This window comes from Protomyctophum bolini, assembly GCF_963924005.1.
Source record: "Protomyctophum bolini genome assembly, chromosome: 11".
Classification (NCBI taxonomy): Eukaryota; Metazoa; Chordata; class Actinopteri; order Myctophiformes; family Myctophidae; genus Protomyctophum; species Protomyctophum bolini.
This window is the reverse complement of record NC_137872.1, coordinates 2,246,132-2,318,220: the sequence shown is the minus strand read 5'-3', so window position 1 is coordinate 2,318,220 and position 72,089 is coordinate 2,246,132. Positions and strand designations below refer to the sequence as shown.

Sequence of the window (72,089 nt, the reverse complement as noted above, 5' to 3'; positions counted from 1 at the left end):
GCTAATTCGCTTATTTCCATCGCTCAAAATTACAATTTCTTTGTATATATCCTCTCTTCATAATGTAAATAATATCCCAAGCGGCAACACTTTACTATACTTCTTTCGATGGAAATAAGCGAATTAGCATAACACCCCATAGCCCCATTCAATGCAATTCATTGAGGGCTTATGGTAGGGAAAACGGCCAATAAGGAGCTTTTGCACATGGCCCCCATCAAGACAATTTAAATAGTATACAAAAGGTATGGCATTCTATGCTTTGGTCATACATATAGTTTAATTCACTCGCCATGATACCAGGCAGCATGGCGGTGTCACGGCGACATTGGTGACCTGATGAGATATGTGACCATCTTAATGGTGCGACTTATTATTAGGTATTATTAGGTTTTGTTTTTTAACTCCGTGGACTAATTAACATTGAGCATCTGCTGATGAACCAAAACCGGCAGTGATTTACGGTGGGACGCCCGACCGTCATATGCGATTGTCTACGCGACCGCGACGGTCACACATTTCGGCGGGTCACCGAGTCCACCGTGACACCGACATGCTGAAAAAGGCTGTTTTGTGCGCGCGTGTGTGTGTGTGTGTGTGTGTGTGTGTGTGTGTGTCCCTCTCTCTCTCTCTCTCTCTCTCTCCCACTTGCTTTGTGCAGCTAATAGGCCTATTAGTATAGGCTACTGTACTGTATAAGTGTGCTCGTGCATGCGTAAATTGTGTGTGCGTGTGTCCCACGTTTAGACACGTAATGTGAGCTCCCTTACAAACAGGAGGGGAGAGAAAAACTAAAATAAACGACCACCTTAAAAAAAATCACACCCGTATTCCGTATTCTAGATTCTCTCTCTCTCTCTCTCTCGCTCTACAAAAAACAAGAACAAGCCCAAATAAACAACTACACTTTAGAAACAAGACCAAATAAACAACTACACTTTAGAAACAAGACCAAATAAACAACTACACTTTAGAAACAAGACAAAATAAACAACTACACATTAGAAACAAGCCCAAATAAACAACTACACATTAGAAACAAGACCAAATAAACAACTACACTTTAGAAACAAGACCAAATAAACAACTACACTTTAGAAACAAGACCAAATAAACAACTACACTTTAGAAACAAGACCAAATAAACAACTACACTTTAGAAACAAGACCAAATAAACAACTACACTTTAGAAACAAGTCCAAATAAACAACTACACTTTAGAAACAAGACCAAATAATCAAAATATAGTAGGCCTATAGGCATTTTTTTTACTGGTATCACGGAACGTGACGCGCGTGCATGTGCGCATCGCGGCATGCACACAGAACAGACTATAAGCTATAAAGCTATATCCAGACAGTCACACAATGATACACACAGCTGTATAAAAATGAATATAAAACACATTGAATCCATTTGGAAGGACCTTTTTTGAAAACCACACCCTGTTCAAAAGTAAAGGGTTTTAGTTTCCAGACGGGTTTTAGTAGCAGTGTAAAACAAGTGAATGTGAATGTAAGTGTACATAAATAATAGCCTTAATTGTACCTGTCCCCGGTGTGTTACAGCTCGTCCACAGCACCAGCACCAGGAGCGTGTAGAAATTAATCTTCATGATGGTCTCACTCTTGGGCCTCAAAGCCGTTAAAACTCTGCTGTTCACCGTGAAGAACAAGGAAGACAGGAGGGCCTCCATTGTTGTGCTCTTCTGGTTCCAGCAGGTTCCTCTGCTGTGAGCTTTACAGTATGCCTGTGAGCCTGTGTGTGTGAACCTTCCTCCTTCACCCCAGCCTCTCGGACTCGACCCTGAGCCGGGGCCTAACCTCTAGGACACTCCCCCTATAGGTCAGACCCGCCTTGAGTCTGAGTCCCTGGCTGCGTCCGAATTGCTAGGGTTGTTCCCTACTCCCTATCCCCCATACGGGGATCCAGACTCTAGTGGACTCTATAGTGATGATTTCGGACAATACTCCCTGTATGGGGAGCACCGACTCTGACGTCAATATCGATAGAGGGCGCTGTAGTTCCGCGGGTTCATGTACTTTTTATTTGCATGAAATCCCCCATTAGGTTTTTTCAGATCGCCTCATAAAGAACTGTTTGAAAAATAAACAAATCATCCCGGCCGTTTCACTCATTTGGATATGAAGAATCAACTGACTACAAGAAACCAATCAAAACGCTGCTGCTGAATTTCTGCTAGGAACAGACTGTATCAAATAAGTGACTGCAGGCTGTCACCTCCCTGCAAGGACAGTTTGTAAAGTTATTTTTAAATTCATGAATGAATAAAGAACAAATAGGTTAATGAAAATATGTTTGCAGGCATTTAGGCCTATATATCTATGATAAAAAGGTTATTTTAAACAACATAACCATAACAATGGGCCTATGATTATTATCAATAAATTAATATTAGGCTATATCCATTATCCAGCAATATGAAAACAGTGCACAACCTTGACAATATATGAAAATATCAGCAGCATGATTGATTAACCACATGAACCCCCGCTAATCCTGGGGCGGGGGGGATAGGCCTACCAAAAATAGCCGATCTATAAGCAACGCGCGACGTCCATGTTGTGAGCTTGTATACTTTTACTTGGGTACTTTTGGTAAAGAATTACCAAAAGTAGCCGATCTACAAGCTCTGCTCACAATACGGACGTTTGGTGTTAACAGAAACAGCAGTCCAATAAATGACTGCCTACACAATGAAGTTTTAATGCATTTATCATTTGTGATAAAGAATCTCACAAATATATTCTACAGCAAGCAACTGATTCCTCTCCTAACGTCATGCGCTGGGCCTGGGTGATACAATGAATCAGATTAGTAATACTATTGCAAATGAGTAGATTTATTATAAATAAAATAAAACAATTTCAAATAAATGCACAGATCATTTGTCTCGAGATCTGTAGCTTCGAGATCCGCCAGGGAAGAAAAGAGGGGAAAACGAAAGTTTAAAAAGTACATTTGTGTTGATTTCTTTCGCTGGTTCAACTTCTGCCTCTTCTGAGTTGGAGCGCAATGAGCGCATGCATGCAGAAGCAGCGCACGTGCGCAAACGCGTGCATGTGCGCTCAAGAGCGAGCTTGCACAATGCATTATGGGGCAGATTTGCTTCGCTGTGTTTTTGTAGTGACCATCGGATGCTCCCTACAATTCCCGGTGCATTATGGGATACTTCAGTCCACTACGTTAGGGTGCAAAAATGCTCACTACATATTCGGACACTATAACAAAATGGCGGAACCTCAAAGTAGTGCACTATATGGGGCATAGGGAATGATTTCGGACGCAGCCCCTGTGAATTCCTCCCTCAGCACATTATCCAGATCTTCCCCAGTGACGTCATCGACATTTTGTCAGAATTTGGTCAGAATGTATTGAAAGGATAGCCCCTTGAGATGCAGCATCTCATTTTAGAGGGGGTCCCGTATACAGGGAAAAACATTACATACAGTACAGTGCAGTTACACAAATAGACAGTGGGCAATAGACAATACAGACACGTACAGATAGTTTGCTTGCTCATTCTCTCCCACCCACTCCCCCATCCCCCAACTCTTCGGTACAGAGAAGTCCTGAAGCGGCCGGGAGAGGTCACAGATCTGAGAGAAAGGGGAAGGAATTGTTCCAGTCAAATGGGGCTTTGTAATGGAATGACCCGCGTCCGGATTCAGAGAACATTCTTCTGGGAATAGAAAAGTAGGGATGTTGAGTATTTCTAAGTGGGTATGGAGATGTATATAGTACCAGTGACTGTTTCAGGTATGGAGGGCAGTTTAAAAAACCTTTTTGCTGCTTCCAGTACCATTTTGGTCCTGAATTTTAACATTTAGTTTCGATTTCAGCCGCGGTTTAAATCTATTCCACATTGCATTCTGTTATGTCACCGTGCCACCAACAGGTGTCGCTGTAACACCACCCAGCTCTTCATGGAGAGATAAATAATAAACCAAACGCTATGGCCAGATTATATAATCCTAATAAAATATAAAGATGAAATTAAATGAAATGAAATGGAACCGTATTGTTGTGTAAACCATTTATTATTGATACTAAATACTATGGAAATACATAAATAAAAACAAGCCAAAAGTCGTGGTAAATAAGTGTAAACATAATAGGCCTACGTTATTGTCAAAGCAAGTGTCAAGAAATATATAATAAAAAACAGTTGAAAAGGGGTAGAGTGTATACATAAGGTAGAGCATTGTGTAAACATAAAGTAGGCCTATTATACAGTTGGAGGTCAAAACCCACGTACAGAGGGATGGGAGGCTGTCTCTGTACGTGCGGACGATGCAAAAGCGCTAATCCACGCCTTGGTTTTTTCTCGGCTTGATTACGGCAATGCACTTTTTTCAGGACTGCCTAAGAAAACAACTGACAGATTACAACTTGTCCAAAATGCAGCAGCCAGGAGTTTTAACTATAGAACTAAGATGAGAGAACATATCACTCATTCTTGAGATGAGGGACAAAAGTGGAAAAAACATGTCCCACACATAAGAGCCTTATTTTATGTAAAAAATAAATTAATTCATAAAAATAAAAGCACTTGCAAAGTTAAGTGTAATACAGTTGTGTACTATTATGCCCTTCATTTCATTATAATTGTTTTCATATTCCATCTGAATTAGTTAAAAGCAGGCCCTGTACCCAAAAAGGCCTGTATTTAGCCTGTCCCCAGCTAGTGGCCACAATTTCAAACTGCCAAAAAAGTGTCTAATACTGTCACAATCACATAAATATACATACTAAATTAAAGTAGATTGTCAACAACATAGCAAATAATATACACAGTTAATTTTAATTTATATTTTCTATTAAATATCTCATATCAAATGTTCGTCCCACGTCTCCGTCAACTCCGTCAGGTTTTTTTAAAAGTCTTAAATTAATCAGAAAATATTGTCGACAGATTTAGCCTGAAGACTCCTTTTCCAAGTCCCATTTATATTTGTTGCAACAGTGGAGTACCTGGTCTGACAAGCATTCAATTGTTTGATATTTTAAACAAACAATGTTGATAACAATGTGGTCACAGCTTTTACATGTCAACTCCGTCTGCACATTTTTATGATCTTTGTTAAGAATTCCAAAATAATGTTTATTATTTTAGTTTAGGGGTTAGGTTTAGCTAACAAAATTAAGCAAAAACAAAATGGCTACATTGTACTAAAGAGGGTTAAGATGAAAACAAATGCCATTTTGTCAACTCCGTCAGACGTCAACTCCGTCAGATTTTGTGTCTGACGGAGTTGACGTGTATCTGACGGAGTTGACAAAAGTGTTCCTAAAACAATAAAATTATTGTTTTTGAATAATGGGCAGTATTCTAATTTGGCACACAGTTAGAGCATGCCTTAAGGAACATTTTTGGCTATGGGGCCATCACAGATGTGTCTCGTGGTGACCATGGCAGCCATATTACAAAAGAGCCACCACCTGATGTTATTTTACAATAACTCAAGTTCTACACCACCTAGGATCTTGATTCTGGTGACTAAGACCTCATTTTCAAGGATGAGGGATACAGTGGTACTATTTAGACTTTCCCTGTGACCATGGCAGCCATTTTTCAAAATGGCCGCCACCTGCTGTTATTTTACAATAACTCAAGTTCTACACCACCTAGGATCTTGATTCTGGTGACTAATCATACATTTTCAAGGATGTGGGGTACATTGGTAATATTTAGATTTGTCCTGTGACCATAGCAGCCATTTTTCTTTCAAAATGGCCGCCACCTGCTGTTATTTTACAATAACTCAAGTTTTAGACCACCTAGGATCTTGATTTTGGCGACTAATCATACATTTTAAAAGATGAGAAATACAGTGGTACTATTTAGATTTGTCCTGTGACCATGGCAGCCATTGTTTTTCAAAATGACCACCAACCTGCTGTTATTTTACCAATAACTCAAGTTTTAGACCACCAAGGATCTTGATTCTGGCGACTAATCATTACATTTTCAAGGATGAACTTTCTCTGGGAGAGGTAAGGGCTTATTTCAGGTGCAGGTTGAGTTTCTACTGACAGGACATTAAAAGGAGGTGGGCTTTCTGGCCTTTGACTTGCCCCTTTCAGGTACAGATGCACAGTTTGACTTCACTGGCCACTGCAGGGAACTGTGGGGGAGAAACTTTGGTCTCTTGACACCCTGATTACGTTCAGGGTTTTTTTTGGTGGAGACTTGCCTTTCATGACATCTTTGCTGCAGGAGTTGATCTCCTTACTGCCAGTGGTGGCACACTCTGGGTCTCTGGGGCATTGTATCTTGGTGGCCTCCTGCCAGTGTTTCTCCATCCTTCTCCTGAGCTCTGTGTTCTGGGGCTCTGTTATAGTCAACTTACATTGTCTTGCCTGGAGATTGCTTTCCTGCAGGGTCCAGCCCAGTCTTGTGCAGATGGCTGCTGGCCCACCTGGAGGCCCCAACCTCACTTGTTCGGTTGGTGTGATTAGGTGGGGTGGTCTTCCCCAATCAGGATGAGGGGTTTGACCCTTTCAAACGGCAGTCTGGCCAAGTGTCTGTATTTAGTTGTGAGTTTAGATACAGGATACGGTTGCTCACCCAGCCCCAGGTGACATCTGTGATGATGGCTATGGCCGTTTTTAGCCAACGTAGTGTTTTCTGTGCAAAACTAATGCTTGGAATGGATCCAGAATCATGAAAAGCCCCTAGTTTGACATGCCACATGCTACTTAAAGCATAATGAAATTTAGAACATTTAGCCTTATATTGGTTGTTGATGGTACCCAACTTTCAGCAGCTGTCAAACATGCCCCTAGGGTGGTCAAATAGAAACCAATGTGGGATATGTTAGTAGACACCTTTACAAACATTGGTGAAGAAAATTCTTGGTAAGAAATGTATTCACAGATTTTATATTATTCTGATAATATTCCCTGAGTAAATTGGTAAAATAATAGCAGGTCCACCATTTTTGAAAATGTCTACCATCCATGGTCACAGGATAAATCTAAATAGTACAACTGTATTCCTCACCCTTGAAAATGTATGATTGGTCACCAGAATCAAGAGCCTAGGTGGTGTAGAACTTGAGTTATTGGGAAATAACAGAAAGTTGGCGGCCATTTTGAAAAATGTCTACCATGGTCACAGGACAAATCTAAATAGTACCAATGTATCCCACATCCTTGAAAATGTATGATTAGTCACCAGAATCAAGATCCTAGGTGGTGTAGAACTTGAGTTATTGGGAAATAACAGAAAGTTGGCGGCCATTTTGAAAAATGGCTGCCATGTTCACAGGGCAAATCTAAATAGTACCACTGTATTCCTCATCCTTGAAAATGTGGGATTAGTCACCAGAATCAAGATCCTAGGTGGTCTAGAACCTAAATCAGTTAAACTTGTCAACTGCGTCAGATGTTCGTCAACTCCGTCAGACGTTCGTCCTGTGATGTTTTTGTTAATTTCCAAAGAAATAGAAAATTCGCTGTCAAATCTTTTGTGCTTATGTATTGAAACACCAACTGAAATGATACGTAATGATGATTTTTTTTTTTTTTACATGGTTTTCATGTTATAATATTGAAAATAAAGGTTGAAATAACGGTTTTGAGAAATTGGATATTTCATAATAGTGTGATATTGGAACAAAATAATATTAAAAGATTTGTATTACTTAACTTGATTACTGAAAGCCATTATAAGATAACTGAGGACTTTATATTATTGTTGAAATGATAAAATTCAATTAAAAGGGATTTTAGTGTGTCTGACGGAGTTGACATGAATCAGGTATTAAGTGCATAAATGTCCCATTTTAGAAAGAAATGTTATGCGAAAAACCTGTTCCTTCTCAAGATTGGTAGTTGAGACCTGTGTCTACAAATACATCTATTTGATTTGAATGTATCTTAAAAAAAAAAAAAATCCAGTTTGAAAAAAGTTTTGTCCCTTATCTCAAGAATGGGTGATATATATATATGATTTTACTTGTCTATAAAGCTCTCAATGGTCTCGCACCTTCCTACCTACATGACTGCCTGCCTAAATATGTCCCAAACCGCCCCCTAAGGTCTTCCACTGCTGGCCTGCTCGCTTTGCCTAAAGAAATGACAACTAAAGAATACGGGGATGCAGCTTTTTGCTTCTACGGGCCGTCGGCATGGAACAAGCTCCCACTGTACCTTCGACAGGCAGCCTCTGTAGACATTTTTAAAGCACAGCTCAAGACCCACTTCTACAACATTGCTTTTAATTGATCTTTTATTTTTTGTTATTCATGTCCTCACTGTATTGCATTACTATGCTTGTTTTTTTAATGTCGTTGCCTTGCTTTTCTTTTTTTTTCTCCATTGCTCTGTAAAGCACTTTGAGCTGCATTTCATGTCATGAAAGGTGCTATACAAATAAAGTTTTATTATTATTATTATTAATGGGACATGGGGTGCTAGGGTGGCACAGGGGTAAAGTCCCTGCCCACAAGTGCAGAGGCTGTAGGGTCTGAATCATCTGTGCTGTGGTGTAATTTGGACAGGCATTCTGATGAACCAAATTGGCCATGTTTGGACCAGGACTCCAATCTGACGTTACTGCACTAGCGACGGCTATCATCCTAGGACCGCAACCAGTCCGAGGCGAGGACCCAACCAGAAGGCGTAAGGAGGACCCAACCAGAAGGCGTAAGGAGGACCCAACCAGAAGGCGTAAGGAGGACCCAACCAGAAGGCGTAAGGAGGACCCAACCAGAAGGCGTAAGGAGGACCCAACCAGAAGGCGACGCGTAAGGAGGACCCAACCAGAAGGCGTAAGGAGGACCCAACCAGAAGGCGACGCGTAAGGAGGACCCAACCAGAAGGCGTAAGGAGGACCCAACCAGAAGGCGTAAGGAGGACCCAACCAGAAGGGGTAAGGAGGACCCAACCAGAAGGCGTAAGGAGGACCCAACCAAAAGGCGTAAGGAGGACCCAACCAGAAGGGGTAAGGAGGACCCAACCAGAAGGCGTAAGGAGGACCCAACCAGAAGGCGTAAGGAGGACCCAACCAGAAGGGGTAAGGAGGACCCAACCAGAAGGCGTAAGGAGGACCCAACCAGAAGGCGTAAGGAGGACCCAACCAGAAGGCATAAGGAGGACCCAACCAGAAGGCGTAAGGAGGACCCAACCAGAAGGCGTAAGGAGGACCCAACCAGAAGGGGTAAGGAGGACCCAACCAGAAGGCGTAAGGAGGACCCAACCAGAAGGCGTAAGGCACGGGTGTCAAACTCAAGGCCCGCGGGCCACATGTGGCCCGCCATGTCATTTAATGTGGCCCGCCTGCCTCAAGAAAAAAATATAGGCTTATAAGTAAGGCTGCATGATATATCGAACATGTACCTTCATCAGAGTGGAGAATATAAGTATAAATCAAGTTGAGCAAAGCCACTCTTCTCTGCCCCTCTCTCTAACAGACACAGTTAACGATTGCTTGTTAAGTGCCTGCCAGACAGACAATCAGATGAAATGAAGGCAGGTGTAGAGTAGAGTGTAGACTAGTGAACTGAACATGTTCTCTTTATATCAAGTACTTCATACCAGCCCTTTATGAAACTACTTCTCCCCAAATCCAAATGGATTTCATTTTCCATCCTGAATGGCAGTAACTAGCATACAATGAGAACTGAGAAGATCTCCACAAATGTTTACTCATCAAAACTGATTATATAACTGTAACCATCAAAGCATGCACTCAACATAATGGTTATGTGACCATGGCATGTGCATAATATAAAATCTTATACGTTTTATCTGATATTGATTAATATGGGGGGTGGGTTCAATTAATCGATTATTAATCGGCAGAGCTGTCGACTATTCAATTTGGCTGATGTTCACTTTGTGGCATCCCTACAAGTTACAACAAGTGAGTAAGTGACTATCTCTCTTCCATACTGGTGTGTGGCGTCTCTTGCGTGATATGATGAAGTAGAACGGTGCCGTGCACATTATAGGGACAAAGTCATGTGTGTACATGTGTGTGTGTGTGTGTGTGTGTGTGTGTGTGTGAGAATGTGTGAAGACCCATCTTCTCTTTCTGTCATAGTGACATTGTCCTGCATCAGATCATGTCCAAATCAGGTTCTCCAATCTCCAGTAGCCTCTTCAGTTTTTTGAAGATTTTTTGAGTGGTGCAACCACTCCCTTACGGAGCTGTGTGTGGCTGGCTGGGTCTGAGCACTATGTGTGTGGCTTGCTGGCTGGCTGGGTCTGAGCACTATGTGTGTGGCTGGCTGGCTCTGAGCACTATGTACGGTACGTGTGTGGCTGGCTGGCTGGCTGGCTGGCTGGGTCTGAGCACTATGTGTGTGGCTTGCTGGCTGGCTGGGTCTGAGCACTATGTGTGTGGCTTGCTGGCTGGCTGGCTGGATCTGAGCATAGATAGATATATATTATAGCAGTGACTGACTGAAGGGCCTCCCACACCGTCTGCGAACGCCGCGCGTCAAAACAGCCGCCTCCATCATTTTCAATGAACCTATCGCACACCGGCGGCGTCCGACGTGCGCTGACGCGCCGCGTCGGACGGAGCCGGTGTGTGTTGGGCTTGAGACATCGAGCGTGCGTCCGCAACTGGTTGTGGCCCCCATCAAGTGACCTTTTGACCAATGCGGCCCTCGCCCCAAATGAGTTCGACACCCCTGGCGTAAGGAGTCGTGACAAGTGTGTGCAGTGGCGCGCACAGATAGACACTAGGGGGCGCCTCTGGACAGCAATGTGCCCTTTTGAAGAAAGAAAATGAAAGAAAAAGTACAGTGTACAGTATGTGGACCATGATGACATTGATCAATTCTTGATAAAAAAAAAAACATATTGATATATAAATAATATTTATGCCCCACAATCTATAAACTCCTTGAACCTTGCACCGGCCCGGTTCCACACGCTGTACTACAAGGTGCCCTTTTTTCACTTGAGCACCACCTGCCCCTCTAAATGTCTGTGCACGCCACTGAGTGTGTTAAAAGTTAAAAGGGAATCGGCATAACAACTAAATTGGGTGGAAAAAGTGGGAACATTTGGACAAAATAATGATTTATTAAATAAATATACCGTACAAGAAGTGTAAATAATGGGACATAACGGGTCCCTTTTAATATAGCCTATCATATGTGAAGGAAATATAAACACGGCTGATATAATTACATAACAGTCTGTGGAGCCTCACCTCTTGGGAACCGGAATCGCGGTAATGTTCAACAGCTGTGCTCTAGACTTGTTACACGTGTACGCCACGGTGTACAGTAGCTACAAATCTGAGCTCCGTTTTCTCCCGAACTGTGATAATAAGGGGGGGGGGGGGGTCTCCATTACTCAAACAAATGTTCCAGAGGCTGTAAGATGGGGAGGTGGGCTTGTTCGGCGTCCCCTCTTGCATGGATATTCAGTTACTTCGGTGAGGCCTCTGAGTGACTCACTGTGAATTTCAATGTTTTACGACTTTATCTCCTTTCTCAATGACCCCTTGCATGTCACAGACAGTATTTTCTCTCACGATTAAAGCTGCAGTATAATAAATGTCATGCTATACACTATACAGTGAGGTTTCAGTGACACATTAATGGGAACGTTTTTGCTGCCAGCATTTCATTCCAATTAAGGCAGGCAGGCCAGCGGGTCTGCTGGAAACGGGATGGACTGACTGAGCCAACTGACTGAGTTGTTTGAAAATGTTACTTTTGTGTTTGGGAATAAGTTGAGACTATAGATTTGTCTCGATGAAATGATTTATTGAGAAAACATTACGCTCAAAGGGATACAATTTACGCATGCACGAGCACACTTATACAGTACAGTACAGTAGCCTATACTATTAGGCCTATTAGCTGCACAAAGCAAGTGGGAGAGTGGGAGGAGGGAGAGAGACAGAGAGAGAGAGAGAGAGAGAGAGGGACACACACACACACACACACAGAGAGAGAGAGAGAGAGAGAGAGAGAGAGAGGGACACACACACACACACACACACACACACACACACAGAGAGAGAGAGAGAGAGAGAGAGAGAGAGAGAGAGAGAGAGAGACACACACACACACACACACACACAGAGAGAGAGAGAGAGAGGGACACACACACACACACACACAGAGAGAGAGAGAGAGAGAGAGAGAGACACACACACAGAGAGAGAGAGAGAGAGAGAGAGAGAGAGAGAGAGAGAGACAGAGAGACACACACACACACACACACACACACACAGAGAGAGAGAGAGAGAGAGAGAGAGAGAGGGACACACACACACACACACACACACACACACACACACACAGAGAGAGAGACACACACACAGAGAGAGAGAGAGAGAGAGAGAGAGAGAGAGAGAGAGAGAGAGACAGAGAGACACACACACACACACACACACAGAGAGAGAGAGAGAGAGAGAGAGAGAGAGAGACAGAGAGACAGAGAGACACACACACACACACACACACACACACACAGAGAGAGAGAGAGGCGCTGACTCAGGAATTCTCTTCCAAACTATGCGCATCAACCGTCTGAAGTGTTTGCAAAGTCGTGAACAAGGTGAGGTTATAATTCCATCGTGAATCTCTTTCATTACCGTTTAAAATAGTTCTTGCACCGGACCTATAACCGCAAGCACGGGAGAAGTGCATGTTCGGACTAACGGGACTTCGGAATTCGGATCTATGGGTATGGTTCCCCTTGCACCGACGATGCAAATGCATGAACGCACGATAGTCGGTGAGCCACACACCGGCATTATAATAATGATTGATAATTGGCGTTGTTATTGTTCCAAACCGCAGACGCTATAGTGGTTAGGTTAATTATACGACCACAACAAGACCACTGCTATAGCTGCACTCTGTCTGAATGCATTATTGATTATGGTTTAATTTTAGTTTAGTTTAGTTTGTTTTACGTTGTTATCCCTGATGCAGGGACAAGTAGGCTAGACCAGCTGCTCCTCTGCTCTGATCTGTTGAGCAGACGCTCGCAGAAAGTTGCGCGCCGCGGGGTCGCTCTTGCTCGGCTATATTTTGACATTTTTTGACCACAATTTAACGACACCGTCGTGTGACGAAATATATAATCTATAGTCTGCCTGTGTTGCTCAAGGGCACAATAGTAGATGTCACTCAGCTCATTCATGATGTGTGTACATGTACAGGCCTGGCTATGAGTGTGAATGAGCCTTATCTCTCAGTCTGGAACATTTCTTTAGCTATGGGTGTTTTCAAATAGCAAATTATGTGCAAGTGCAACTTCCTGTTGTTTGTTCTGAGGAGATCAATTAGGAACAGCGGTCACTGATTTCCACTAGAAAGACAAAATAGTGTCTTGATTGAACAACAACACACACACACACACACACACACACACACACACACACACACACACGCACACGCACACACACACTAGTCTATACGGACCCCCATTTAACAGCATTTCTATCTCTGGGACCCCCCCCCCCCCAATTTGTATTGTAAAATCAATGTTAATTTGACTCTGAGAGTGTACAAAAGGACCCGTAAGGGTCCCATTTAGTTCCAAACTATCATTTAGCTGGGGCCCCCCTGGCCCCCCTGGCCCCCCTGCCCCCCTGGACCCCACTTTGGGACACATATTTATTCCACAATATACAGAATAGTGCTTCCTCTTTAACAATTCATAAAAGCCTATAACCCCCTCCCAAGAGGATTTGTTGGGAAAATCACAGTCTATGGGGCATTGGGGCAGCGGTGGCCGGACGGTTTGAATCACAGTCTATGGGGCATTGGGGCAGCGGTGGCCGGACGGTTTGCGGAGCGGTCTTGATATCGGAAGGTCGCTATAGTTCGTTCGTATCCCCGGACCGGCACGTTAAAATTACCACCGCTAAAGTGCCCTTTGAGCAAGGCATTGAACCTCCTCTACCATGAAATGTTCTATGAGCAGGGCCTGGCTGTAAACAAGTTCTTGAGCTTAGTCCAGTTACCCTGGGTAAACATAGTACCTTTCCTTTCCTTAGTCCAGTTACCCTGGGTAAACATAGTACCTTTCCTTTCCTTAGTCCAGTTACCCTGGGTAAACATAGTACCTTTCCTTTCCTTAGTCCAGTTACCCTGGGTAAACATAGTACCTTTCCTTTCCTTAGTCCAGTTACCCTGGGTAAACATAGTACCTTTCCTTTCCTTAGTCCAGTTACCCTGGGTAAACATAGTACCTTTCCTTTCCTTAGTCCAGTTACCCTGGGTAAACATAGTACCTTTCCCTTCCTTAGTCCAGTTACCCTGGGTAAACATGGTACCTTTCCTTTCCTTAGTCCAGTTACCCTGGGTAAACATATACCTTTCCTTTCCTTAGTCCAGTTACCCTGGGTAAACATAGTACCTTTCCTTTCCTTAGTACTGATTAATAAAACATTGACACAGGAGGGGGGGGGGGGTAGGGGGGGGGAGGGTGAATCAGTAGTGTAAATCCAGAGCACAGAAAAAAGAATCCTACAGGCACTCGGCCTGGTTTTCTTTGGACTCGACTCTTCAGAAGTCAGACCCTTAATTGAGAATAAGTCAGAAGGACTGCAGTATTAGTAAACATGAGACTGCAGTATTAGTAAACATTAGACTGCAGTATTAGTAAACATGAGACTGCAGTATTAGTAAACATTAGACTGCAGTATTAGTAAACATGAGACTGCAGTATTAGTAAACATTAGACTGCAGTATTAGTAAACATGAGACTGCAGTATTAGTAAACATGAGACTGCAGTATTAGTAAACATTAGACTGCAGTATTAGTAAACATTAGACTGCAGTATTAGTAAACATTAGACTGCGGTATTAGTATAACATTAGACTGCAGTATTAGTAAACATTAGACTGCAGTATTAGTAAACATTAGACTGCAGTATTAGTAAACATTAGACTGCAGTATTAGTAAACATTAGACTGCAGTATTAGTAAACATTAGACTGCGGTATTAGTATAACATTAGACTGCAGTATTAGTAAACATTAGACTGCAGTATTAGTAAACATTAGACTGCAGTATTAGTAAACATTAGACTGCAGTATTAGTAAACATTAGACTGCAGTATTAGTAAACATTAGACTGCAGTATTAGTAAACATTAGACTGCAGTATTAGTAAACATTAGACTGCATTATTAGTAAACATTAGACTGCAGTATTAGTAAACATGAGACTGCAGTATTAGTAAACATTAGACTGCAGTATTAGTAAACATTAGACTGCAGTATTAGTAAACATTAGACTGCAGTATTAGTAAACATTAGACTGCAGTATTAGTAAACATTAGACTGCAGTATTAGTAAACATTAGACTGCAGTATTAATTAAGTCAATGCTCAAATACAAAGGCATGAGGAGCCTAAGTCGACTAAAACTATGAAGAGAAAATGTTTCGTCGACTACCTTTGTTCACCGAGGAAAACTAAATGGAAACCAAATGAAAACTAAGCTACCGGTATGATGACTAAAACTGAGACTAAATATACTGACAAAGACAATTTCGTCAACAAATACAAACTAGACTAAAATGTTAGGAAGGGACTAGTGGACAAGAGATCCAGTATAAGTCATTTTACACTTGGTTGCATGCTGAAAATAGCCGATCTACAAGCTCACAGCGCGTCACGCTGCGACACGTTGTGAGCTTGTAGATCTGCTATTATCAGCACGTGTAAAAACGGTCATTACGACGGCATCAAGGCCCGCCAAAATACATTTTAGTCGACTAAATCAACTGTAGATGTAGTCGACTAAAACTAGACTAAACACTAACACATTCCAGGTGACTAAAATGTGACTAAAACTAAATGGAAACTATTCAAGAGACTAAAACTAAAATAAATTGCTACCAAAAACAACAGTGAAATGGACAGTGTCTGTGTCTGTGTCGGATCTGTTGCCTCTGTCGCGGGTGAAATGTTTTTAAACGGTGTTAACCCGTAAATGGCACAACTCTCAAATCGTCTTTCTTGCTTTGCTTGTCATTCTTCTACACCTGACGCGTAGCTAGCTGTTCACCTCAGTCCTACAGTCTGTCCCGTTTGTAAAGTCCTCCATCACCAACAAAATGTAAACATTAAAACGTACAGGATCCTTAAATAAATAAAATGAACCACTGATAGGTTATGCGTATCATTTAATCACTTCACGGAATGTGAATTATTGTATTTCTCCTGCAGACAGGACTGTCGTTCATTTACCATGACCTCATTGACCAAACACCCTTCCTTTGGTCCCAACGCTGGGGTCAGGGACACACAAGAGCAATAAAGAGGGATATATATTCCCAGACGACTTCACTCAACCCCTCCTCGTTTTAACTAATTCACATTCACATCCTGTTTCAGCAACATATTTTTGTACACAAAATCTGAGGGGAAAAAAGACAGTCTGCTCTACTGTGGAAATGTGTGTGGCCTTCAGAATATCCAAAAGGAGAAACCTTTGTATACATTTGTTTTATTCCCATTACCCTGCCTCATTATAAACGGCAAGCAATTTCCTTTTTCCTCAACATGTATGCCTTCCAGGTACAGCTATATTTCATATCCTCCGTAGCTGCGTACGGATGTTGCTCCACTGTAGCAGAGAGTCAGGCCAGGCCACAGGCCAGCATTAGTCACAACAAAGACAAACTAGGTGCACCCTGGCGCTGTTCTGTGTTCTGTGTTCTGTGTTCTGTGTTCTCTGTGCCTGCAGAGAAAGCACTGTGTGGAGTGTGGACGGAACATGTTCTTTATCGTGGTGGTCCTGGGGAAATCCCATGGTCTAAATTAACCCCTGATTACAGTAGGCTATGTCGCTGTTGAACTAAAGCTGATAGAACAGGGTTTTTGGGTTTTTGGACAGTGGGTTTTAGGAGGGCCTTGTGGTGCACATAACTGTAATTAGGTTGAACTCTGTGCATAGGAGGCCTTAGCTATGTTTCACCAGTTACAATTGAAACGGGCCTCCACCCTCAGGGGGGCCTCCGAGCTCCAACTGAACGCCAGGCGTCAGTCAGTCAAACCCCCCGCCACGTCTTGGCCCTCTCTCTTTCTCTCTCCAACTCGCTCACTCACTGCCTTGCTCTCTCCCACAATGTTAAGTTACACCTATTTTATGTAAATAACCTACAGGGTAAAATGACAGGATGAGGAGAGGTGTTGTTGTTGCTATATTGTCGAGAGTAATGGCTGCGTGTGATATTGAACATTCAAACTATTTGTATCAATACGGCTGTATCAGCAAAATAATTATGTCATATAGGTATATGGGTGCCTCATATTTGGTCTTGAAACGGGCCTCCAGATTCCTAAGGCCGCCCCTGACTCTGTGTGCAGTCAAATGAACAAATAAATGATTTCTGTTTGAGCAGCACCAGCTATACATTCATATTAGCGATGCGGCTGTATTGCTCTAAGACCAAGTGTCCATCTGTGGTCATTTCTGAATGCTAGTGGAGTAAAGAGACCAGATTCTACTCAATCTTCCGTCAACTTGCATAGATCATGGACGGTTTTGTTGTGGCTTAATATCTATTGTGATAGTGCTTGTGAACTGCTAATACATGCAGGGTTGTTGTTGTACAACATTTGATTTATACCATAGGTATTTACCCGATCCGTTACCCAGAAGAAGGAACTACAATAATTGGGGCATATATATTATAACCGCTCCTATCCAGCAGAATAACAAACTGATACCTGATATCTCAAGGTTGTTTATTTCCCCCAAAGACAACGTGAAAAATTACTGCAACACAAAACATAACAATATCCTTTTAAACACAATGAAATAAACATGAAATATGAAATATGTCCCTGTTGTCAGTCAATCATGATGTCATTAGATGTAAACAAACACAATGAGATGTACACAAACAATTAAACGAACACTGTTTACAAACAAAGAAAAACAACAAGATGTAACATACCGTGTGCGCCTTCTGCAGATTATTTTAGGAGAGCTACTTTATCTTCTCTTATATTCTCTATTTAAGGACACTCCTTTTTAGACGTGGGAAGAGCTCCTTGCACCACTGAAACTCAGCTTGTTCTGAGTTCAGCTCACACAGGTGCAATGAATCAATGCTGCCTCACTCTAATCACAGGGCTCTGCTCCTGCATGCCCTTCTAGGTCATAATGAACAGCAATAAAGGACCACACACAGCATGCAAATACAATATGTACCCCAAATAAACATACATATAATGTTCACATATTATACATTTTCAGAAAGGTAAGCAATAAAATAGAATATTACAAAATACCCATTGCTGGGACAGCTACATACTGTATACTATGGGCGCGTTCGGAAATGCGCACCGGGAATGTGGTCAGTTTGTTGAGTGTGGTGGGCGGTGACGTCACAGAGTGCGTTCAGTGTGCCTTATTTACGAACGACCAGTTACAACCAAACACACCTTCCTGTAGGGGGCGTGCACGTTTGTGATTGTTTTGATCCTACGCCTGCACTAAAACTCGAGTCTCTGCAGCCAACGAGAAACGCAGCACAAGTACAACTTCACAAGCAAGTAGCCTAGCCTACTGTAGAAGAGCAACATGGCAGAAGCGATGGCTACAGTTGTTTCTCTGTTGGCAAGTTCAGCCGTTGTTGTTGTTGCAATAGTGGACAGCGACGAGGATGACGGCGAAGTTGAGAATGTATAAAGTAGGCACTATAGCCTTGGGCTAATCACAGCGCTGCCCACTGACTGTGTGCGTTCTGTACCTAGGTACAGAACGCCACCTGGGAGCGCTAGAGACACAGCTGTGACGTAAGCACACCATTCACACCGAGCAACCCTACCCTGAGGGTAGGGTTGCTCAGTGCGTGCACTCAGCACACCCGGTGCGCAGCGCACTGGATTTTCGAACGACAACGCACTGAGTGCACTGAATAAACGAACGACAAGAGAGCACACCAGTGCGTTCAGGGCGCATTTCCGAACGCGCCCTATATGTGTTCAAACATAATTTTCAGCCTGACAGACCCCGAGTGAAATATCCACAAAACAGAGTTTTACTGTGTTATGGCGGCGGTTGTGTGAATTTGGAAGCGCGACAGGTGCAAATCGTAATGTCAGCCTCCCCTGAGGGCAGTGACTTGCACAGATAGACACTAGGAGGCCCTTTTGGCAATGTGATAAAAATAAATAAAAAAAACTTTTTAATTTTTCTTAATTTGTAGTGTGTGGACCATATGGTGACATTGATCAAATCTAGATAAAAAAACGCTTCTACTATATTATTTAGGCCCCCCACAATCTAAAGCTATGTTTCTATGTCAGTGGTTCTTCGATTAAAAATAAATAAATAGCAAGTGGCGCGCTACGAGCTTGTAGATCTGCTATTTTCCAATAGCTAAAGCACCCTTAAGTAAGTAAGTCAAGTCAAAGCACCCAAATGGGTTCCCGCCACCAAAATGCGCTGCACAAGGTGCCCTTTTTTTTCACTTGAGCACCACCTGCCCCTCTAAATAAAATGTCTGTGCACGCCACTGCCTGAGGGGGCGGAGCTGTCTGCTTTGCCATTTCCTCTCTCTTCTTGTTCTGACTGTTTTCTCTTCGCCAGGTGCAGCCATGTTGGCTGACGTAATGCTCCTCCTCCTCCTCCTGCTCTCCCCCTCCCCCTCCCTGGTGGATTCGGTGCCTCCCCCTGGCCCCGCCCCAGCCGCCTGCAGACGCTGCTGTGACCACATGGAGCCAGCAGAGGGCAGCGGAGCCCATGAGGCACCCGCCATGGCAGGCCTCGGCCAGATGCCCGAGGTCCGCACCTTCATCAACATGACCATCCTCAGAGGTATTGTATTCAATTCATCAACATGACCATCCTCAGAGGTGTTGTATTCAATTCATCAACATGACCATCCTCAGAGGTATTGTATATTATTATATTATATATTATATATTATTATATATTGTATTGCAGGCATAGACATCAAAGGGGGCTTAAAGCCCCGTGCCCTTTGTACCTGTCTAGCATTCAGCTTTTTCCCGAAGACTCCTGAAGTTGAGCATTTTGCGCGTTGAGCTGTTTCGAAATCCATGTCGTACTACCATGTGCTGGGTTACGTCCCACTGGGAGGAGACCCCGGGGCAGACCAAGGATCACGTCCCACTGGGAGGAGCAGGGGCAGACCAAGGACCACGTCCCACTGGGAGGAGACCCCGGGGCAGACCAAGGACCACGTCCCACTGGGAGGAGCAGGGGCAGACCAAGGACCACGTCCCACTGGGAGGAGACCCCGGGGCAGACCAAGGATCACGTCCCACTGGGAGGAGACCCCGGGGCAGACCAAGGATCACGTTCCACTGGGAGGAGACCCCGGGGCAGACCAAGGATCACGTCCCACTGGGAGGAGACCCCGGGGCAGACCAAGGATCACGTTCCACTGGGAGGAGACCCCGGGGCAGACCAAGGATCACGTCCCACTGGGAGGAGACCCCGGGGCAGACCAAGGATCACGTCCCACTGGGAGGAGACCCCGGGGGGCAGACCAAGGATCACGTCCCACTGGGAGGAGACCCCGGGGGGCAGACCAAGGACCACGTCCCACTGGGAGGAGACCCCGGGGGGCAGACCAAGGACCACGTCCCACTGGGAGGAGACCCCGGGGCAGACCAAGGACCACGTCCCACTGGGAGGAGACCCCGGGGGGCAGACCAAGGATCACGTCCCACTGGGAGGAGACCCCGGGGCAGACCAAGGACCACATCCCACTGGGAGGAGACCCCAGACCGCAGACCAAGGCGCAGTTGGAGGAAACACATCGACTCACTGGCCTTGGAACGTCTCTGGATCCCCCAGGAGGAAGTCACTAATGTTGCTCTGGAGGAGAGGTAACTCTGGAGCACTCTGTTGGAGCCGACTACGGATAAGCGGTTGAAGATGGATGGATGGGTTACGCCCCGGAAATAGCAGATCTACAAGCTCTCAACGTGTCACAGCTTGTAGATCTGCTATTTTCGCATTTGTTTGTCCGAAAGTGCCCTCTTACGGGATGTCAGCCCCTGCCTCTCTATAGCTGCGTAATATTAGCATTCATGACACACACACAAACAACACGGACGATTAGTCTCATTCATGACACACACACACAAACAACACAGACGTTTAGTCTCATTCATGACACACACACACAAACAACACGGACGTTTAGTCTCATTCATGACACACACAAACAACACACACGTTTAGTCTCATTCATGACACACACACACAAACAACACAGACGTTTAGTCTCATTCATGACACACACAAACAACACACACGTTTAGTCTCATTCATGACACACACACACAAACAACACGGACGTTTAGGGCTGTATTTTGCGTGTCTTAAGTACCAGGTCTTATCCCCTAACTTGAGTAAACTAAAGACCTGGAGGCGTGGTCAATGCCATTTGGCTATTCTGAGTGGCCGAAGAGCATTGATCACAACCTCCAGGTCTTTAGTTTACTCAAGTTAGGGAATAAGACCTGGTACTTAAGACACGCAAAATACAGTCCTCTGTCTCATTGCCCTAAATTTTAAATCATTGTAATTGCATTGGGCCGGAATGGACAATTGTATAGCAATTTTATTTATTTATTTATTTATTTATTTGACAGGGACAAAGCTCATTAATCAACATGTCAGTTTTCACATCAATGTAAATGGGCCAGAGTTAGCCGAAGCTAAATTTCATCTGTAGTCCCTGTTGGGCAGGCTCTTAAAAAATGAATGAATGATAAAAAAGAAGAACAAAGTGTAGGGCGCCTGCACACAACACCATGCGTTGATGCCATGTGTGCATATGTGCAAGCACCCAACACTACGTCCATACAAAAACACAATACAATACAGTACAATACAATACATGGCTATAGTCTGAACATATTAGTCAGTCATAGGGGAAAAAAAGCATTATCCTATATAAGAAACAGATGCTTTTGTGGCCTTGTTTTTTAAACTACTGGAAGTTATCTTTGGAATATTATCGTTGGCAGTACACCATGGTCACACAGTTTGGAGTATAAATTAGGTCATGCATATTGCTCAATAGTTTTCACTTGCAGATGGAAAGTAAACTTTTGGCAGCTTTCAGGTCCCGTCAGAACTTTAAATGAAAGGTCCCGGTCAGGTCTGCGTTTCCACACGGGTTTACAAAACGTACGAGAGGTCTGGATTCTTGACGGACAAATTGGTGCTGGAGCCGTGCCTTCATTGGATTCAGTGTGATTCAGTACTGGCCTAACTATATAACCCATTCTGGGCGGGAACCCCTTTTGGTGTTTTAAGCATTATGTTATTCTTTAGCTATTGAAAGATAGCAGATCTACAAGCTCGTAGCGCGGCACCGAGTGGCGCGCTACGAGCTTGTGTAGGTCTGCTATTTTAGAAAAATGTGGAGCAAATCTTTGATATATTCTTTCAGAGCAAATGTTTTAAGTCAAATCCTTGCTTCTGGGGGGGGGGGGGTCCCTGGAACAACATATTTTCAGATGGGGGTCGGTGGCCCAATTACATGATATTTTTGGGGGTCCTTGACATGAAAACCACTGACACAGAAACATAGGGTTTTTTCAGAAAACTGTCAGAATTTCGAAGGCATTTGTAGAATGGTTCTCGGGTCTAAATGGCCTAACGCTGCATGCTGTCCTCGAGGGTTGCACTCTCCTCTGAGCTGTTTGTTCTTCCTAATGCAGTAGGTTCAGCTGCCAAGACCCCCCCCTTCCTGATGCTAAAGCGCCTGTTGCTCTCTTAGGTTATAGGTTTGATTTGGCCCCAAATGTGCTTCTGTGGCAGTAGAATTAACATTTATCTTATGTGGCAGTAGAAATTAGTAATATTTACTTTTACTTTTCATTTGTGTTTTTCATAAATTATGCTACTGTGATAATTGACCACAGACTATTATTATTATTATTATTTGTATTATATAAAAAGGTGGGCAAAATAAGCTTTATGCTTCAGCCCATACCTTTTCGGTTAAACTAGTCACTGCGTTGACTAAGTAATTAGTAATTAAGCAATGTAAATTGCTTCAACCTATTTTGTTTATCTGTTTTGTAAAAAATGACCGAAATAAAGATTCAAACTCAAACTCAAACTCAAGTAACATTTATCTTCTGTGGCAGTAGAAATAACATTCATCTTCTGTGGCAGTAGAAATAACATTCATCTTCTGTGGCAGTAGAAATAACATTCATCTTCTGTGGCAGTAGAAATAACATTCATCTTCTGTGGCAGTAGAAATAACATTCATCTTCTGTGGCAGTAGAAATAACATTCATCTTCTGTGGCAGTAGAAGTAACATTCATCTTCTGTGGCAGTAGAAGTAACATTCATCTTCTGTGGCAGTAGAAGTAACATTCATCTTCTGTGGCAGTAGAAGTAACATTCATCTTCTGTGGCAGTAGAAGTAACATTCATCTTCTGTGGCAGTAGAAGTAACATTCATCTTATGTGGCAGTAGAAGTAACATTCATCTTCTGTGGCAGTAGAAGTAACATTCATCTTCTGTGGCAGTAGAAGTAACATTCATCTTCTGTGGCAGTAGAAGTAACATTCATCTTATGTGGCAGTAGAAGTAACATTCATCTTCTGTGGCAGTAGAAGTAACATTCATCTTCTGTGGCAGTAGAAGTAACATTCATCTTCTGTGGCAGTAGAAGTAACATTCATCTTCTGTGGCAGTAGAAGTAACATTCATCTTATGTGGCAGTAGAAGTAACATTCATCTTCTGTGGCAGTAGAAGTAACATTCATCTTCTGTGGCAGTAGAAGTAACATTCATCTTCTGTGGCAGTAGAAGTAACATTCATCTTATGTGGCAGTAGAAGTAACATTCATCTTCTGTGGCAGTAGAAGTAACATTCATCTTATGTGGCAGTAGAAGTAACATTCATCTTCTGTGGCAGTAGAAGTAACATTCATCTTATGTGGCAGTAGAAGTAACATTCATCTTCTGTGGCAGTAGAAGTAACATTCATCTTCTGTGGCAGTAGAAGTAACATTCATCTTATGTGGCAGTAGAAGTAACATTCATCTTCTGTGGCAGTAGAAGTAACATTCATCTTATGTGGCAGTAGAAGTAACATTCATCTTCTGTGGCAGTAGAAGTAACATTCATCTTCTGTGGCAGTAGAAGTAACATTCATCTTCTGTGGCAGTAGAAGTAACATTCATCTTCTGTGGCAGTAGAAGTAACATTCATCTTCTGTGGCAGTAGAAGTAACATTCATCTTCTGTGGCAGTAGAAGTAACATTCATCTTCTGTGGCAGTAGAAATAACATTCATCTTCTGTGGCAGTAGAAGTAACATTCATCAAGTGGCATGCTTCCTTTTGTGTCTGGTAGGCAAGAGACAGAGCCTGACAGCCATGGAGGGTACGGAGAAGGGGTGTACGTAACGTAGCATACTGGTGGTTTTCTGAATAATGTAAAAAAAAAAAAGTCAAATTGTGGAGAAAAGGAATGTGAGAAGTAGGCTAAACTAAACCACAGGGAACATTTGTGCTGAAATGGAAAACAATTTTAAAGAGGAGACAGCGAAATTCCATAAAATGTTATCTATATGTGGAGTTTTTATAGGACTCCTGGCTTTTAGGCATTTAGCGGCCGGACGCTCTGGTTCAGATTGACTTGCTTTCGTTGTTTCAGGGATCAAACCCAAATCCATTAAAAACATAAACCATCTATACTTCTTTGTATGTCAAATGGATCTGTGGGTCATTTTTGCTGAATGTTTGCCTGGTTTTCGCCGAATCTTCGCCTATTATGACATGCCAAGTATAGAGAAGCTACAGTAGGGTTCATGTGGTCAATCTCAAGTCAAGTCAAATCAAGGCAACCAGAGTTGACCAAACTGCTGTACAGCAGTGTCTCTCTCTCTCTCTCTCTCATTAGCAGGCAACAGTGCAGCTCTCTCTCTCATTAGCAGGCAACAGTGCAGCACTCTCTCTCTCTCTCTCATTAGCAGGCAACAGTGCAGTACTCTCTCTCTCTCTCGGTGTTTCTGGCACAACAGCGCCCCTACTGGTACTAATAGTCATATACTGGTGCTCATTAACGTCACACGGACACATAGGTGAACAGGGACATTGCTGTTCCTTGGAGTGTACTACTTGTACCACTCAAAAAAGCATAAAATATTACAATATTACAGGTTCCATGTCCCCCACTTATACCCCCCCTGCAAAAAGGTTCCATGTGTCACAAATGTGTCATTTATTAACAGTATTGTATCTGTATGTGTCCGAGACAAACGTTCTACATTGTTATTGTCACGCGGAAAGAAACCTTTCTTGTCCATTTCTGCAGTTTTGCGCACAACACAGTATACCGGCACGTTATGTTTCCTGTCACGCCCCGCCCCGCCCCCCCCCCCCCACCACAGGTGACAAGGGCGACCGCGGCGCCCGAGGGACACCGGGTAAAGGCGGAGAGGAGGGCTCCACGGGGCCCGCGGGCCCCAAAGGCGCCGACGGCCGGGCGGGCCCCCCGGGCGACGACGCCGCCTGCAGCAAGACGTCGTCGACGACACTCCAGCGTTCCGCCTTCTCGGTGGGCCGGCGCAAGTCCCTCCACAGCCTGGAGCACTACCGGCCGCTGCTGTTCGACACGGTGTTCGTGGACCTCCCGCGCGGCGGCGGCGGCGGCGGCCACTTCGACATGTTCACGGGGCTGTTCCGCTGCGGCCCGGCGCCCGGCGTCTACTTCTTCAACGTCAACGTGCACACGTGGAACCTCAAGGAGACGTACCTGCACGTCATGCACAACGAGCGCGAGCGCGCCGTCCTCTACGCGCAGCCCGGCGAGCGCTCCGTCATGCAGAGCCAGAGCCTGATGCTGGCGCTGGCGCCGGGCGACCAGGTCTGGGTGCGCCTGTACAGGCGGGAGAGGGAGACCGCCGTGTACAGCGACGAGGTGGACGTCTACATCACCTTCAACGGATACCTGGTTACGCCCACCGCGGACTGACCTGAGATCAGATTCATACCAGGTTTCCACTGCATGGACACACACTGGTCTGATTAACCCCATTCTGACCTGAGATAAGATTCTAAAAATGTCAGTCGTTCTTTCGATTTTTCAAAAATAGCAGACCTCAAAATTTGCTGCCAAAAACAAACCACCAGAGCTCTGTCCATACAGTCATTTTGTTTCTTTCTAGTGCTTAATTGAACCAGTAAGACGCGCACACGCGGGAAGCGAACGCAGCTCGTACATATTTGGGTTTTGGACGTATAGCTGCTTTGGGGGACTATATGGTTATGGCTGAGTCATGGTGACGTAACAGCGGGACAGACACTTGCATCAATCACAAACAAATCACTCAGCTCCATATATGGGCACAAAAGCGGGACAGACAGACAGACACACACACAGACATGATCTGCTAGGTCTCATAGTAAGTGCTCACTGCGTTCGCAATCACCTGCTGGTCCTAAACATAGACAGTATCCCATGTTGCACAGTTACCAATTAAATACCTTTCAGAAAAGTGTTATATAATATTTGGGACTATCAGTTCAACTGAGTCATTTAACATGATAGTCTTATTTGGATTAAAGTGATAAAAGTGTTTTTTTTTATCCTCCCAAGAAGACTCGAGTTATAACTCCAAGTGCAAACATCATTCTCCCCGCATTACATTTGTTTATGACGGGGCTTTTCATTGGCTCATTTGTTTATGGCGGGGCTTTTCATTGGCTCATTTGTTTATGACGGGGCTTTTCATTGGCTCATTTGTTTATGACGGGGCTTTTTCATTGGCTCCAAAAATAAAGTCTTACGTCGTGACTCAGTCTCTGACCGAGCGGTCTAGAGATGGGTTGGGTTTATTTATAGGATATTAAATTCTTCTCATTAACTTGAAAACCCGTGAAACGTGAGAGAGCTCAGGATTAAGAACTTTAAGACGGCCAGGCTTTTCGTTTTAGTGCAGCCCCGGGTTTGATCCGAGGAGTTTCCACTCAGAGACAAAAGCTAGAATAAAGCAGCGTTTAACCGTAAGGTCAGCACAGATCAGGTCTTGAGAAATCTACTGTGACGTAACCAAGGGAGAGATAAGACCCTTCCAACACACACACACACACACACACACACAGCAGATTATTTCATCAACATTTCTTTGGGCTTTATCTGTAAAAAGTCACTGTATGCCAGAGGGTTATTTATTTCCCCTCGAGGGGATTCAATCGGAGTTCAACTTCAAATCACCAGCAGGATCAAATCCAGTGACGTTAAGTTAACACATTAATATACCACTCTAAGCGCACTCATTATATGAACACAAACCTAACGTTAAGTTAACACATTAATATACCACTCTAAGCGCACTCATTATATGAACACAAACCTAACGTTAAGTTAACACATTAATATACCACTCTAAGCGCACTCATTATATGAACACAAACCTAACGTTAAGTTAACACATTAATATACCACTCTAAGCGCACTCATTATATGAACACAAACCTAACGTTAAGTTAACACATTAATATACCACTCTAAGCGCACTCATTATATGAACACAAACCTAACGTTAAGTTAACACATTAATATACCACTCTAAGCGCACTCATTATATGAACACAAACCTAACGTTAAGTTAACACATTAATATACCACTCTAAGCGCACTCATTATATGAACACAAACCTAACGTTAAGTTAACACATTAATATACCACTCTAAGCGCACTCATTATATGAACACAAACCTAACGTTAAGTTAACACATTAATATACCACTCTAAGCGCACTCATTATATGAACACAAACCTAACGTTAAGTTAACACATTAATATACCACTCTAAGCGCACTCATTATATGAACACAAACCTATAAGGGGGCGTGAATGATAAGTAATAAAGTGGATAGTTTCTTAATTTTGACAATTAAATAAATACACGAATAAGATTCAAGGTCTTCCAGAAGTGCGCTTATTAATGGGGCTTATTGTTGTTCAGTGTCAGCCCAATAATGAGATCATGCAACATAACCCTCATTATCGTTCCAATTACGTAGCCTGTATGTAACGAGCCACGTAGTGTAGTACAGTATATGCTTAATAAAACCTAAAACCAGCTTTGTCCATATTATATACAGTAACAATATAGATGGAGTGACGAGAGAGAATGGAGTTCTCTAGAGTGCAACCAATGCTATACAATAGTGTGTTGACTGTAACGGTTTATATTTTGAATGAAATCAATGAAAAGGAGTCGGTATAGAATGCGATATGATTGGGCGTGCCGTGCCATTGTTTTTCCCCCCATGGTAAATCCAGGCTGGAGGAATGACATGCTATACTCAATATATAAATGGGTATATCAATTCAATTCAAAGGGCTTTATTGGCATGAGAAAACATATCATGACTGGCACTAAATGGAGTTTGCCATGCAGAAGGTACCGACAGATGTTTTTCTTGTCTCTTTTTTTAATTTGTAAAATTGTAAATATGTAGCACGAACAAGCAATTGAGTTTGAATAAATACTGTACATTGTATAAGCATATAGCCTAAATACTATGTTGCTGGCACTACTGTGACGACTAATGATAAACATGACATGTGTGTAGTGCAGTGTTCTGTCCACCAGAGGGCAGCATTCTGCAGAGGTAAGGGGGGGACAGAGGAAATTACAATGGAGCAAGAGCAAAATTTACATCTTCCGTCATGCCCAGTAAACTTTTATTTCTTTCATATGACGACCAAATGAAGCATTACACCATAATACTTGTGAAATATGACACTGCAATAAATTAATGGTTCCTGTCGATGAGAGGAGAAATGGATTCAACAGCAGATCTATATCCCCTTCTGAATGTATCTGTTAACTCTCCAAACATCCATTCTTGGATGCTTCTGGCCAAGCCACAAAATCTGGTTTTATCTTCAAAGGACTAATGAACACAATATTATATATATATATATATATATATATATATATATATATATATATATATATATATATATATATCTCACATTAACATTAGAGTCACGCTATGCAGTCGGCTTAACATCAGGGTTCATTTGGTTTCATGTCAGTTTAATTTATACCAACATAGAGTATAAAGCAGGCTTATAGTGACTTTGCCGCGTGGACATGAGCGGACGGGGTCATACCTATGTTCCCTCAGCCCTATGTTCCCTCAGCCCTATGTTCCCTCAGCCCTATGTTCCCTCAGCCCTATGTTCCCTCAGCCCTATGTTCCCTCAGAAGGAGCATTGGTCCGAGGTGCACTGGGGGTCGGGAGAGGGTGGGTGGTTAGGTTTAGGTGTGCTGCCCCGGGAGAGGTTAGGGTGAGGGTTTGGGGTTAGGTTTAGGTGTCTGCCCCGGGGGAGGTTAGGGTTAGGGTGAGGGTTTGAGGTAGGTTGTCCATCGGACCGTCGGCATATTGACGCGGACCCGAGGGAACATAGGGCTGAGGGAACATAGGGCTGAGGGAACATAGGGCTGAGGGAACATAGGGCTGAGGGAACATAGGTACGGTCCCGAACGGACAACACTGGTATTCTGATCTTGATCCATAAGGGCCCGACATCGCCTCAAAGCTGGCTTTCCCATTAACACAACAACAGGCACTGCATGGGGTCATATTTATGCGTACCATATAAGCCAATAGAAGGGCATTCTGTGTGGATGTGCCGCTGCATGGTGATGCCTGCTAACATGCTAACATGATGCTAACATGACACCAAGTATTACTAGTATAATCTGCTGATGGGAGAACACGTGCAAGTCATAAAGGTTCACCAGTGATGGAAAAAAAACATGTCGTTTGAATGAGAACTTGACACTAATTAGCCCGCGGACCCCCATATTAAATATTGCAGGGACCCCCCCCCCCCCCCCCAGGGGACCCCCAGTTTGATATGTAATAGGCTACGGACCCCCCAATGTAATGGCATTTCTATCTCATACACCGATTTATCCCATAATACCCCTATATTCATCTTGTAAAATCAATGTTCATTTTAACTTTGATTTCGTTCCATTTGTACACTCTCAAGGAGTTACAGCCGGGGACCCCCTGGAACTCCCTCGAGGACCCCTGGGGGTCCCCGGACGGACCCCACTTTTAGAACCACTGCTGTATATGGTCAAAATGATCCAAGAAAGGTCCCCCCATGACAATGAAAGATAAATTGACATTTATTGTTCGTCAATGAGATGCTCTTGGGAGTCCCAGATCTACCATGGTATAGATTAGTGATGCACCGAATATTCGGCCGCAGAAAATATTCGGCATAAAATAGCTAAAAATGCATTTTCGGCCTATTCGGTTTCGGCCCGAATAGGCAGAAAATATATCACAGAATAGTGTATGAAATGAATGCATTTAAAAGAGCTGAATACATGTTTTATGGACCCATAATAGTGATTATTATTTAAGTTAAGTGTTGCCATAACCATTTATTTTGCCATAAATCAGGTAGCTTTAAGGTACGGCCATGACAGCAATGGTAGGAAAAAAGATATATAATATGAATCATATTCGTTTCCTATATTCGGTATTCGGTTTTGGCCAAGAATTTCCCTTTCGGTGCATCCCTAGTATAGATATATAGATAGATCTACACCATGGTATAGATCTGGGACCATTCCTGGTGAATCATTATGCTTGCAACGGTTTCAAAGTACAATCTCGTGTGCCCACTGCGCACATTTACAAAATCTATCAAACAAAAGCGTAAAGGCAATGGGAAAGCAACACTGACACAATGGAGTGTAACATGGAACTATAGCAGATCTACAAGCTCAAAACGTAGATGGGCTGTTTCCTGGACACCGTACGTATACATGCAGCCATACATACGACAATGAGGCACAGATCAAGGTCCATGGCAGTGGTTCCCAACCTTCGCCCCCTCTCCAGAACCTTGAAAGGTCCATGGCAGCGGTTCCCAACCTTCGCCCCCTCTCCAGAACCTTGAAAGGTCCATGGCAGCGGGTTCCCAACCTTCGCCCCCTCTCCAGAACCTTGAAAGGTCCATGGCAGCGGTTCCCAACCTTCGCCCCCTCTCCAGAACCTTGAAAGCTTGACCACGGTTAAGAGGCCAGGCCGCGTTGGGCTGGCCCGGCGTTCAAAAAGGACGTCAATTTGAATGATAAATCCGATTGGCTTGTATCAATGGAAACCAACGTATGGGCGCTTTAAAATCCGTATTCATGTCGATATAACTATTCAAAAATGTGAAAATAAACAATGGAATACACAGCCGAAAGCCGTACAACACAAATGTTGTGTCAAACCATGTGACTTCCATTGGAGATGCATTGGGGGCGGCCATGACACTTACATCTTGCTTACATCTAGCGTGTATCGATGTTGTACGCTAGGTGGAAAGGTGTGAGTGAGGCCTTTCGCATCAGGAATCATTCCCTCTATAGCCGGAGCTCTGTGTCAATTCCCAACCCCATGAAGAAGCCCGACAACAGGGCCAAACGGGCCAAACGCTGTTCAAGATTGTTGGTTTTTTTTAAAGACGGGAGAGAGCAGAATATTGTGCGTCGACATTCCCTTCTTCCCCTAATTGTGGATAATAGGAATGAAACTCTTTATATTGAAAAACGTCCACAGAGAATCTCGTCATGAAAACCATATTATTCCCAGACTGGTAAATAAATCCCTATCATTTCCCCAGGTCTCACACAATAACCACACATTGTACATGAGGCCCGATTATAGAACGACGGCGTGTCAAAAATATACTGCACCTCGTTCACACGTCATACTGTACGTAAACACTGTACGGTGATCAAAGTGAAAAGTTTAATTCTCTTACAAAAATACTATGTTGTTTTTGCCGTGTAAACGTTGTCTCATTAATAGCAACCAAAAGGCACTGTCTTATCTTCCCACTGCTACATATCCAGCCACGACTATGATCCATCTAGCAAACGCTCTGCTCTGGCCCCTTTCAAATCATCACTCCACTAACTCTGAACCTAAACCTTGATCCACCCAAGACTCCGCTTATTGTGACATTAATACTGGCCTAATGATTGCACTACAACTGGCCCCCTAAAGACATCCTCGGCGTATATGGAGTGATCTGTGCATGTTGTGCATCAACACATTTTAACCCATTCTGACCTGAGATCAGATTCATACGAGGTTTCCACTGGACACACACTGGTCTCATGATTAACCCATTCTGACCTGAGATCAGATTCTAAAAATTTCAGTCGTTCTTCGATTTTTCAAAAATAGCAGACCTACAAGCTCATAGCGCGCCACTCGGTGGCGCGCTATGAGCTTGTAGGTCTGCTATTTTTCAATAGCTAAAGCATAACATGATGCTATAACACCGAAATGGGTTCCCGTTCAGAATGGGTTAAGTTGCCGCCGGCTACGGTATGATTTCACGCGCTCGGCTGAAGCAGCAAATCTCATCCTTGCAACAAAAAAAACAAAACACTGAATCTCGGCAGACGTTTCTATGGACAGGCTGGGAGTGTTTTGCGTTAGTCACGGTTTTACACGTCCGTAATACGTACGACATTGATAACTATACAGGGAAAAAAAACACTGTCGCCAAGGTAACCACGATCCTCTGAAAACACTGTCGCCACGACGCGTAGGTCGTGATACCCGAACACACACAAATGATATCTGAACTATAACACGACGTTAGAGGATGGAGAACGATGATGAACAAACTATTCCCTTTGGGGGAAAATGCCCAACACAGAAATAGACACTTTTAAGTTTTCACTCTTTTAAGTAAAACAAAAGGAATGTTGTTAGACTCAACTTCTTTTCCCTCATTCTCCTCTGAAGACCCTGATGAGACTAATAATAGCTACAGTACGCTCTCCAGATATCAGCCTTGAAGTTCAACGGAGCATCTTGTGCTTAAACGGCATGCTTTGGAAGGAAAACCAGCTGCTATAATGTTCTCATTGACCATTACACTGACGTATAATAGTAAAATAGTAAACTTATCCTCACAGAAATGTAACGTACCGATGATGACACAAGAAGCAAAAAGGTTTTTGGTCGGGTGTGTCTGTTCATTAAGTGAGAGTAGCACGTTATTACGCAACTATAAATGATTACGAGGTATAGAAGAGTGACCTCTTCCTCTCTACCGAGAGAGGCTTTCCACATGTTGACATTTACATGTAAGAAATGTCGGACATAGTAAAATCCCTTAGGCCTATACATGCTTAACCTTAACATAAACATTTGCACTAACGCATTCAAATAAGTTAACTAAAATATATGCAACTACCTTTCAAAACTACAACTCACTATCGTGGCGTTAAAACAAATGCCCCCAAAATAAAAAACGGGAAAAAAAACAACGTCCCTCGACCCTGTTCCGACTGCGTCAGTATCAGCATCGCAACCATAGGCGTTTGGGGGTCCATTTTGACATCACATACGGCTACAACGGTTCTGCGACATCACATCGGAGAGATTTCTCAAGAACCCTCCAAAGCTACAAACTAAGGCCCTGTGCGACGTCACAGTCGGCCTCAAAAAAAATAAAAACGAAAAGAAAAAAAAATACCTGTGACATCTCAAATATAATATTACAGGCATAGTTCTGTACGACATTAAAGTCAGGAATGCAGATACTCACGGTATAGAGTATATATACTCACGGTGAGAGTTTCCTTTTGAATACTAGATTAGAGTAAACTAGCCTACGTCAACGCCGGCTGATGTCTCTCTCTCTCTCTCTCTCTCTCTCTCTCTCTCTCTGTAAAAAGGTCTTTGAACACCAAGTCTGAAATGTTCATATATTATGCGTTTTGTCATATCCGTTATTATCCAAGGATTCTGAGCCACTAACAAGCCACTTGTTGACCGATGGTGGAAAAGAAATGCAGAAAAGTCTTAAACCGTTGAATGAAAGTCATTTTGACAGATATTATTATAGACAATATCCAATAAGTTGGTTTGAAGTTATAACAATAATCTGTAAATTACAAAACACGAAGCTTGTGTTCGTTTCATTGCACTTGAAATGTATAACGTTTGGACTTCATGTGCAAAGACCGTAAGAATGTGCCATCTTTGTTTTTTTCTTCTTCCCCCAAAATCACATACAAAGCAGTTTGTCTCCCTTTTCCTTTCCTCTGGGGCATGGATGGGTGGGGCTGGCGTGGGGGGGGGGGGGGGGGTGCTCTGCTCGTGGTCATTCGTTGAGGATGGAGTCCGGTCTGTCGTAACCAAAGAGCCTGAAGTCCGGCTCGTAGAGCGCGTAGAGTTCATTCGTTAAGGATGGAGTCCGGTCTGTCGTAACCAAAGAGCCTGAAGTCCGGCTCGTAGAGCGCGTAGAGTTCATTCGTTAAGGATGGAGTCCGGTCTGTCGTAACCAAAGAGCCTGAAGTCCGGCTCGTAGAGCGCGTAGAGTTCATTCGTTAAGGATGGAGTCCGGTCTGTCGTAACCAAAGAGCCTGAAGTCCGGCTCGTAGAGCGCGTAGAGTTCATTCGTTAAGGATGGAGTTCCGGTCTGTCGTAACCAAAGAGCCTGAAGTCCGGCTCGTAGAGTGCGTAGAGTTCATTCGTTGAGGATGGAGTCCGGTCTGTCGTAACCAAAGAGCCTGAAGTCCGGCTCGTAGAGCGCGTAGAGTTCATTCGTTAAGGATGGAGTCCGGTCTGTCGTAACCAAAGAGCCTGAAGTCCGGCTCGTAGAGCGCGTAGAGTTCCCTCCGGGCCTCCAGGGGCACCGCGGCGAACCAGTCGTCCAGCCAGGTGGAGGCGGTGAGGTTCCGGTGAGACGTGGGGAACTCCACCACGTTGTCCACGCGCAGCTGACGCAGGAGCTGCTCGGCGTCCTCCTCGCCCGACTCCAGGTGGCCCACGAAGTCGTACTGGATCTGGCAGGGGTGGCAGAGGCGGTACACCTGGCGCCAGTGCTCGTTGAAGGGCGCGTCGCGCTCCGTGCGCGGGTCCAGCAGGTAGCGCACGAAGTGGCCGAAGGACGGGTGGAGCCCCGCGGCGAAGGCGGCGTCGGCGGAGGCCGGCGCCGTGGGCTGGCCGTCTGCGGCGGCGGCGTAGCGCCGCAGCATGAGCGCGGCGAAGCGCCGGTAGAAGTCCTCGTTGCGCAGCTCGAACTTGTTGCGGTAGGCGGAGATGAGGCGCACGAAGGGGTCCCGCACGAACAGGAACTTGGTGTACTTTTTTAGCTTCACCTTTTTGGAGGAAAATGAATAATAATAATAATAATAATAATAAACTTTATTTGTATAGCACCTTTCATACAGAGTTGCAGTTCAAAGTGCTTCACAGGCAGGACACACATCAGGTACTTTACAGTTAGGTCATAACATATCAGACACAGTCCCTTAGTATGCATATAATCACGAGTAAGACGCGCAAACGCGGGAAGCGAACGCAGCTCGTACATATTTGGGTTTTGGACGTATAGCTGCTTTGGGGACTCCTTATATGGTGCCCCTTTTGTGCCTATATATGGAGCTGAGTGGACCTGGCCCCTTTTGTGCCCATATATGGAGCTGAGTGATTGCTGATGCAACACACTCCATATTTGGATAGCGGGACAGACACACAGACAGACAGACAGACAGACAGACAGACATGATCTGCTAGGTCTCATAGTAAGTGCTCACTGCGTTCGCAATCAACATAAGAGGGGAATAAAAGGTCAGGCATAGAGTTAAAAAAAGACAATAGAGTTAAAAAAAATACATACATATAAGATCATGAAAATAACTGCTATGTGCTATGGGAGGATTGAGAAGGCCAATCTAAAGAGGTGTGTTTTTAATTTTTGTGAACGTCACGGGGGAAATGCAGTTGAGAGAGAGGGAGACAGGGTTTGGGGAAATGCAGTTGAGAGAGAGAGAGACAGGGTTTGGGGAAATGCAGTTGAGAGAGAGGGAGACAGGGTTTGGGGAAATGCAGTTGAGAGAGAGAGACAGGGTTTGGGGAAATGCAGTTGAGAGAGGGAGACAGGGTTTGGGGGAAATGCAGTTGAGAGAGGGAGACAGGGTTTGGGGGAAATGCAGTTGAGAGAGAGGGAGACAGGGTTTGGGGGAAATGCAGTTGAGAGAGAGAGACAGGGTTTGGGGAAATGCAGTTGAGAGAGAGGGAGACAGGGTTTGGGGAAATGCAGTTGAGAGAGAGGGAGACAGGGTTTGGGGGAAATGCAGTTGAGAGAGAGGGAGACAGGGTTTGGGGGAAATGCAGTTGAGAGAGAGGGAGACAGGGTTTGGGGGAAATGCAGTTGAGAGAGAGGGAGACAGGGTTTGGGGGAAATGCAGTTGAGAGAGAGGGAGACAGGGTTTGGGGAAATGCAGTTGAGAGAGAGGGAGACAGGGTTTGGGGGAAATGCAGTTGAGAGAGAGAGAGACAGGGTTTGGGAAAATGCAGTTGAGAGAGAGGGAGAGACAGGGTTTGGGGGAAATGCAGTTGAGAGAGGGAGACAGGGTTTGGGGGAAATGCAGTTGAGAGAGAGGGAGACAGGGTTTGGGGGAAATGCAGTTGAGAGAGAGGGAGACAGGGTTTGGGGGAAATGCAGTTGAGAGAGGGAGACAGGGTTTGGGAAAATGCAGTTGAGAGAGAGGGAGACAGGGTTTGGGGGAAATGCAGTTGAGAGAGAGAGAGACAGGGTTTGGGAAAATGCAGTTGAGAGAGGGAGACAGGGTTTGGGGGAAATGCAGTTGAGAGAGGGAGAGACAGGGTTTGGGGAAATGCAGTTGAGAGAGAGGGAGACAGGGTTTGGGGAAAATGCAGTTGAGAGAGGGAGAGACAGGGTTTGGGGGAAATTGCAGTTGAGAGAGAGGGAGACAGGGTTTGGGGAAATGCAGTTGAGAGAGGGAGAGACAGGGTTTGGGGGAAATTGCAGTTGAGAGAGAGGGAGACAGGGTTTGGGGGAAATGCAGTTGAGAGAGAGGGAGACAGGGTTTGGGGAAAATGCAGTTGAGAGAGAGAGACAGGGTTTGGGAAAATGCAGTTGAGAGAGAGGGAGACAGGGTTTGGGGAAAATGCAGTTGAGAGAGGGAGACAGGGTTTGGGGAAAATGCAGTTGAGAGAGAGGGAGACAGGGTTTGGGGAAAATGCAGTTGAGAGAGAGGGAGACAGGGTTTGGGGAAAATGCAGTTGAGAGAGGGAGACAGGGTTTGGGAAAATGCAGTTGAGAGAGAGGGAGACAGGGTTTGGGGGAAATGCAGCGCACACGGGATTCTAGCATTATTTTTACTTGTGGTAAAAATAAATTGCAATGTCGTCATCAGGGTTGAAACTCTATACATTTATAAAAGTAAAATAAAACAAGGACTGAATGGCTCAGTGACGACTCAGTACTGCTCTTCTTAGTTATGGAATTAAGCTCCGGAAGCAGTATTCTTCCTTCAAATAAGATTTAATAACTGTAACACATTGATATTTCTTTATTTCATCGACGCCGTTAGACCAGCCATCCGTTTTGCGGAACTGCGTTGCGTTGTGGTGCAACAGTCAGGCTTTCTGAAAGGGCTTCGGTCATCAGGGTAGATTTTGTCGACTAAAACCAAGACACATGTTTTTCGTGACTACCTTTTTTCACTGATGAAAACTAAATGAAAACTAAGCTATGATGACTAAAACTAATAAGACAATTTCGTCAACAAATAAAAACTAGACTAAAATGTTAGGAAGGGACTAGTGGACAAGAGACCCAGTCATTTAGGAAGGGACTAGTGGACAAGAGACCCAGTCATTTAGGAAGGGACTAGTGGACAAGAGACCCAGTCATTTAGGAAGGGACTAGTGGACAAGAGACCCAGTCATTTAGGAAGGGACTAGTGGACACGAGACCCAGTCATTTAGGAAGGGACTAGTGGACAAGAGACCCAGTCATTTAGGAAGGGACTAGTGGACAAGAGACCCAGTCATTTAGGAAGGGACTAGTGGACAAGAGACCCAGTCATTTAGGAAGGGACTAGTGGACAAGAGACCCAGTCATTTAGGAAGGGACTAGTGGACAAGAGACCCAGTCATTTAGGAAGGGACTAGTGGACAAGAGACCCAGTCATTTAGGAAGGGACTAGTGGACAAGAGACCCAGTCATTTAGGAAGGGACTAGTGGACAAGAGACCCAGTCATTTAGGAAGGGACTAGTGGACAAGAGACCCAGTCATTTAGGAAGGGACTAGTGGACAAGAGACCCAGTCATTTAGGAAGGGACTAGTGGACAAGAGACCCTGTCATTTAGGAAGGGACTAGTGGACAAGAGACCCTGTCATTTAGGAAGGGACTAGTGGACACGAGACCCTGTCATTTAGGAAGGGACTAGTGGACAAGAGACCCAGTCATTTAGGAAGGGACTAGTGGACACGAGACCCTGTCATTTAGGAAGGGACTAGTGGACACGAGACCCTGTCATTTAGGAAGGGACTAGTGGACAAGAGACCCAGTCATTTAGGAAGGGACTAGTGGACAAGAGACCCTGTCATTTAGGAAGGGACTAGTGGACAAGAGACCCTGTCATTTAGGAAGGGACTAGTGGACAAGAGATCCAGTCATTTAGGAAGGGACTAGTGGACAAGAGACCCTGTCATTTAGGAAGGGACTAGTGGACAAGAGACCCTGTCATTTAGGAAGGGACTAGTGGACAAGAGACCCAGTCATTTAGGAAGGGACTAGTGGACAAGAGACCCAGTCATTTAGGAAGGGACTAGTGGACAAGAGACCCAGTCATTTTACAATTAGTCACATGCTGAAAATAGTGGGGAAAAAAAACATTATGACGGCATCAAGGCCCACCAAAATACATTTTGTTCAACTAAATCAACTGTAGATTTAGTCGACTAAAATCTTATGATATTTAGTCGACTAAAAGTACACTTAAAACATTCCAGGTGACTCGTTTGTCATAATAGGCCTTTATACCTTCATGAGGTGGCGTGAGAACTTTCATAATAGACCTTTATACCTTCATGAGGTGGCGTGAGAACTTTCATAATAAACCTTTATACCTTCATGAGGTGGCGTGAGAACTTTCATAATAGACCTTCATACCTTCATGAGGTGGCGTGAGAACTTTCATAATAGACCTTCATAACTTCATGAGGTGGCGTGAGAACTTTCATAATAGACCTTTATACCTTCATGAGGTGGCGTGAGAACTTTCATAATAGACCTTTATACCTTCATGAGGTGGCGTGAGAACTTTCATAATAGACCTTTATACCTTCATGAGGTGGCGTGAGAACTGTCATAATAGACCTTTATACCTTCATGAGGTGGCGTGAGAACTGTCATAATAGACCTTCATACCTTCATGAGGTGGCGTGAGAACTTTCATAATAGACCTTCATACCTTCATGAGGTGGCGTGAGAACTTTCATAATAGACCTTCATACCTTCATGAGGTGGCGTGAGAACTTTCATAATAGACCTTTATACCTTCATGAGGTGGCGTGAGAACTTTCATAATAGACCTTCATACCTTCATGAGGTGGCGTGAGAACTTTCATAATAGACCTTCATACCTTCATGAGGTGGCGTGAGAACTTTCATAATAGACCTTCATACCTTCATGAGGTGGCGTGAGAACTTTCATAATAGACCTTCATACCTTCATGAGGTGGCGTGAGAACTTTCATAATAGACCTTCATACCTTCATGAGGTGGCGTGAGAACTTTCCGTAGCGCTTCCAGAACTTGTTGAAGGTGAAGTGCATGCTGCTGTTGTGGACCAGGTCCGTGGGGATGGCCAGGGGGTCCGTGTAGGGGACCCCCTCCTGCAGCAGGCTCTCACTCAGCACCATCATCACCCGCTTCCAGTTACTGCACGCCACCTAGAGGAGGGGAAAGGTGGTGGCGTTGAGACTCGGACCCGTTTAGACCACGAGGAGGACGATTCTACACAAATGTGACCCATGTATCTATGGCAGTGGTTCTCTCTAAATCATGACCCTCTATGGCAGTGGTTCTCTCTAAATCATGACCCTCTATGGCAGTGGTTCTCTCTAAATCATGACCCTCTATGGCAGTGGTTCTCTCTAAATCATGACCCTCTATGGCAGTGGTTCTCTCTAAATCATGACCCTCTATGGCAGTGGTTCTCTCTAAATCATGACCTGTGTGTATCTATGGCAGTGGTTCTCTCTAAATCATGACCCTCTATGGCAGTGGTTCTCTCTAAATCATGACCCTCTATGGCAGTGGTTCTCTCTAAATCATGACCCTCTATGGCAGTGGTTCTCTCTAAATCATGACCTGTGTGTATCTATGGCAGTGGTTCTCTCTAAATCATGACCCTCTATGGCAGTGGTTCTCTCTAAATCATGACCCTCTATGGCAGTGGTTCTCTCTAAATCATGACCCTCTATGGCAGTGGTTCTCTCTAAATCATGACCCTCTATGGAAGTGGTTCTCTCTAAATCATGACCCTCTATGGCAGTGGTTCTCTCTAAATCATGACCCTCTATGGCAGTGGTTCTCTCTAAATCATGACCCTCTATGGCAGTGGTTCTCTCTAAATCATGACCCTCTATGGCAGGGGTTCTCTCTAAATCATGACCCTCTATGGCAGTGGTTCTCTCTAAATCATGACCCCTGTGTATCTATGGCAGTGGTTCTCTCTAAATCATGACCCTCTATGGCAGTGGTTCTCTCTAAATCATGACCCTCTATGGCAGTGGTTCTCTCTAAATCATGACCCTCTATGGCAGTGGTTCTCTCTAAATCATGACCTGTGTGTATCTATGGCAGTGGTTCTCTCTAAATCATGACCCTCTATGGCAGTGGTTCTCTCTAAATCATGACCCTCTATGGCAGTGGTTCTCTCTAAATCATGACCCTCTATGGCAGTGGTTCTCTCTAAATCATGACCTGTGTGTATCTATGGCAGTGGTTCTCTCTAAATCATGACCCTCTATGGCAGTGGTTCTCTCTAAATCATGACCCTCTATGGCAGTGGTTCTCTCTAAATCATGACCTGTGTGTATCTATGGCAGTGGTTCTCTCTAAATCATGACCCTCTATGGCAGTGGTTCTCTCTAAATCATGACCCTCTATGGCAGTGGTTCTCTCTAAATCATGACCTGTGTGTATCTATGGCAGTGGTTCTCTCTAAATCATGACCCTCTATGGCAGTGGTTCTCTCTAAATCATGACCCTCTATGGCAGTGGTTCTCTCTAAATCATGACCTGTGTGTATCTATGGCAGTGGTTCTCTCTAAATCATGACCCTCTATGGCAGTGGTTCTCTCTAAATCATGACCCTCTATGGCAGTGGTTCTCTCTAAATCATGACCTGTGTGTATCTATGGCAGTGGTTCTCTCTAAATCATGACCCTCTATGGCAGTGGTTCTCTCTAAATCATGACCTGTGTGTATCTATGGCAGTGGTTCTCTCTAAATCATGACCCTCTATGGCAGTGGTTCTCTCTAAATCATGACCTGTGTGTATCTATGGCAGTGGTTCTCTCTAAATCATGACCCTCTATGGCAGTGGTTCTCTCTAAATCATGACCCTCTATGGCAGTGGTTCTCTCTAAATCATGACCTGTGTGTATCTATGGCAGTGGTTCTCTCTAAATCATGACCCTCTATGGCAGTGGTTCTCTCTAAATCATGACCCTCTATGGCAGTGGTTCTCTCTAAATCATGACCTGTGTGTATCTATGGCAGTGGTTCTCTCTAAATCATGACCCTCTATGGCAGTGGTTCTCTCTAAATCATGACCTGTGTGTATCTATGGCAGTGGTTCTCTCTAAATCATGACCCTCTATGGCAGTGGTTCTCTCTAAATCATGACCTGTGTGTATCTATGGCAGTGGTTCTCTCTAAATCATGACCCTCTATGGCAGTGGTTCTCTCTAAATCATGACCTGTGTGTATCTATGGCAGTGGTTCTCTCTAAATCATGACCCTCTATGGCAGTGGTTCTCTCTAAATCATGACCCTCTATGGCAGTGGTTCTCTCTAAATCATGACCCTCTATGGCAGTGGTTCTCTCTAAATCATGACCCCTGTGTATCTATGGCAGTGGTTCTCTCTAAATCATGACCCCTGTGTATCTATGGCAGTGGTTCTCTCTAAATCATGACCCCTGTGTATCTATGGCAGTGGTTCTCTCTAAATCATGACCCCTGTGTATCTATGGCAGTGGTTCTCTCTAAATCATGACCCTCTATGGCAGTGGTTCTCTCTAAATCATGACCCTCTATGGCAGTGGTTCTCTCTAAATCATGACCTGTGTGTATCTATGGCAGTGGTTCTCTCTAAATCATGACCCTCTATGGCAGTGGTTCTCTCTAAATCATGACCCTCTATGGCAGTGGTTCTCTCTAAATCATGACCCTCTATGGCAGTGGTTCTCTCTAAATCATGACCCTCTATGGCAGTGGTTCTCTCTAAATCATGACCCTCTATGGCAGTGGTTCTCTCTAAATCATGACCCTCTATGGCAGTGGTTCTCTCTAAACCACTGCCATAGAGGGTCATGATTTAGAGAGAACCACTGGCCAGCATGACTTCTACGTCAGTCGCTCTTCGATTTAAAAAAAAATAGCTGACCTACAAGCTCGTAGCGCGCCACTCGGTGGCGCGCTATGAGCTTGTAGATCTGCTATTTTTTAAATAGCTAAACGCACAACACCAAAAGGGGTCCCTGCCTAAAATGGGTTAAAATAAGAATGGAATGAATGCACAGAATATCAACACGAAGCAAACTGAAAAAACCTGTTATTTCAATGGTAGTGGATGGAGAGAGAGGGTTTTTGTCCAACCACGAAATGGCAACCAATGGGTGCGAAGAGGGGCAGAAACACGGACTCGACAAAGGGTGAGGGGTCAGGGTGAGGGGTCACATGGGGGGTCACATAGAAACATGGGGTTTTTTTAAAGGGTGAGGGGTCAGGGTGAGGGGTCACATGGGGGGTCACATGGGGGGTCACATAGAAACATGGGGGTTTTTAAAGGGTGAGGGGTCACATAGAAACATGGGGGTTTTTAAGAGAACTGTCATGAATGATTTTAGAAGACTTTTTTTTCACAGGACTAAATGGGTTCATGGAAACAGAACGGAACCATCACAGGACTAAATGGGTTAATGGAAACAGAACCGAACCATCACAGGACTAAATGGGTTAATGGAAACAGAACCGAACCATCACAGGACTAAATGGGTTCATGGAAACAGAACGGAACCATCACAGGACTAAATGGGTTAATGGAAACAGAACCGAACCATCACAGGACTAAATGGGTTCATGGAGACAGAACCGAACCATCACAGGACTAAATGGGTTCATGGAAACAGAACGGAACCATCACAGGACTAAATGGGTTAATGGAGTCAGAACGGAACCATCACAGGACTAAATGGGTTAATGGAGTCAGAACGGAACCATCACAGGACTAAATGGGTTCATGGAGACAGAACCGAACCATCACAGGACTAAATGGGTTCATGGAGACAGAACGGAACCATCACAGGACTAAATGGGTTAATGGAGTCAGAACGGAACCATCACAGGACTAAATGGGTTCATGGAGACAGAACGGAACCATCACAGGACTAAATGGGTTCATGGAGACAGAACCGAACCATCACAGGACTAAATGGGTTAATGGAAACAGAACCGAACCATCACAGGACTAAATGGGTTCATGGAAACAGAACGGAACCATCACAGGACTAAATGGGTTAATGGAAACAGAACCGAACCATCACAGGACTAAATGGGTTCATGGAGACAGAACCGAACCATCACAGGACTAAATGGGTTCATGGAAACAGAACGGAACCATCACAGGACTAAATGGGTTAATGGAGTCAGAACGGAACCATCACAGGACTAAATGGGTTAATGGAGTCAGAACGGAACCATCACAGGACTAAATGGGTTCATGGAGACAGAACCGAACCATCACAGGACTAAATGGGTTCATGGAGACAGAACCGAACCATCACAGGACTAAATGGGTTCATGGAGACAGAACGGAACCATCACAGGACTAAATGGGTTAATGGAGTCAGAACGGAACCATCACAGGACTAAATGGGTTCATGGAGACAGAACGGAACCATCACAGGACTAAATGGGTTCATGGAGACAGAACCGAACCATCACAGGACTAAATGGGTTAATGGAGTCAGAACGGAACCATCACAGGACTAAATGGGTTAATGGAAACAGAACGGAACCATCACAGGACTAAATGGGTTCATGGAGACAGAACCGAACCATCACAGGACTAAATGGGTTCATGGAGACAGAACGGAACCATCACAGGACTAAATGGGTTCATGGAGACAGAACCGAACCATCACAGGACTAAATGGGTTCATGGAGACAGAACGGAACCATCACAGGACTAAATGGGTTCATGGAAACAGAACGGAACCATCACAGGACTAAATGGGTTCATGGAAACAGAACCGAACCATCACAGGACTAAATGGGTTCATGGAGACAGAACGGAACCATCACAGGACGTCAACCGGTTCTGGAAAAACGTTTTCCCGGCGGTAACTTCTGGAAGATTCTGGCTCACCCATTTTGCAGTGGAAAAGAGCCAATAGCTGACTGAGGTGAGGTGAGGTCACAGAGTCACGCGGGCGGGACAATGCTGACCAACGGTGCACACACTGGGGTTTGTTTGGTCCCCGTGGCAACCCATTACAATAGTCCCCTAAGTTTGCACTATATAGAGTCACCATGGTAACCGATTGGAGTGGGCGAGGAGGAGGGGGGGGGGGGGGGGGGGGGGCTCTGGGGCCGTTTGAGTGCTGTTGTCGTGGCAACCGGTTCAAGGCAGCAGAGTTCTCTATACAGGGGTCACCATGGTGATAGATGGAAGGACAGACGGACGGACGGACGGACGGACGGACAGACGGACGGAGTCCCGCACGGGACATTTCTATCGTGATGTCGGACAGACGCTGTGGAGTGCAGGTACGGTGTCCGACAACGTCCAATTATTAAAATGTCATTTATTATAGGCCATTATTTGGGCCCATTAACCCATTCTGACCTGAGATCAGATTCATACGAGGGTTTCCACTAGGACACACACACTGGTCTGATGAACCCCATTCTGACCCGAGATCAGATTCTATAAAAATGTCAGTCGTTCGTCCTTTGATTTTTCAAAAAATAGCAGACCTACAAGCTCCCCCCCCCCAGAAACAAAGCTTTAAGTTAAAAACATTCACTCTGAAAGAATATATTCAAAGATTTGCGCCACATTTTCACGATTTAACAAAAATAGCAGAACTACAAGCAACTACGAGCTTGTAGATCAGCTATTTTTCCAATAGCTATAAAGTGTAACATGACGCTTAAAACACCAAAAGGGGTTGCCCGTCCCGAACGGGTTAAAAACAGGGCCTATACTACAGTATCCACACACCCAATTACTTTCTCCGTGATGAACTACTGTATAACCAGATGCTTTGCCGTCCAACCAGCCACGGATAATTAGCTCTGCAAAGCCTGATATACGTTTGAGTAAACAAGGGTCCCTCCGGAGAAAGCTGCAGTACGCATTATAGAAAATAGACGAGAGAGAAAGATAGTGATGCCTATATATATATATTAGGGATGCACTGAAAGGGAAATTCTTGGCCGAAAACCGAATACCGAATATAGGAAACAGTTGGCCGAAAACCGAATACCGAATATCCGAATATGATTAATATTATATATCGTTTTTCCTACCATTGCTGTCATGGCCGTACCTTTAAAGCTACCTGATTTATGGCAAAATAAATGGTTATGGCAAAACTTAACTTAAATAATAATCACTAATATGGGTCGATAAAACATTTATTCAGCTCTTTTGAATGCATTAATTGCATACACTATTCAGCGATATATTTTCTGCCTATTAGGGCCGAAACCGAATAGGCCGAAAATGCATTTTTAGCCATTTTCTGCCGAATATTTTCTGCAGCCGAATATTCGGTGCATCACTAATATATATATATATATATATATATATATAGCGTGGTGAATTCAATCGCGGGGGGGGGGGGGAAGACAACGGGACAGTGGGGCTATTATTTCAAAGAGCCCCATAATAACTCAAGAGTTTACGAACGGTACCAATTAACCGGTTTGGTTTCATAATTATTCTTCTACACTCGGTCTACAGACGTGTCATTTTGGACCCACACCAAGGAAACCCTGCATCTTTCAGACAACCAGTCATCATTGTTACTGTACGTGTGTGTACTGTACATTGTTACTGTACGTGTGTGTATTGTGGTTGTGGCATCGCGACGGGAGGTGCTAGATGGTCTCGCTACATTCATATTCCCACGCCCCCAAAATGGCCGCCGCACAAGGCTCCAGAGTAGACTGCAGAACACATACAGAACAGAACCACTGGTATTAGAGTAATGTAAAGTCCATAGACACATACAGAACAGAACCACTGGTATTAGAGTAACGTAAAGTCCATAGACACATACAGAACCACTGGTATTAGAGTAATGTAAAGTCCATAGACACATACAGAACAGAACCACTGGTATTAGAGTAACGTAAAGTCCATAGACACATACAGAACCACTGGTATTAGAGTAATGTAAAGTCCATAGACACATACAGAACAGAACCACTGGTATTAGAGTAACGTAAAGTCCATAGACACATACAGAACCACTGGTATTAGAGTAATGTAAAGTCCATAGACACATACAGAACAGAACCACTGGTATTAGAGTAACGTAAAGTCCATAGACACATACAGAACCACTGGTATTAGAGTAATGTAAAGTCCATAGACACATACAGAACAGAACCACTGGTATTAGAGTAATGTAAAGTCCATAGACACATACAGAACACAACCACTGGTATTAGAGTAATGTAAAGTCCATAGACACATACAGAACACAACCACTGGTATTAGAGTAATGTAAAGTCCATAGACACATACAGAACAGAACCACTGGTATTAGAGTAATGTAAAGTCCATAGACACATACAGAACAGAACCACTGGTATTAGAGTAATGTAAAGTCCATAGACACATACAGAACAGAACCACTGGTATTAGAGTAATGTAAAGTCCATAGACACATACAGAACACAACCACTGGTATTAGAGTAATGTAAAGTCCATAGACACATACAGAACAGAACCACTGGTATTAGAGTAATGTAAAGTCCATAGACACATACAGAACAGAACCACTGGTATTAGAGTAATGTAAAGTCCATAGACACATACAGAACCACTGGTATTACAGTAATGTAAAGTCCATAGACACATACAGAACAGAACCACTGGTATTAGAGTAATGTAAAGTCCATAGACACATACAGAACAGAACCACTGGTATTAGAGTAATGTAAAGTCCATAGACACATACAGAACCACTGGTATTAGAGTAATGTAAAGTCCATAGACACATACAGAACAGAACCACTGGTATTAGAGTAATGTAAAGTCCATAGACACATACAGAACAGAACCACTGGTATTAGAGTAATGTAAAGTCCATAGACACATACAGAACCACTGGTATTAGAGTAACGTCAACTCCATAGACACATACAGAACAGAACCACTGGTATTAGAGTAATGTAAAGTCCATAGACACATACAGAACAGAACCACTGGTATTAGAGTAATGTAAAGTCCATAGACACATACAGAACCACTGGTATTAGAGTAACGTCAACTCCATAGACACATACAGAACAGAACCACTGGTATTAGAGTAATGTAAAGTCCATAGACACATACAGAACAGAACCACTGGTATTAGAGTAATGTAAAGTCCATAGACACATACAGAACAGAACCACTGGTATTAGAGTAATGTAAAGTCCATAGACACATACAGAACAGAACCACTGGTATTAGAGTAATGTAAAGTCCATAGACACATACAGAACACAACCACTGGTATTAGAGTAATGTAAAGTCCATAGACACATACAGAACACAACCACTGGTATTAGAGTAATGTAAAGTCCATAGACACATACAGAACAGAACCACTGGTATTAGAGTAATGTAAAGTCCATAGACACATACAGAACCACTGGTATTAGAGTAATGTAAAGTCCATAGACACATACAGAACACAACCACTGGTATTAGAGTAATGTAAAGTCCATAGACACATACAGAACAGAACCACTGGTATTAGAGTAATGTAAAGTCCATAGACACATACAGAACCACTGGTATTAGAGTAACGTCAACTCTATAGACACATACTGTACAAAACAGAAGAAAGTTCCAAAAAAAAATCACGGCACTCCATCTTCAAGATTAACCCATTTTGGGGCGGGAACCCCTTTTGGTGTTATCATTATGTTATGCTTTAGCTATTGGAAAATAGCAGATCTACAAGCTCATAGCGCGCCACCGAGTGGCTATGAGCTTGTAGGTCTGCTATTTTTTGAAAAATCGAAGAACGACTGACATATAGAAACATAGCTTCTATCAGAAAACTGTCAGGATGTAGAAGACATTTTTTAGAATCTGATCTCAGGTCAGAATGGGTTAATGACCAACTTCCCCCATCAACAGGGCTACTGTACTGTACTGTACCTTAGGAACGTAGCAGTAGATGATTGCGAACGCAGTGAGCACTTACTATGAGACCTAGCAGATCATGTGTGTCTGTCTGTCTGGTCTGTCTGGTCTGTCTGTCTGTCTGTCTGTCTGTCTGTCTGTCTGTCTGTCTGTCTGTCTGTCCCGCTTTTGTGCCCATATATGGAGCTGAGTTATTTGTGTCACCATGACTCAGCCATAACCATATAAGGAGTCCCCAAAGCAGCTATACGTCCAAAACCCAAATATGTACGAGCTGCGTTCGCTTCCCGCGTTTGCGCGTCTTACTGGTATACTGTACTGTACTGTACTGTACCTTAGGAACGTAGCAGTAGATGGTGTACTGTACTGTACCTTAGGAACGTAGCAGTAGATGATGCCGTGCCGGTCGTCCACAATAAGGTGATCCAGCTCCTTGTTGGGAATGTCATCGAAGGAGCGGTTCTTCCCAGGGAAGGCCAAGCCGTCGCTGCTGCACATCTCCTTCAGGAGGAGACGTCTCTGCTCCTGTAACGTTTAGGAAGGGTTCAGTTATCACTACAATTCAACTCTGAAGCGCTCCATAACTTCACATAATCCTCGCTTTTTTTTTAAATAAAATGATAAATTAACTACTTATATAAGCATAATGACGGTGTTGCTCGAAAGTAGCGGAAATACCCCAAAATCGACAAAGCTCATAACATGTGATCGTGTAGATATATATTTTTTCAGTTACTTTTGACAACATTTTGACCGTTTTCGCCCAAAAGGAATGTCAGGTTCAAAGTGGTTTAAGAAGTCTGTGGGGTTTTTATAAATATTTAACCTGATGAAGACTGGGTTAAATCAGGTCGTCTTCGGCTCGCGCTGAGCTGGCAGCGAAATGTAGCCAAGCACGATCGCCCAGATCATGAAATATAATATAATATAATATTGGCACCTGTATTTACATTATGGATCAAAATGTTTTCCCCAAATCCACACGCGCAAGTTATATAATGTGACTATACTGTAGCTCTACAACAGATTGATACACAGCGTAGAGAGAATGGAAGATACTGTTTTACTGGAGGTTACTGTTTGCATTCACTGTATCAGATCAAAACTAAGAGATAGCGACAGACAGACAGACAGACAGACAGACAGACAGACAGACAGGCAGACAGACAGACAGGCAGGCAGGCAGGCAGGCAGGCAGGCAGGCAGGCAGGCAGGCAGGCAGGCAGACAGGCAGGCAGGCAGGCAGGCAGGCAGACAGACAGACAGACAGACAGACAGACAGACAGACAGACAGACAGACAGACAGACAGACAGACAGACAGACAGGCAGGCAGGCAGGCAGGCAGGCAGGCAGGCAGGCAGACAGGCAGGCAGGCAGGCAGGCAGGCAGACAGACAGACAGAGACAGACAGACAGACAGACAGGCAGGCAGGCAGGCAGGCAGGCAGGCAGGCAGACAGACAGACAGACAGACAGACAGACAGGCAGACAGACAGACAGACAGACAGGCAGGCAGGCAGGCAGGCAGACAGACAGACAGACAGACAGACAGACAGACAGTGTAGCGCGCATTAAAGGGTGACTGTTATTAACCCATTCTGAACGGGAACCCATTTTGGTGTTAGCGTCATGTTATGCTTTAGGTATTGAAAAATAGCAGATCTACAAGCTCATAGCGCGCCACCGAGTGGCGCGCTATGAGCTTGTAGGTCTGCTATTTTTGAGAAATCGAAGAACGACTGACATTTTTTTATAGAATCTGATCTCAGGTCAGAATGGGGTTAATCAGACCCAGTGTGTGTGTGTCCAGCGGAAAACTCGTATGAAACTGATCTCAGGTCAGAACGGGTTAATAATAATAATAATAATCTTAACCTGTCTGTCGCGCAGCTCGGCCGCCACCGGCGTCAGGTGGATCTTCCACTCGCGCCGCGGCACGTAGCGCTCCTCCGCCCGCTCCGACCGGTTGGCGGCGGGAGCGGCGCTCTCCGGCGTGGGCTCGCCGGTCCCCCCCGGCTCCAGGAACTGGTTGACGAAGGCATCGATGTCGGACAGGAAGGAGAAGGAGGAGGTCTGGGGATGATGGGGATGCTGGGGAGGAGGAGGAGGAGGGGGCGTGTGCCGGGGGGGGGTCTTGGGCCCGGGGGGGGGGGAGACGGGGGTGTGCAGGTAGAGGTGCGAGGAGGAGGCTCCTCCCACGTCGTCCCAGTAGATGATGATCAGGAGGATCATGAAGGCGGAGCCCAGGAGCATGAAGATACGGAACAGTCTGGACGTTCCCATGGCTGACAGGCAGGGGGCGATGCAACGCGACGCGATGACGGGACTTCAAATCCACACTCCGCACAGTTATTATTTATAACTTTTCGGAACAACAACGCGGTGGTGGCGGTGGCGGTGGCGATTATTATTATTAACGGACGACTGTGTCCCGACGAGTGAAAATAGCAGATCTACACGTCTTGTTGTAGATCGGCTATTTTCACTATTTCCGTGCGGCACCATCGTCGTGCAATTAAGTCTGATTGCAGGGTTTACGTACGGGGGTCAATCAGGCTAATACATTTTAGTCGATTATAATAACTTTATTCTATTATATTTGGGGTTAATTGCCCAGCCCTATAGCATGGTGCCAGGCAGACAGTTTGTTCCCAGAAGGACTACGGGGGGTGGGGAGGTAAGAAGAAGGTGACTATGAAGGTCTAGGGCGGGGGTGTGGAGAGGTAAGAGGAAGGTGACTTATGTGCTACAAGAACACCTCCATGTGGGCTTTGGTCTCGCTACAAGATCGCCATAGCAACCCCCCCGTCCCCCCGTCCCCCCCAGCCCCGGGTCGCTATAGCGCTATAGCTTCACCATGGCAACAGATTGGAGTCGATTGGCTGAAGGTGGAGCTGCTGCTGCTGCTGCTGCGGTTGGGCTGGTCGCTCTACTACTGACTACACCATCGTAACCATGGTAACCATGGGTTCCAGATAGCAGAGAGTCCTCTCTTACGGGGTCACCATGACGACCAGATGGATGGATGGGGGGGGGGGGGGGGCTCATACAGGAGGGGCTTCATCCATCATGTGACACACAGCGGGCTGTGGAGTTACTGTATACTGTATAGTAGTGGGACTGACCAACTGTGGTGGGTTCGATCTCACCTCTGCTCCATGTCACCAGCACCCTGCAGAGACACACACACACACACACACACACACACACACACACACACACACACACACACACACACACACACACACACACACACACACACACACACACACACACACACACACACACACACACACACACACACACACACACACACACACACACACACACACACACACACACACACACACACACACACACACACACACACACACACACACACACACACAGGCAGAGCAGAGCAGTCAGACGGACAGAGCACGCTGGGGTAAAAACCAAACAGCACATCTTCCGGAAAGGTTTCTCATGCCAAGGATCCCTTATTAAATCTCGGAGAGAGAGATTAACCCATTTAATTTTAGACCCGAGTACGATTCTACAAATACCTTTTAACCCATTCTGACCGGGAACCCGTTTTGGTGTTAGCATCATGTTATGCTTTAGCTATTGAAAAATAGCAGATCTACAAGCTCATAGCGCGCCACCGAGTGGCGCGCTATGAGCTTGTAGGTCTGCTATTTTTGAAAAATCGAAGAACGACTGACATTTTGAGAATCTGATCTCAGGTCAGAATGGGTTCATCAGACCAGTGTGTGTCCAGTGGAAACCTCGTATGAATCTGATCTCAGGTCAGAATGGGTTAATCAGACCAGTGTGTGTCCAGTGGAAACCTCGTATGAATCTGATCTCAGGTCAGAATGGGTTAAATCCTGCTCAACCTTTTTTCATGTCAAGGACCCCCAGAGTTATCTGTATTTGGCCACGGACCCCCATCTGAAATGATGTTGCCGTTCCAGGGACCCCCTCCCAGAAGCAAAGATTTGAGTTAAAAACGTTCGCTCTGAAAGAAGAACACATACATTCAAAGGTTTGCGCCACATTTTCAAGATCTACAAGCTCGTGTGATCCGCTTGTAGATCTGCTATTTTTCAACAGCTAAAGTATAAACCTAACCCTGCTGGGGTTCCCGTATACAGAATGGGACCACCACTTGATATCGTTTTAAAATTGTGTTTAGCGATTACGTTTTGTCATTAAGACTCTCCAGCTCAGGATTGACCATTAACCATTTATTGCAAAGCTATGGCATTTATTTTGGCGGTGTGGCTCTGCTCATGTGATCATGTGATGTCACAGATTACCTGTGTACTGTATCTACAGTAGCCACACAATCTGATATTACAACAACAACCCCCCCCCCCCTCCCCCAGAGCCGAGCATAAGACAAAGACATTAATTACATGAACAACCTAACGTTCAATCATGCATCCCATATACCGACCACACGGATACATACTGTATCACATGATTCATAATACAATCCATGAATCACAATTATAATCTGGGACCTTAATTACCATTAGCTTTAGAAACGGGTAGATTCATTGGTACTCCTGAGGAGGACAGAGTCTGTCTAGTGTGTGATTTAAAAGAAATTGAAAAAGAAATTCATCTTTTGTTTTACTGCCCATTATATGAAGAATTAAGACATGTATTATTTTGTAAAATGACAACCATCTGTGCTGACTTTTTCTGGTTGGAGGACTATGAAAAACTGGAATTGTGTTTTAGGAAAGGTACTTTTGCTTTGGCAGACGTTTTATGCAGGGCGTGGGAAATAAGGCAGAATGTTTTGTTTGTGTAAAAAAAAAAGAAAAAAAAGAAAAGGGAATATCAACAAAACATATCTGTCTATTGTACACAATGCAATATTGAATGTAATGATATGGTGTGTCCTGTAAGCCCATGTGGGCTGGGCGCCTTTGGTGCATGACACAAAAATAAAGAAATCTATCTATCTATCTATCTATCTATCTATAATCACAGAATCACCCACAGAACGAAATGCCACAGGGAGGAGGTGGAGGCTGGGGAGGTGGAGGCTGGGGAGGTGGAGGCTGGGGAGGTGGATGGAATCTGAACAACCCTGCCCTGTGTCCAGCTATAGCAGGGACGTGCACACATAGACATCAAAGGGGGCTCCAGCCCCTTCCCTTTTACCCGTCTGAAAAAAAAGTGCCCTTAACCAGAGCACGAATGCAGCGTTTACTATGTTGAAAGAAATGCAAATGTGACTCCTTTCCGTGCCATGCCAGAGAATACGTGCCAGCGTTCAGGAGAATTGCTTCTCAGCTACGTCAGCTAGGCATGTAGAGTGAACTAAACACTCTACACGTCCCTGTCAGCTAGGCGTGTAGAGTGAACTAAACACTCTACACGTCCCTGTCAGCTAGACATGTAGAGTGAACTAAACACTCTCTACACGTCCCTGTCAGCTAGGCATGTAGAGTGAACTAAACACTCTCTACACGTCCCTGTCAGCTAGACATGTAGAGTGAACTAAACACTCTCTACACGTCCCTGTCAGCTAGACATGTAGAGTGAACTAAACACTCTCTACACGTCCCTGTCAGCTAGACATGTAGAGTGAACTAAACACTCTCTACACGTCCCTGTCAGCTAGGCATGTAGAGTGAACTAAACACTCTCTACACGTCCCTGTCAGCTAGACATGTAGAGTGAACTAAACACTCTCTACACGTCCCTGTCAGCTAGACATGTAGAGTGAACTAAACACTCTCTACACGTCCCTGTCAGCTAGACATGTAGAGTGATCTAAACACTCTCTACACGTCCCTGTCAGCTAGACATGTAGAGTGAACTAAACACTCTCTACACGTCCCTGTCAGCTAGGCATGTAGAGTGAACTAAACACTCTACACGTCCCTGTCAGCTAGGCATGTAGAGTGAACTAAACACTGTCTGCACGTCCCTGTCAGCTAGACATGTAGAGTGAACTAAACACTCTCTACACGTCCCTGTCAGCTAGACATGTAGAGTGAACTAAACACTCTCTACACGTCCCTGTCAGCTAGGCATGTAGAGTGAACTAAACACTCTACACGTCACTGTCAGCTAGGCATGTAGAGTGAACTAAACACTCTCTACACGTCCCTGTCAGCTAGGCATGTAGAGTGAACTAAACACTCTACACGTCCCTGTCAGCTAGGCATGTAGAGTGAACTAAACACTCTCTACACGTCCCTGTCAGCTAGGCATGTAGAGTGAACTAAACACTCTCTACACGTCCCTGTCAGCTAGGCATGTAGAGTGAACTAAACACTCTCTACACGTCCCTGTCAGCTAGGCATGTAGAGTGAACTAAACACTCTCTACACGTCCCTGTCAGCTAGACATGTAGAGTGAACTAAACACTCTCTACACGTTCCTGTCAGCTAGGCATGTAGAGTGAACTAAACACTCTCTATACACGTCCCTGTCAGCTAGACATGTAGAGTGAACTAAACACTCTCTACACGTCCCTGTCAGCTAGGCATGTAGAGTGAACTAAACACTCTCTACACGTCCCTGTCAGCTAGACATGTAGAGTGAACTAAACACTCTACACGTCCCTGTCAGCTAGACATGTAGAGTGAACTAAACACTCTACACGTCCCTGTCAGCTAGGCATGTAGAGTGAACTAAACACTCTCTACACGTCCCTGTCAGCTAGGCATGTAGAGTGAACTAAACACTCTCTACACGTCCCTGTCAGCTAGGCATGTAGAGTGAACTAAACACTCTCTACACGTCCCTGTCAGCTAGGCATGTAGAGTGAACTAAACACTCTCTACACGTCCCCGTCAGCTAGGCATGTAGAGTGAACTAAACACTCTCTACACGTCCCCGTCAGCTAGGCATGTAGAGTGAACTAAACACTCTCTACACGTCCCTATCAGCTAGGCATGTAGAGTGAACTAAACACTCTCTACACGTCCCTGTCAGCTAGGCATGTAGAGTGAACTAAACACTCTCTACACGCTCTCTACACGTCCCTATAGGCATGTAGAGTGAACTAAACACTCTCTACACGCTCTCTACACGTCCCTATAGGCATGTAGAGTGAACTAAACACTCTCTAAACACTCTATACACGTCCCTATAGGCATGTAGAGTGAACTAAACACTCTCTACACGTCCCTATAGGCATGTAGAGTGATCTAAACACTCTCTACACGTCCCTATAGGCATGTAGAGTGATCTAAACACTCTCTACACGTCCCTATAGGCATGTAGAGTGATCTAAACACTCTATACACGTCCCTATAGGCATGTAGAGTGATCTAAACACACTCTACACGTCCCTATAGGCATGTAGAGTGATCTAAACACACTCTACACGTCCCTATAGGCATGTAGAGTGATCTAAACACTCTATACACGTCCCTATAGGCATGTAGAGTGATCTAAACACACTCTACACGTCCCTATAGGCATGTAGAGTGATCTAAACACACTCTACACGTCCCTATAGGCATGTAGAGTGATCTAAACACTCTATACACGTCCCTATAGGCATGTAGAGTGATCTAAACACACTCTACACGTCCCTATAGGCATGTAGAGTGATCTAAACACACTCTACACGTCCCTATAGGCATGTAGAGTGATCTAAACACACTCTACACGTCCCTATAGGCATGTAGAGTGATCTAAACACTCTATACACGTCCCTATAGGCATGTAGAGTGATCTAAACACACTCTACACGTCCCTATAGGCATGTAGAGTGATCTAAACACACTCTACACGTCCCTGTCAGCTAGACATGTAGAGTGAACACTGCTTAGGAGGACCACCTGATTGTATTGTGGGCGTGAGTGAGTTAGCTTGCAGCAAATGAGAAACAGACAGACTGATGATTAGTGAGAGTATACATCAATTAACTTTTGCGAATGAATGAGGGTCCAGAGAGAGATAATTAGAACTAACCTCCTGCCTTCCGTGTCTCTCTAATGACCAATCACTGCGCTGGATCTCAAAGATACATTTGGCTAATGTTCCGTGCAGAATAGGTGATGCTATAGGGTTTAACCCATTCTGACCCGAGATCAGATTCTAAAAATGTCTTCTATACATCCTGACAGTTTTTCTGAAAAAGCTATGTTTCTGTGTCAGTCGTTCCTCGATTTTTCAAAAAAATAGCAGACCTACAAGCTCGTAGCGCGCCACTCGGTGGCGCGCTATGAGCTTGTAGATCTGCTATTTTTCAATAGCTAAAGCATGACATGATGCTGACACCAAAAGGGTTCCAATTAACAGTGAGTCACACAAATATTTGGCAGCCCCCCTCCCCTGTTGTAGACCACTGCTACTCCCCACAGATTAGTAGCGGCGTTGAGTGGTCAGATGAAAATATGCCAAGAAATGAGATTATGCTTAATCTCAAATTACTTTTTGAGCCGTATGTAGATCCGTTACTGCTGCGCTGCGGACACAAATCATGTTTAAAAAAGCTCTAAAGCTTCTAAACACACAAGTGGCGTACAGTGTATTTGGGCAGGAAAGAACAGGAAATGCTTATAATGAGAGCCAATGACAAAAGAAACTCCCATATCTGCTGGGCTGAAGTACAACAATGTGCAAAACACAGCAGCAAGATCTGTGAGTTGCTGTGATATAGGAGAAGGATATCAAAATGGAACACAACCACCCTAAAGACTAATCATTGTGACCTTGGTACATACGAGTAAGACGCGCGAACGCGGGAAGCGAACGCAGATCGTAAATTGCAATAACAATTAGAATAAATGACAAATCACTCGGGACAGACACACACACCCTTTTGTGCCCATATATGGAGCTGAGTGGACCTGGCCCCTTTTGTGCCCATATATGGAGCTGAGTCATTGCTGATGCAACACACTCCATATTTGGATAGCGGGACAGACACACGGACAGACAGACAGACAGACACACACACAGACATGATCTGCTAGGTCTCATAGTAAGTGCTCACTGCGTTCGCAATCATTTGATCTATTGAAGATTCTGACCTTCAAATGTACATCATGTTTGTTTTGATTGTATTGCTGTATTGTTGTATTGTTCTTTCTGCTTTGGCAATGTATAAACCTATGTTTCCTCATGCCAGTAAAGCCCTTTGAATTGAGAGCACGGCTCCAGTGAGACAGTCTTTTGCTCAGGTTGATGAAAACAGCTTGTTAAGTTAAGTCGCCTGGCAGCAAATTCAAATTGGAAGGGCTGAGTTCTTTCTCCCATCCTCATGGGAGTTGACCCGAGTCCCGCTCCCAGTGGAAGGGCTGAGTTCTCTCTCCCATCCTCATGGGAGTTGACCCGAGTCCCGCTCCCAGCTGTAAAGGGCTGAGTTCTTTCTTTCTCCCATCCTCATGGGAGCTGACCCGAGTCCCGCTCCCAGCTGCAAACTCGCAGGTTGCCGTCAAATGCCTGCATATTACGGGAGGAACTTTATGCATCATAAATCATAGCCTCCGTCTGTCGTACTGTACCTCCCCCAAAGCTTTTCCAAAGTGTTGTATGTGGCGTACCGTACGGCAGTGTCGCGCACCAAAAGTACACGCGCCTGTGTCCCACTGTGAGCTTGTAGATCTGCTATTTTCAGAATAGATCAGCCTCTGCCTCGTCTTGTGTATAGCCAGACAATTACAGATCTCCACCTAACTGATAACTCTGACTTCATCTAAATTCAATGCATGGGTTTACTTTGAACTAGCATGGTAAATGGTGCATTTATATATAGCGCCTTTATCCAAGGCGCTTTACATAGATTGTGCATTATTACATTCACCCATTCACACACACATTCATACACAGATGACAGCGGAAACCATGCAAGGCACCAACCTGCACATCAGGAGCAATTAGGGGTTCAGAGTCTTGCTCAAGGACACTTGGACAGTAACTCTGGGGAAGCCCACAGGGTTCGAACCGGCAACCTTGCGAACTGGCAACCATCCAGCCACTCTACCGCTGATCCACCGCCGCCACGTTACAACGTGCATCGCAAAAGGCGAATGAAGGCGGGGCTACGCGAGGCTGAGTTTGAACAGCGCTAAACAAAACGAAGCCACAGTCAACCCTGGTCCCTGAAGGGCCTATAAAGGTCCTAAAGCCTTCGGATTGGTTCTATAATATATCTGTAATTAGGGATGTCATTTTCAAATGATCGGGAGAAATACAAATCTGAGATTTTCTTTTATTTATTTAAATAAAAATAAATAAACAGGCTTGGTGTTGTGTGTCTAATGTAAATCTCAAATAAAAAACAATGACATGTTGTGATCACTAGTACCAGCAGTGTCGAACGTCTCGTCTCAAAGATCAATCAACAAAAGACATCCACAGAGCTGGGCGTGAAATCATGACCATGATGAAAACAAAGGAATGCCACCCCCACTATGCATGATATGATAATGTCCTGTAGTTACAGTAGGCCTACTGTAGCCTACATCTCTGCATGATAGCCAACGCCATGATGCACATGGTGTTTTATCCCATTCTGACCTGAGATCAGATTCTATAAATGTTCTTCTACATCCTGACAGTTTTCTGAAAAAGCTATGTTTCTAATGTCAGTCGTTCTTTTGATTTTCCAAAAAATAGCAGACCTACAAGCTCATAGCGCGCCACTCGGTGGCGCGCTATGAGCTTGTAGGTCTGCTATTCTTTTCAATAGCTAAAGCATAACATAATGCTAACACCAAAAGGGGTTCCCGCCCCAAAATGGGTTTTAACTTTGACTTCAGTTTCATAAGCTGTATAGTTGCAAAGATTTACTAGTAATTAACCAATACATAATTATTTGTGCTATGATTCCCTGCTTTCATATGACACAAAATCCACAATGACAGTCCTTCTATATAGTTCTAATAAAAGTAGTCACATATTTTTATATAGAATGGTTTGTAGACCCAGTTTCAGCCCGTACTGTATATTGAAACTAGACATTGCTCACAGGTTTACTTCAATATACCCACATCAGTTGGCAAAAAATATTTTTTGTTCAAAGCTCCTTGTGACTGGAAACAATCTACCTGTCCATATTCGTTCAATAACATCTTTTCATTTGTTTAATTAAAGCTGTGCTGTCCTCTCATCTGGAGACTACCTGTTCATGTTTTCACTAATCATCACTGCAGCAGATCCATGATGCAATGATCCATGTGTTATGTCTACGTTATGTTATGTGAAATGTTGTTTTGTTGCAGTTTTGTTTTTTGTTTTGTTGTTGTTGTTCATTTCTTGTTTATCTAGGAATTGTATTGTTTTGTTTTGTCTGGTTGAATTGTTTGTTAAAAAGTGTCTATGTATGAAGTGTACTTTGTGAATTGCGGACCCCTTGAAAACGTTCATCTCAAGGGATTGTTCCTAATAAAGACATTTTGACATTGACATTTTTAGAATCTGATCTCAGGTCAGAATGAAAACTGTCAGGATGTAGAAGAACATTTTTAGAATCTGATCTCAGGTCAGAATGAAAACTGTCAGGATGTAGAAGACATTTTTTGAATCTGATCTCAGGTCAGAATGAAAACAACTGTCAGGATGTAGAAGACATTTTTAGAATCTGATCTCAGGTCAGAATGAAAACTGTCAGGATGTAGAAGACATTTTTAGAATCTGATCTCAGGTCAGAATGGGTTAACAAAGGTCTCCCTTACTCTCGCCTTAGAGACACATGGCGCCCCGACGCTACTTTCACCACATTTTGGGGCTTTTTTTAGAGCCCTGTGACAAAGACGGGTTTGTAGTGTTGTTTTAGATGTTTTATTTAGTTCTGTTAGAGCCCTGTGACAAAGACGGGTTTGTAGTGTTGTTTTAGATGTTTTATTTAGTTCTGTTAGAGCCCTGTGACAAAGACGGGTTTGTAGTGTTGTTTTAGATGTTTTATTTAGTTATTTTAGAGCCCTGTGACAAAGACGGGTTTGTTTGTGTTGTTTTAGATGTTTTATTTAGTTCTGTTAGAGCCCTGTGACAAAGACGGGTTTGTTTGTGTTGTTTTAGATGTTTTATTTAGTTCTGTTAGAGCACTGTGACAAAGACGGGTTTGTTTGTGTTGTTTTAGATGTTTTATTTAGTTCTGTTATAGAGCCCTGTGACAAAGACGGGTTTGTAGTGTTGTTTTAGATGTTTTAGTTCTTTTAGAGCCCTGTGACAAAGACGGGTTTGTAGTGTTGTTTTAGATGTTTTATTTAGTTCTGTTAGAGCACTGTGACAAAGACGGGTTTGTTTGTGTTGTTTTAGATGTTTTAGTTCTTTTAGAGCCCTTGTGATAAAGACGGGTTTGTTTGTGTGACAGTGACACAAGGCATGAGGACAGGTTGAGGACCAGTCAGTAGTAAGATAGCCTGTATTTTTTTAGGTACCTTATAATATGTGCTTGCTTACAGCAAACTATACACAAAATAAAACCACACGAGAAAGACACACTCTAGTGTTGGGGCTGGTGATATGCATATTCTTTTTTTTTTTTTTACCAGAATAACTTTAAACTCGATATTGCTACAATATTGTGGGGATGATATTTAATCAGTGATATTTGTATATCAGTAATGCACATTCAATGTTGAGGTGCCTAAGGTTTAGGTGCCTACCTACTACTGCCCTAAGGCTACGATAATCATCAAATTAAGTCATTGTTTTTTTTACAAACAAACAAGAAAATGTACAATAAATTGTAGGTGTGGTAAATATACATTTCTGTATAGTTTTCCTACAGCTCTGGTCCATAGCTTAAAGAGCTATAGTTTTTTCCCCCTTCCGTTTAAAAAGGGCGATATATTTCCATTCCACAGACAGACTGACTTCATGCAGGGTATTCTCTCTCAAGTCTCAACTCAACATTCTTTCGGTTATTATTTCCTTATTTCGCCGAGTAGGCTGAGAGTATAGTTTTGAAAATCAACACCTCTCTCTCTCTCTCTCTCTCTCTCTCTCTCTCTCTCTCTCTCTCAGCAACAAATCCGGTCCGTGGCCGGCTGCCGCGTATCATAGTCACAAAGCTAAGATAGACAGCAAGTTAATAAATAAATAAACTACACGGTCTAAACTAAACACAAGATAAAAACAGTTGAGTGCCATCATGATCAGGGATCACATATAACTCTACGGATCACCGTCCCTCCCAGACACAGATATATAGTCCTCTAGAAACGGATGCCAAGCTGTCGGTCTCTCTCATAGCTGATACAATGTAGCCTTTCACAGGGGAGCTCGCATCGGAACGAACTGTTCTTCGGAAGGGAGTCGAGGACCGGGGGACGTGTTATTATTTACAATCAATGTACAAACTTGTGCATTTGATTAAATCTGATTTGTATTATATGATCTAGAGGAGGAGAACAACAACCAGAAATCTTCCGCCGCCCGGAGGGACAGTCCATGCTTTAGTTTATCCTGTGGCTATAGTGATTACCGTATATCTGCCCAGCTATAGGGCAGCCAGTCAGACCTGTGCCCCCACAGCAGGGACCAGCTAGGGTTCATGTCAAGTCAAAGGATGTCTCTACAGTTATTAATATAATGACTACAAAAAAAACAGGACAATCTCACCTCTTCTCCGCCTCCGGGGCCCGACAGCTCTCCTCGCCTGTGACTGAGGATTGTGTATGTATGTGGTATGATGATGATGATGTGTGTGTGTGTGTGTGCGGCGCGTAATGTAATGTGTGACTGTGTGAGCGAGGTGTGTGTGTGTGATGCACGAGCAGAAGCAAAGCAAGGATGTTTTTTTTTTTTTTGAGCGAGACACGCGAGACATCGCGAGAGTTTGTGGTCAGGTTTCTGCAGAGTGCACGGATTAGAGAAAACTCTCACATTTCTGGGTCAGTTTGTTTGAGCATGTCTCCTGTCTGGGATAATTTATGCTCTCTCTCTCTCTCTCTCTCTCTCTCTCTCTCTCTCTCTTCTCTCTCTCTCTCTCTCTCCCGGCCCTGCCCCCTTTCTCCCCCCCCCCCCCCATCCTCCCCCCTCCCTTATCCTAATCCCACAGGAGGACTGTGAATAACGTTATCTGCCCAGCAGTTCATTTACCCCTACAGTAAAGCATTAAAGAGATGATGCGAAGAGATATAAATGTAATGCTATTTAGCTAAATATAGCGCAATATAAATAAGTATAAACACATAAATAGCTATAGGCTATATATAATATATTATTTTCCCATGTCTCTGTTTATTTATTTAGATTTTGGAGCTTCATCAGATTTTGTCTGATTTCTTTATTTTCTTTTCTTTTTGTGGCAGACATAATAATGCCAGAATGCCAGGAAGTCTGCAGAGGATGGCACGGCATGAACGAATAGACGAGCAATTCAGTGTTACAGGGAAGGAATCTATTTATTGTGCGAGTGAGATTAAATCTGGCAAAGCGTCCTTTCAGCAGATGACTCTGAAAACATGCTCAAGTCAAGGGCACACACACACACACACACACACACACACACACACACACACACACACACACACACACACACACACACACACACACACACCGAAGGAAATGGAACGGCATCATGCCATAATATAGGCTACTCACTGTATGCTGTGACAGATGTGTGGACGTTTAAGACGTAGAACACACACACTAAAGGGACACTATAGCTTAATATAGGTTAACCCATTCTGACCTGAGATCAGATTCTAAAAATGTCTGTTTGAAAATGACAGTTTTTCTGAAAAAAGCTATGTTTCTATATATATGTCAGTCGTTCTTTGATTTTTCAAAAATAGCAGACCTACAAGCTTGAGCTTGTAGATCTGCTATTTTTAAATGGCTATAAAGCATGACATAATGGGTTAACATATAGGCCACAGAAACAACACTATTTATGATAGGCCTGTATAGTCCATGATATTGATTCCATTAAAATGGCCCTTTCTGTGTTTTGGGAATTCTCTGTACATTTCCAGTGGGCAGGCATCGACCTCGTTTCCCCAATATGGTCTCTATGGCCCCGCCAGTGCAAGTTTCAACCAGCCTAATGTAATAGCTATAGTTCAATGACACTATTTTAAGGCTATAAGGCTGGGCAATAAATTACATTTTATTGTTTGTTTGTTTGTCTGTTTGTTTATTTTCACATACAAAAATATTTCGGAAATGATACAAAAGGCCAATAAAAAAATGTGAAGGAGAAAGCCTATAAAAACCCTCCATGTTTATACGTTCATAGTTGTTTTTGTTTGTTTAAAGAAAAAACAATCATATTGAACATTAAACATTAAACATTAGAATACAGATAAAATACAGGGACAGTGAAAGGACTGAAATGTACTGTATGACAAGAAGAAGAGAGAAAAATAGACACAATAGACAGAAGTCAGACAATAAAACCGCTATAGGAGAACATGTATACTTGGTGGTTAGGAGAAGTGATTTTAGAACCTTCTTAAATTGATGCATTGGTTAGTTAATTTGAATAATTTCAAGGACCCCATCCTCCATAACTCTGTGAGCGTATACAAATGGAACCAAATGGACCCATAAGGGTCCTTTTGCTTCCATGTGTACCCTCTCAGACTTATAGACCTGTAAGGGTCCATTTAGAACCCACTGTGATATTGATATCATGATACGAGACTATAGATATGACCCAGGGTTCTGGATATTATAATATTGTGATATTGCATAATGTTCTTTTTACTGGTTTAAAAAGCTGCATTACAGAGTGATGCTTTTTTTTTTTTTTCAGATCTACAAGCTCACTATGCGTTGCATCGTGACGCATTGTGAGCTTGTAGATCGGCTATTTTTTTTAAATTGCAGAAATGTGTGTGGCTGATGTGGTAAATGTATATGTTTTGTAATAATAATCACTACCTACAAAGTAACTAGTAACTAGTAGTGGAGTGGAGTAAAAGTACAATATTTGCCTCTGAGTAGTAAAGGAGTAGAAGTTAAAATATTGGAAATACTCAAGTGAAGTACAAATACCTCTAAACTGTACTTAAATAGAGTACATCCACTGTACTTTTAACCCTGACCAGCTCAGCAAGATCTACCAACCAAACAACACTTCAAAAATATGTACCCGAGATTTAAATGTCCTTGCGTTACATGCAAACGCACTCGGAATATGGATGGATGTTATAGTCGATTTTCGTCTTGTTTTCCCATTATGCACATTTCTATATAAACCCTCTTGAAAACAAAGCCGAAGCCACAGAACAGAGACCAGGAAACTAGCAGTACTTAGTTTAGACAGTTTTTGGTTTAGACTAGTCATTGGTTAGACCAGTCATTAGTCCTACAACTAGAACTCAAACCCTCACCCTAAACCTAACCTCCCACGGGGCAGCACACCTAAACCTATAACCTTAACCCATGTCTAACCAATGACTAGTCTAAACTAAGTATGCACCCCGATCTGCCTTGCTTTGTAGAACAGTTTTTCCCCCCCACAAAGTGGGGTCCGGGACCCTGAAGGAGCTAAATGATCGTTAGGAACCAAAATAGACTCGTATGGCTCTGTAACTCAAGAGTGTACAAAATGTTTAGGGTCCATTTGGTTCCATTTGTACTCAGAGTAAAAAATAAAGATAGATTTTACAATATACATTGGAGTCTCAGATATAGAGATGCCATTAAATAGGGGGTTCGTAGCCTAATTCAGGTCAAACTGGGGGTCCTTGAAATGAACTACAGTCCTAGAGCCGTAAAAGTCTTCTCTTATGGGGGTCCATGGCATATATTTTCATAATATAACTGCCACATATAAGCAGCTATAATTTAGAGCTGCCCCTGAACTGTGGAATGCTCTCCCCGCACACCGCCAATGGACTGCTTCGAGATAAGGCCTTCCCCCAAACCCACTGATTTTATTCCCTGACCAATAACTGTTGTTTTTTGTATGTTTCTTGATGCTAAAACTGTGTGCTTTTAATGCTTGTAATGTTATTTTGTTCTGCTTTTACCTATTGTTTCATATTTTTGCCTAATGCCTACTGTAGCACTTTGAGATTCCGAGGAATGTAAAGTGCATTATAAATAAAATCCATTATTATTATTATATTTTCAAATGGGGGTCCGCAGGCTAATGAATGAGTATCATTTTGGCATGAAAAAGTCTGAGAGCCACTGCTGTAGAAGTAAAAGAAGTTACCTGCAGGGTAACTGGACTAAGCTCAAGAACTTGTTTACAGCCAGGCCCTGCTCATAGAACATTTCATGGTAGGGGTTCGATGCCTTGTCCAAGGGCACTTCAGCGGTGGTCATTTTAACGTGCCGGTGGTCAGCTCACCACCGAAGATTCAGACTATGTATGAGCCTTAACTGTACGAAAGTTTGCAAATTTAAAAAAAGTTAAAAAAAATCATTGCATAACTGTATGTTTCTTACAGATTCAAGAGGACGGCTCTTAAGATAATATAAAACAAACAAATCACAAATCATCAGACATCAAAACACCTCAAACAATAAAAGAAAAAATTCTATTACTTCTGGTAATAAAGCTTGTGTGCTCTGGAGAGGAACAACATCTGGTGCTTTTCCCTGTGACTCACAGTCACAGGTTGTGTGAATCCGTCCTCCCAGTTCTTAAACTGTAGCCATTAAATTGTGTTTGTAGAGTCGAGGTTCTGGATCATTGTCGGACCGGTCCCTTCTCTCCAGTGTTGTTTTCGTCGACTAAAACTAAGACGAAAAATGTTCGTCGACTACCTTTTTCCACTGAAGAAAACTAAATGAAAACGAATCTATGAAACTAAGACTAAATATACTGACAATTTCGTCAACAAATAAAAACTAGACTAAAATGTTAGGAAGGGACTAGTGGACAAGAGATCCAGTATAAGTCATTTTACACTTGGTTGCATGCTGAAAATAGCCAATCTACAAGCGCACAACACGTCGCTATTATATTCAATGATTTCCGCAACATTATAGCGATTTTTCAAAAATAGCAGACCTATACAAGCTTGTAGCGCATGCACCGAGCTTGTAGATCTGCTATTTTTCAATAGCTAAATTATAACAATGTCTAAAACACCAAAAGGGGTTCATCCCCGCCTAAAATGGGTTAAGACCCCTTTGGTGGTCCGCGGGCCCAGATCAGACGTGTCAGACGTTGAGGAACAGTGCAGGGTGTGAGAGGCGTGGAGTCTGCACACTCCAGTTATAGGCATTTAAATTGTCTTTGCTGTGACTGTCTGTATTCTGGCACTGATTGAATCGCCACACCCATCTGGCATGCTAATTGTTCCATTTAAACAAACCACAGAAATACATTTGGCAAATATTTTTTAATGGAGGCCAGATGTGGCTGTTGAATGTGGCCAGCTTTGTGTCAGTCCTCTATGACATATCTATGACGCATAAAACTCCACATTTGGACAAGGTCTCCCCGCCAATCAGAGCCCCATCCTTTTCATATAGAGCCCAATTATGGAAATAAAGGTAAATATTTAAAATATACCATATCTCTACTTCATCATAACTCAGGAAATGAAAAATAGACATTTTTCAGGAAATAAAGAAAACCGTATATTTTTTTAAAAACAAAACAACACAGCCTCATCAAAGTCGGTGTTGTGACTTTATATATTGTCAATTACTTCCATGAGAGGGAGGAGAGAGAGGTGGTGGAGTTAGTTGCTTTAGCAGACATTTTGAGGGTCCAATGGAGTTGAGAGGTTTTGTCCAAAGCACTTTTTACTACTTTCCATTGGTTAAATATTTTCTAAACAACACACAGACATAAAGGGTGATCAATAGCGCTGATTTATGCCAAATAAATTCAAAAAAGTTATGAGGTTTTCTCGACAGCAACGAAAATAAGTGTCAAAATGATCATTCTTGTTACAGCATGTAAAGCTTATTTTTGCCACTAGATGACACCAAAGTGCAACATAAGTGGTATAATTCTAAAGCTGGGTCCCAAGCATAGAAATAAGTAAAAAATAAATGTACTATCACTAATTCACTATCAATACTAACTGTAGATTACAAAGTAAAATTTAAAACCTAAATTTAAAAATACGGTTCTTTATGGTTTATATTCTTTATAGTTTTATTTGGCTAAATAAGATGAATAACACACTGTACTTCACAGTCACAGAATGTATGAATTCGTCTTTTAACAGTTTGAGTATCTGAGAATCTGAACATTAAATGTTGTACACGTTTATAATGTAAAATGATTTACAGGAGATTACATCCTGTATGCACATGGTACACGTTTATAATGTAAAATGATTTACAGGAGATTACATCCTGTATATGCACATGGTACACGTTTATAATGTAAAATGATTTACAGGAGATTACATCCTGTATATGCACATGGTACACGTTTATAATGTAAAATGATTTACAGGAGATTACATCCTGTATATGCACATGGTACACGTTTATAATGTAAAATGATTTACAGGAGATTACATCCTGTATATGCACATGGTACACGTTTATAATGTAAAATGTTTGTGCATGAACGTGCATCTTCTGTATACTGCACATGCGTCACATGTGTGTAGAAAATGTATATAAAATGTATATAAAATGTGTGCACAATGCCTATGTCTCTCTCTCTCTCTCTCTACAGCAGGTCTTGCTCCACCCAGACCACCTTCCTCTGCTCCTCCAGTATTCTGCCCTATGTCTCTCTCTCTCTCTCTCTCTCTACAGCAGGTCTTGCTCCACCCAGACCACCTTCCTCTGCTCCTCCAGTATTCTGCCCTTGATGGCCTTCAGAAGGTCCTCTCTCTCTCTCTACAGCAGGTCTTGCTCCACCCAGACCACCTTCCTCTGCTCCTCCAGTATGCCTATGTCTCTCTCTCTCTCTCTCTCTCTACAGCAGGTCTTGCTCCACCCAGACCACCTTCCTCTGCTCCTCCAGTATTCTGCCCTTGATGGCCTTCAGAAGGTCTTCGGTTCCCGTCCAGGAGTCTGGCTCCACGCTGGCGTAGAGGCAGGGAACGGCCTCCAGCTCCTTCTCCCTCGACCGACAGAGCTTCAGAAACTCCTCCTCCGACTCCACGCGCAGAGGCAGCTTCCTGTGTGTGTGTGTGTGTGGACAGGAAACAGGAAGGAAGCGAGGTGTCATGTAGTTGTGGTCATGTGTGAAGGTTTATAGGAAACGTGTGAACAAACCCTGAAGAGACACCGTCATCATCACACCTCGCAGCATTGTTGTCCTTGTTCTTTAAATTCACTCTTCCATGTGTTTATCCTATGTATTCTTTTTTATTTTATTTATCCCACGATTTTGCAACCCATTCTTTCACGCAGTGTCAATTATCTAATGTAATCCTGGGCTCTACACTTCCTCTGCCAACCTGGGGGGGGGGGGGGGGGGGGTCAGAGGACTGTAGTGCGTGGAAGGAACACGTTATTCCGACCAGTTCCGTCCCCCTCCATCAGGCAGTTTATAGACCAGGATTACTGCATGTTTTAGTGAGGGTACCTACCCTAGGGGACACGGGGAGAACATGTGAGGGTACCTACCCTAGGGGACACAGGGAGAACATGTGAGGGTACCTACCCTAGGGGACACGGGGAGAACATGTGAGGGTACCTACCCTAGGGGACACAGGGAGAACATGTGAGGGTACCTACCCTAGGGGACACAGGGAGAACATGTGAGGGTACCTACCCTAGGGGACACAGGGAGAACATGTGAGGGTACCTACCCTAGGGGACACGGGGAGAACATGTGAGGGTACCTACCCTAGGGTACACGGGGAGAACATGTGAGGGTACCTACCCTAGGGAAATATTTATTAAAGGTACAACGTTTCGACCCTCGTGGGTCTTCGTCATACCTGACGGAAGACCCACACATTTTGAACTTGTGAAATGGGACATTCTGCAATGTAAATACTTTTACATTTAGTACTTTAAGTGATGCCGATACTTTTGTACTCAAGTACATTTTCAATTCCGTACTTTTACTTGTAACGAAGTAGTTCTAAATTGCAGTATTGGTACTTTTAACTTAAGTAAAATAATTGAGTACTTTTTCCACCACTGTCCACTTGAAGACTCTGAAGAGTGTGCAAGTGTGGTTTGTAAGTACACTCACTGAGCTAAAGTGTGGTTTGTAAGTACACTCACTGAGCTAAAGTGTGGTTTGTAAGTACACTCACTGAGCTAAAAGAACAATGAGGATGTCACTGTGTACAGTAGACGTGTTGCTTTCATGTACCGTATCTTCTTCACGTTCTTCTCGCAGATCTTGATGTAGACGATGATGGGGTAAATGTCTCTCCTCAGAAGATCTTTGACGCAGCCGAGCTCCGCCTCCAGGAGACAGTGCTTGCCCTGTTCAAGAGAATACGGCCAGCTTGTATGTCTACTATCTTTTGAAAAATCGTGAAAATATTTATTTCAGAAAACTGGAGGATTTAGACACAGACACACACACACACACACACACACGCACCCACACCCGCACACACACACACACACACACACACACACACACACACACACACACACACACACACACACACACACACACACACACACACACACACACACCTTGGCAGCCACAGCCTCAATGTTCTCTCGGGTGATGCATTCAAAAGTGGCCTGTTTCTCTCTGTAGTGGATGAAGGGCTCAACGTTCTGCTGACGGTTAAACTCCTCCTTGGTCAGAATGTCTGTGGATTGGCACACAAGGGAGACTTCTCATTGGTTAGAATGTCTGTGGAATGGCACACAATGGAGACTTCTCATTGGTTAGAATGTCTGTAAATTGGCACACAACGGAGACTTCTCATTGGTTAGAAATGAATGTCTGTAGATTGGCACACAATGGAGACTTCTCATTGGTTAGAATGTCTGTGGAATGGCACACAACGGAGACTTCTCATTGGTTAGAATGTCTGTGGATTGGCACACAATGGAGACTTCTCATTGGTTAGAATGTCTGTAGAATGGCACACAATGGAGACTTCTCATTGGTTAGAATGTCTGTAGATTGGCACACAACGGAGACTTCTCATTGGTTAGAACAGGGGTGGGCAACTGGCGGCCCGGGGGGCCACATGCGGCCCCCCACCTTCTCTTAATGTGGCCCACAGGTTAATATCAGAATACTGATATAGTATTGATTTCAGCTGTTTGCAATTCCAAACACTTAAACATGACCCGCTTTAATTATACTTAATGACTAGTATTAGTATTGCCTTTTTGTGTCCAATGTATTTACTTGCGCAAGCAGAGCGCGCAAGTAATCGTTTCGCTTGGTCTCTTCGAAGTGAAGACAAGTTTTCTTCAACGGTAAATCTGTGCCTGGTTTGCTGGGACTAGTTACAACATTACGTCATCCTTGAGAGAGTACATGGTGTGTATATGACGTAATGTTACAAGTTACAAGTTACAAGTTACAACATTACGTCATATACACACCATGTACTCTCTCAAGGATGACGTAATGTTGTAACTAGTCCCAGCAAACCAGGCACAGATTTACCGTTGAAGAAAACTTGTCTTCACTTTTTGGAACCAAGTAACCACAGTATACTGCTAATCAAATTACAACTACATACTCTGTATGTAGTTGTAACTAGAACAACTACATACAGTCTGTGCCTGGTTTGCTGGGACTAGTTACAAGTTACAAGTTACAACATTACGTCATATACACACCATGTACTCTCTCAAGGATGACGTAATGTTGTAACTAGTCCCAGCAAACCAGGCACAGATTTACCGTTGAAGAAAACTTGTCTTCACTTTTTGGAACCAAGTAACCACAGTATACTGCTAATCAAATTACAACTACATACTCTGTATGTAGTTGTAACTAGAACAACTACATACAGTCTGTGCCTGGTTTGCAGTGTTGGGGAGTATTAAGCTACATGTAGCTGAGCTACGTAGCTTAGCTACATTTTGCTGTAGCTTGTGGTAGCTTAGCTACATTCATATTGGTGTACCTCGTCAAGTAGCTCAGCTACTTTTTGGGTAATTTTTGGTAGCTTAGCTACTCAAGTTACAAGCTACAATTTTGGGCAATAACATGAAATAAATATATTCATTTTGACCATTGGTTGCTGTGTTAATGCTTGTACTAGAACAACCCCCCCACTAGAACACCACAAGTTCAACAGTGGTGTCCCATCCAGTGCCGCATGTGAGCGGCTTTTCAGTGTTGGCAAGGACATTTTCAGTGCCAAACGCAACCGCTTATCCGATAAGAACTTTGAGAGACTGCTCATGTGTCGCGTCAACAAACGGTTCTGCCCTGGCATATAAAAAAATATAGGCCCAACTTTCTTTTACAGTTAAGTTACAGTTTAGGTTGTGTTAAGTTAAGATTTATTTATAGGTGTGGCTATCAAGAGACCTTTATTATTATTTTCACAGTTAAGATGTGTTAACATTGACGATCAAATGCCATTTAAACACACAGTATCCTCAACAGATCCTCTTTTATTTGTGTGACTGTAAAGACTATGCCCGTTTTAATAACATTCTCAACAATTGGTTTGTTTTATCCTTTCTTTAATGGGGGAAAATCTGTCTAGAACAGGGGTCTTCAAATGTTGACGATCAAATGTCATCATGTAACAGTTGTTTAGTTATAATGTAGGTGTAGTTCTCATTATACAAGGGTCTCTTTTTTTACAGTTAAGATGTGTTAACATTGACGATTAAATGCCATGTATAACACACAGTATCCTCAACAGATCCTCTTTTA

The 72,089-nt window shown here is 43.7% G+C and overlaps 4 protein-coding genes across 4 annotated transcripts in view; 1 reads left to right on the top strand and 3 right to left on the bottom strand.

Annotated features, from left to right (window-relative positions):
* The window catches only part of LOC308324409 (NACHT, LRR and PYD domains-containing protein 3-like), a gene marked incomplete at both ends in the record, with an annotated part of 18,160 nt that extends 16,463 nt beyond the window's left edge, over window positions 1-1,697 (bottom strand). The window contains one exon of the mRNA XM_080776455.1: window positions 1,550-1,697. Within this exon, the coding sequence (XP_080632581.1) occupies window positions 1,550-1,697 (148 nt within the window). The remainder of the gene's footprint in view (window positions 1-1,549) is intronic.
* Window positions 1,698-12,431: 10,734 nt separating this feature from the next.
* On the top strand, window positions 12,432-27,454 carry LOC308324764 (complement C1q tumor necrosis factor-related protein 6-like). Its single transcript, XM_080777033.1, has 3 exons — window positions 12,432-12,556; window positions 19,561-19,788; window positions 25,371-27,454. Exons 1-3 carry the CDS (start codon window positions 12,514-12,516, stop codon window positions 25,952-25,954), a joined length of 855 nt encoding a protein of 284 aa, XP_080633159.1. The 5' UTR covers window positions 12,432-12,513; the 3' UTR covers window positions 25,955-27,454.
* A 6,672-nt stretch (window positions 27,455-34,126) lies between these two features.
* On the bottom strand, window positions 34,127-51,335 carry chst12a (carbohydrate (chondroitin 4) sulfotransferase 12a). Its single transcript, XM_080775383.1, has 4 exons — window positions 50,339-51,335; window positions 48,836-48,988; window positions 39,571-39,750; window positions 34,127-35,139 (listed from the first exon to the last, which is right to left on the bottom strand). The coding sequence occupies exons 1-4, from the start codon at window positions 50,744-50,746 to the stop codon at window positions 34,579-34,581; spliced, it is 1,302 nt and encodes a 433-aa protein (XP_080631509.1). The 5' UTR covers window positions 50,747-51,335; the 3' UTR covers window positions 34,127-34,578.
* A 16,894-nt stretch (window positions 51,336-68,229) lies between these two features.
* card11 (caspase recruitment domain family, member 11) overlaps window positions 68,230-72,089 on the bottom strand; it is a gene marked incomplete at its 5' end in the record, with an annotated part of 36,544 nt that continues 32,684 nt past the window's right edge. Inside the window, 3 exons of the mRNA XM_080776454.1 lie at window positions 68,230-68,436; window positions 69,588-69,703; window positions 69,923-70,044. Coding sequence (XP_080632580.1) covers window positions 68,232-68,436; window positions 69,588-69,703; window positions 69,923-70,044 — 443 coding nt within the window. The 3' untranslated portion in view covers window positions 68,230-68,231. The remainder of the gene's footprint in view (window positions 68,437-69,587; window positions 69,704-69,922; window positions 70,045-72,089) is intronic.

Bases quoted from the DNA above. Each gene is read 5' to 3' on its own strand.
- LOC308324764 (XM_080777033.1), top strand. From the start codon at position 12,514: ATGCGCATCAACCGTCTGAAGTGTTTGCAAAGTCGTGAACAAG. The intron at 12,557-19,560 runs GTGAGGTTATAA...TCTCTTCGCCAG, and splicing joins TTTGCAAAGTCGTGAACAAG to GTGCAGCCATGTTGGCTGAC. The intron at 19,789-25,370 runs GTATTGTATTCA...CCCCCACCACAG, and splicing joins CAACATGACCATCCTCAGAG to GTGACAAGGGCGACCGCGGC.
- chst12a (XM_080775383.1), bottom strand. From the start codon at position 50,746: ATGGGAACGTCCAGACTGTTCCGTATCTTCATGCTCCTGGGCTCCGCC. The intron at 48,989-50,338 runs GTTAAGATTATT...TAAACGTTACAG, and splicing joins CCGAGCTGCGCGACAGACAG to GAGCAGAGACGTCTCCTCCT. The intron at 35,140-39,570 runs GTATGAAGGTCT...TCCTCCAAAAAG, and splicing joins TCTCACGCCACCTCATGAAG to GTGAAGCTAAAAAAGTACAC.